This window comes from Haplochromis burtoni, unplaced genomic scaffold, assembly GCF_018398535.1.
Source record: "Haplochromis burtoni strain Fernald_Lab_line unplaced genomic scaffold, NCSU_Asbu1 Contig_256, whole genome shotgun sequence".
Lineage (NCBI taxonomy): Eukaryota > Metazoa > Chordata > Actinopteri > Cichliformes > Cichlidae > Haplochromis > Haplochromis burtoni.
The window spans coordinates 618,002-686,623 of NW_024582617.1; the positions used below are offsets into that span (position 1 = coordinate 618,002).

The 68,622-nt window shown below is 42.5% G+C and overlaps 3 protein-coding genes across 7 annotated transcripts; 1 reads left to right on the forward strand and 2 right to left on the reverse strand.

The window, feature by feature from the left end:
* The first annotated feature begins 11,718 nt into the window (after positions 1-11,718).
* Positions 11,719-18,444, forward strand: prg4b (proteoglycan 4b). 4 transcript variants are annotated; one of them, XM_005938510.3, is made up of 15 exons: positions 11,719-11,870; positions 11,977-12,056; positions 12,389-12,505; positions 12,658-12,780; positions 13,554-13,634; positions 13,761-13,820; positions 14,269-14,328; positions 14,443-14,631; positions 14,831-15,322; positions 15,675-15,761; positions 15,982-16,118; positions 16,205-16,361; positions 16,509-16,616; positions 17,383-17,511; positions 17,939-18,444. In XM_005938510.3, exons 2-15 carry the CDS (start codon positions 11,990-11,992, stop codon positions 18,040-18,042), a joined length of 1,911 nt encoding a protein of 636 aa, XP_005938572.1. In that variant the 5' UTR covers positions 11,719-11,870; positions 11,977-11,989; the 3' UTR covers positions 18,043-18,444. The 4 variants fall into 4 exon arrangements, with proteins under 4 accessions (XP_005938572.1, XP_014194296.1, XP_014194297.1 ...); XM_014338810.2 differs by having other exon boundaries at positions 11,721-11,870; positions 14,413-14,631; XM_014338811.2 differs by having other exon boundaries at positions 11,723-11,870; positions 14,413-14,631; positions 14,834-15,322.
* On the reverse strand, positions 18,056-40,025 carry tprb (translocated promoter region b, nuclear basket protein). Of its 2 annotated transcripts, none has more exons than XM_005938514.2 (50): positions 39,846-40,025; positions 39,376-39,480; positions 39,193-39,266; positions 38,536-38,632; positions 38,328-38,431; positions 38,048-38,212; positions 37,767-37,859; positions 37,567-37,647; positions 37,040-37,127; positions 36,775-36,915; positions 36,507-36,610; positions 36,181-36,378; positions 35,952-36,059; positions 35,611-35,837; positions 35,338-35,501; positions 34,844-34,986; positions 33,609-33,757; positions 33,286-33,448; positions 33,034-33,168; positions 32,800-32,940; positions 32,537-32,705; positions 31,954-32,105; positions 31,442-31,594; positions 31,237-31,353; positions 30,851-31,054; positions 30,577-30,764; positions 30,335-30,482; positions 30,093-30,230; positions 28,491-28,622; positions 28,232-28,362; positions 27,922-28,132; positions 27,613-27,759; positions 27,297-27,495; positions 26,980-27,173; positions 26,662-26,735; positions 26,156-26,352; positions 25,743-26,027; positions 25,490-25,644; positions 25,315-25,395; positions 24,868-25,056; positions 24,635-24,784; positions 23,165-23,258; positions 22,636-22,799; positions 22,446-22,537; positions 19,522-19,631; positions 19,342-19,440; positions 19,020-19,161; positions 18,747-18,868; positions 18,562-18,657; positions 18,056-18,277 (listed from the first exon to the last, which is right to left on the reverse strand). In XM_005938514.2, exons 1-50 carry the CDS (start codon positions 39,994-39,996, stop codon positions 18,231-18,233), a joined length of 7,011 nt encoding a protein of 2,336 aa, XP_005938576.1. In that variant the 5' UTR covers positions 39,997-40,025; the 3' UTR covers positions 18,056-18,230. The 2 variants fall into 2 exon arrangements, with proteins under 2 accessions (XP_005938576.1, XP_005938575.1); XM_005938513.2 differs by having other exon boundaries at positions 31,954-32,120.
* A 9,720-nt stretch (positions 40,026-49,745) lies between these two features.
* On the reverse strand, positions 49,746-54,091 carry pdcb (phosducin b). The gene is made up of 5 exons (XM_005938509.3): positions 53,809-54,091; positions 52,866-52,938; positions 52,646-52,707; positions 51,302-51,450; positions 49,746-51,118 (listed from the first exon to the last, which is right to left on the reverse strand). Exons 3-5 carry the CDS (start codon positions 52,689-52,691, stop codon positions 50,603-50,605), a joined length of 711 nt encoding a protein of 236 aa, XP_005938571.1. The 5' UTR covers positions 52,692-52,707; positions 52,866-52,938; positions 53,809-54,091; the 3' UTR covers positions 49,746-50,602.
* Between the last annotated feature and the right edge of the window lie 14,531 nt (positions 54,092-68,622).

The following is a 68,622-nucleotide window of genomic DNA, read 5'->3' on the forward strand; positions in this document are numbered from 1 at the left end:
ACACTACACACTCACTACACACTAACTACACACTAACTACACACTAACTACACACTAACTACACACTAACTACACACTCACTACACACTCACTACACACTAACTACACACTAACTACACACTAACTACACACTCACTACACACTAACTACACACTAACTACACACACTAACTACACACTAACTACACACTCACTACACACTCACTACACACTAACTACACACTAACTACACACTCACTACACACTCACTACACACTCACTACACACTAACTACACACTCACTACACACTAACTACACACTCACTACACACTAACTACACACTAACTACACACTCACTACACACTGACTACACACCTAACTACACACTCACTACACACTAACTACACACTCACTACACACTCACTACACACTCACTACACACTCACTACACACTACTACACACTCACTACACACTAACTACACACTAACTACACACTCACTACACACTCACTACACACTAACTACACACTCACTACACACTCACTACACACTAACTACACACTCACTACACACTCACTACACACTAACTACACACTACTACACTAACTACACACTCACTACACACTACTACACACTAACACTACACACTCACTACACACTAAATACACACTAACTACACAATACACACTACTACACACTAACACACACTAACTACACACTAACTACACACTCACTACACACTAACTACACACTAACTACACACTCACTACACACTCACTACACACTAACTACACACTAACTACACACTAACTACACACACTACACACTCACTACACACTAACTACACACTCACTACACACTAACTACACACTACTACACACTAACTACACACTAACTACACACTCACTACACACTCACTACACACTAACTACACACTCACTACACACTAACTACACACTCACTACACACTCACTACACACTACACACTAACTACACACTAACTACACACTAACTACACACTCACTACACACTAACTACACACTCAACTACACACTACTACACACTAACTACACACTCACTACACACTCACTACACACTAACTACACACTAACTACACACTAACTACACACTCACTACACACTCACTACACACTAACTACACACTCACTACACACTACTACACACTAACTACACACTCACTACACACGACTACACACTACTACACACTAACTACACACTAACTACACACTCACTACACACTCACTACACACTAACTACACACACTACACACTAACTACACACTAACTACACACTAACTACACACTACTACACACTAACACACTAACTACACACTCACTACACACTAACATACACACTAACCACACACTAACACTAACTACACTAACTACACACTAACTACACACTAACAACACACTAACTACACACTAACTACACACTAACTACACACTAACATACACACTAACTACACACTAACTACACACTCACTACACACTAACTACACACTAACTACACACTCACTACACCTCACTAACTACCACACTAACTACACACTATACACACTAACTACACACTAACTACACACTCACTACACACTACTACACACTAACTACACACTAACTACACACTCACTACACACTCACTACACACTAACTACACACTAACTACACACTACACTAACACACTCACTACACACTAACTACACACTCACTACACACTAACTACACACTGACTACACACTGACTACACACTAACTACACACTCACTACACACTAACTACACACTTACTACACACTAACTACACACTGACTACACACTAACTACACACTAACTACACACTAACTACCACTAACTACACACTAACTACACAACTACACACTAACTACACACTAACTACACACTAACTACACACTAACTACACACTAACTACACACTACACACTAACTACACACTAACTACACACTAACTACACTAACTACACACTACTACACACTAACTACACACTCACTCACTACACACTAACTACACACTAACTACACACTAACTACACACTAACACTGACTACACACTCACTACACACTCACTACACACTGACTACACACTCACTACACACTCACTACACACTAACTACACACTCACTACACAAACTACACACTAACTACACACTCACTCACTACACACTCACTACACACTACTACACACTAACTACACACTCACTACACACTCACTACACACTAACTACACACTCACTACACACTCACTACACACTAACTACACACTCACTACACACTAACTACACACTAACTACACACTCACTACACACTAACTACACACTCACTACACACTAACTACACACTAACTACACACTAACTACACACCAACTACACACTCACTACACACTAACTACACACACACTAACTACACACTCACTACACACTAACTACACACTCACTACACACTAACTACACACTCACTACACACTCACTACACACTAACTACACACTCACTACACACTCACTACACACTACACTACACACTAACTACACACTAACTACACACTCACTACACACTCACTACACACTCAACTACACACTACTACACACTCACTACACACTAACTACACACTACTACACACTCACTACACACTCACTACACACTCACTACACACCTACACTACACACTAACTACACACTCACTACACACTCACTCACACACTACACACTCACTACACACTCACTACACACTAACTACACACTAACTACACACTCACTACACACTCACTACACACACTCACACTAACTACACTACACTACACACTAACTACACACTCACTACACACTACTACACACTCACTACACACTCACTACACACTAACTACACACTCACTAACACTCACTACACACTACACACTAACTACACACTCACTACACACTAACTACACACTCACTACACACTAACTACACACTACTACACACTACCATCACTACACACTAACTACACATCACTCACACACTACACACTCACTACACACTAACTACACACTCACTACACACTACTACACACTACTACACACTACTACACAACTACCTACTACACACTAACTACACACTAACTAACACACTCACTACACACTAACTACACACTAACTACACACTAACTACACACTCAACTACACAACTCACTACACACTCACTACACACTCACTACACACTAACTACACACTCACTACACACAACTACACACTCACTACACACTCACTACACACTAACTACACACTAACTACACACTCACTACACACTCACTACACACTAACTACACACTCACTACACACTCACTACACTCACTACACACTAACTACACACTCAACTACACACTCACTACACACTACACTACACACTAACTACACACTACTACACACTCACTACACACTAACTACACACTCACTACACACTACACTACACACTAACTACACACTCACTACACACTCACTACACACACTACACTACACACTCACTACACACTAACTACACACTACTACACACTCACTACACACAACTACACACTAACTACACACTAACTACACACTCAACTACACACTCACTACACACTACACTACACACTACTACACACTACTACACACTCACTACACACTAACTACACCACTACACACAACTACACACTCACTACACACTCACTACACACTACTACACACTACTACACACTCACTACACACTAACTACACACTCACTACACACTACACACTAACTACACACTAACTACACACTCACTACACACTCACTACACACTACTACACACTCACTACACACTAACTACACACTACACTACACACTACTACACACTAACTACACACTCACTACACACTCACTACACACTCAACTACACACTCACTACACACTAACTACACACTCACTACACACAACTACACACTAACTACACACTAACTACACACTACTACACACTCAACTACACACTAACTACACACTACTACACACTAACTAACACTCACTACACACTCACACACACTAACTACACACCACTACACACTGACTACACACTCACTACACACTAACTACACACTACTACACACTCACTACACACTCACTACACACTAACTACACACACTACACACTACTACACACTAACTACACACTCACTACACACTCACTACACACTCACTACACACTCACTACACACTCACTACACACTCACTACACACTAACTACACACTACTACACACTAACTACACACTCACTACACAAACACACACTCACTACACACTAACACACTAACTACACACTACTACACACTACTACACACTACTACACACTAACTACACACTCACTACACACTATACACACTACTACACACTAACTACACACTCACTACACACTACTACACTACTACACTCACTACACACTAACTACACACTCACTACACACTAACTACACACTAACTACACACTCACTACACACTAACTACACTCACTACCTAATTTTAGTAGATTAAGTCATCCTGTTACACATGAAAACTAAAACAAAGACCTCAGTTCACTGTAATGGTGCATTGAGCAAAACTAAAGATATTATTTACAGCTTCAAACCATTTAGAAATTTTGCTTATGAAAAGGTGGTACTGAATACTCTGGTGCTTGGGTGAAGATCACAGCAATCAGGCTTAATCGCCTGGTGTACATCGCTACACACCAGAGGTGCTAATGATGAGTCTTTCCTTTTGAATGGACCTTTGTCAAAGTCCAGCTGGACACAGAAGGCAATAAAAATGCTGATTGTCTGGACATGATATGGACACCAAAGCAAAGTGCTTCAACATGCAGCTTCTGTGTGGGCTGAACTGTTAGGTCAGTTTCATGCCTGGAAAATAAAACACAAGATGAACACAGGCGTGTGTTTCTATGCCCTTTAAAACACATTTGAGCCCAGCTGAACGTTTCACTGGCAGCCAAGTGTGAGAGTGTTTTTATATCCAGTGCTTCTGTCACTCTGTGAATGTGGTTCAACTTAAAAAATGGATGCATTTTAATGCACTTTACATGATCCTGTTTCTGGGAACAACCGAAATATTGATTTGTTAATGAAATTAGCGCTCTACCTAGACACAGTGGAGTTTTTAAAGATTCAACTCTGTATTCATAACGTGTCACTCAAGAGTTCGACAACATTTGGTCATGGTTAAGGTTTATAGAGATGCATAAGGCCATAACAGAAGGCTCTGAGTGAGGTGTTATGGGCACCTCGCCATCCACACTGAACCTGCTGTATCTCTTTCACTACTTGCATCCACGACCTCGTTCAACAGTTGATGTGAAAGATGACGGTAGCAACGTTCCCTCTAATGTTTCACGTGTCTGAGCGAACGCACAAACTCCCTGAGCGTCCCTTGGACCACTGTGAGCAACAGCAGACGTGTGCACTGTGGTCACGCCAGCATCCAAGTTACATGTTTATTAAAATAATCAAATTACAGCATTTATGTTAGACTACTTGCTGTGAGGCAACAGTGCTAACCACCGTGCCACCGTGCTGCCATCCTGAGTTCAATTCCACCATCAGGCCGGGGTCTTTCTGTGTGGAGTTTGCATGTTCTCCCCGTGTTTGCGTGGGTTCCCTCCGGGTACTCCGGCTTCCTCCCACCGTCCAAAGACATGCAGCTTGTGGGGATAGGTTAATTGGATAATCCAAATTGCCACTAGGTGTGAATGTGCGAGTGAATGTGAGTGTGAATGGTTGTCTGTCCCTGTGTGTTGGCCCTGCGACAGACTGGCGACCTGTCCAGGGTGTACCCCGCCTCTCGCCCTATGACAGCTGGGATAGGCTCCAGCGCCCCCCGCGACCCTGAAAAGGATAAGCGGAAGCGAATGGATGGATGGATGGAAATTCTAACAACAGCTGATCAAGCTTAAACGTTAATTAATTATATAGTTACTTCTTCAAAAAAGTTACTGAGTTTTGCAAACAACAGTTTTTTGCAGCTGTTTACCTAAAAATGCAGCCAAGGCGATTTTAAACAAACATTTCAAACTATTTACAGAACAATCAGCTGTTCTGCATCAAATCTGATGCCACAAATAATTTGTGTCCACTATGAGATGAAGGAGAACAGCAGCCTGATACCTGCAGGCCTGACAGCAGCAGATGTGTCACTGCTGTAACACCTGTAACACTCAGCAGGCGCCTCATTGTTCTGACACACAACAACACTACTGACTACACTACACACTAACTACACACTGACTACACACTAACTACACACTGACTACACACTACTACACACTGACTACACACTAACTACACACTGACTACACACTGACTACACACTAACTACACACTGACTACACACTGACTACACACTAACTACACACTAACTACACACTACACACTGACTACACACTGACTACACACTGACTACACACTGACTACACACTAACTACACACTGCTACACACTGACTACACACTAACTACACACTGACTACAACTACACACTGACTACACACTGACTACACACTAACTACACACTGACTACACACTAACTACACACTAACTACACACTGACTACACACTGACTACACACTGACTACACACTGACTACATGACTACACACTGACTACACACACTACACATACACACACTGACTACACACTAACTACTACACACTGACTACACACTGACTACACACTACACACTGAACTACACACTAAGACTACACACTGACTACACACTAACTACACACTGACTACACACTAACTACACACTAACTACACACTGACTACACACTAACTACACACTAACTACACACTACTACACACTGACTACACACTAACTACACACTAACTACACACTGACTACACACTGCACACACACTAACACAACTACACACTACTACACACTAACTACACACTAACTACACACTAACTACACACTAACTACACTACTACACACTAACTACACACTAACTACACACTACACACTAACTACACACTGACTACACACTCACTACACACTGACTACACACTACTACACACTACTACACACTGACTACACACTAACTACACACTGACTACACACTGACTACACACTAACTACACACTGACTACACACTATACACACTAACTAACACACTCACTACACACTAACTACACAACTACACACTCAACTACACACTACACTACACACTCACTACACACTACTACACACTCACTACACACTAACTACACACTCACTACACACTAACTACACACTAACTACACACTACTACACACTACTACACACTAACTACACACTAACTACACACTGACTACACACTAACACTAACTACACACTGACTACACACTGACTACACACTAACTACACACTGACTACACACTGACTACACACTAACTACACACTAACTACACACTGACTACACACTAACTACACACTGACTACACACTAACTACACACTAACTACACACTGACTACACACTACTCACTACACACTAACTACACACTGACTACACACTACTACACACTACATACACACTAACTACAACTAACTACACACACTAACTACACACTGACTACACACTGACTACACACTAACTACACACTCACTACACACTCACTACACACTGACTACACACTAACTACACACTAACTACACACTTACAACTACACACTCACTACACACTCACTACACACTAACTACACACTCACTACACACTAACTACACACTCACTACACACTACTACACACTCACTGCACACTCACTACACACTCTACACACTCACTACACACTAACTACACACTACTACACACTAAACTACACACTAACTACACACTCACTACCACTAACTACACACTAACTACACACTAACACACACTCACTACACACTAACTACACACTGACTACACACACTACACACTCACTACACACTAACTACACACTCACTACACACTACACACTAACTACACACTCACTACACACTAACTACACACTCACTACACACTCACTACACACTAACTACACACTCACTACACACTCACTACACACTCACTACACACTAACTACACACTAACTACACACTAACTACACACTAACTACACACTCACAACTACACACTCACTACACACTCACTACACACTACACACTCACTACACACTCACTACACACTAACTACACACTAACTACACACTCACTACACACTAACTACACACTAACTACACACTAACTACAACTAACACATAACTACACACTAACTACACTCACTACACACTAACTACACACTACTACACACTCTACACACTAACTACACACTAACTACACACTAACTACACACTAACTACACACTCACTACACACTCACTACACACTCACTACACACTCACTACACACTAACTACACACTCACTACACACTAACTACACACTAACTACACACACTACACACTCACTACACACTAACTACACACTAACTACACACTCACTACACACTAACTACACACTAACTACACACTCACTACACACTAACTACACACTAACTACACACTCACTACACACTCACTACACACTAACTACACACTCACTACACACTAACTACACACTACACTACACACTCACTACACACTAACACACACTACACTAACTACACACTACTACACACTACTACACACTAACTACACACACTACACTCACTACACACTCACTACACACTATACACCACTACACACTCACTACACACTAACTACACACTAACTACACACTCACTACACACTAACTACACACTAACTACACACTAACTACACACTCACTACACACTAACTACACACTAACTACACACTAACTACACACTAACTACACACTCACTACACACTAACTACACACTACACACTCACTACACACTCACTACACACTCACTACACACTAACTACACACTCACTACACACTCACTACACACTAACTACACACTCACTACACACTACTACACACTCACTACACACTAACTACACACTAACTACACACTAACTACACACTAACTACACACTCACTACACACTAACTACACACTCACTACACACTCACTACACACTAACTACACACCACTACACACTAACTACACACTAACTACACACTAACTACACACTCACTACACACTAACTACACACACACTACACACTCACTACACACTAACTACACACTCACTACACACTAACTACACACTAACTACACACACTACACACTAACTACACACTAATACACACTCAACTACACACTCACTACACACTAACTACACACTCTACACTAACACACTCACTACACACTAACTACACACTAACTACACACTAACTACACACTCACTACACACTAACTACACACTAACTACACACTCACTACACACTAACTACACACTACACACTACACACTCAACAACTAACTACACTCACTACACACTCACTACACAACTACACACAACTACACACTAACTACACACTAACTACACACACTCACTACACACTAACTACACACTAACTACACACTAACTACACACTAACTACACACTCAACTACACACTAACTACACACTCACTACACACTAACTACACACTAACTACACACTCACTACACACTAACTACACACTAACTACACACTAACTACACACTAACTACACACTCACTACACACTAACTACACACTAACTACACACTCACTACACACTCACTACACACTCACTGCACAAGATTTGCGCTAAGCGTTGCAAATCTCTCACATCTCAAACACGCCGTCACTCCTAAAACTTCCCCCTTCCTAAACAACTAAATGCCATGTTGCCATATCATTTTTTGATTGGTCCACATGGTACATTTTTCCACCAATAGGAAAGGGTGGGGGGTGTTTTTGTTTTTGCTCACAGGCTTTCGCCGTTTTTCCCGTTTCTTCCCGCAGTAAATATAAACAACGACAGTATTCAGGAAGAAAACCAAACATTGCATTTTTTTTTTATCATAACTCTGGTTTTACGTGGCCGATCAATACAATTTAAAAACTGGTATAAAGTCCACACTTTTCCCGTCAGTTGTTCCGTCTGTGGCTTGGACTATGGGATAAGGTGGCATTGTTCTAACCCCATACGGGAGCAGCCAGTCACTCACTGACTAACACTGCAAAACAGAATTGTTAACGTATTAATTTTAATTTCAATTCAGGTAGATTTTTTTTTGTGCGCAACGCAGATTTTCTGTGCGCAGAGACCGTGCCCGCAGTGCGCACGCGCGCAGCTTAGAGGGAGCATTGCATCCAACTATTATTAAGTTGGTTTCTGCATGAGTTCAACATTTATACTCCAAAGCTGCACTGAAGGTTACAGACACAAGGGGGCGTGCTTACTCTACTTTCTAAAATGTTCAGCTTGCACTTCTTTTCTTTTCCTGTCACTGGGTTGTTGTTTTTTTGTTCTTAAATTAAGATCACTCTCATTTCACAGTATATGAGTGAGAAATATTTCTGCTGATGTTTCCTGTGATGTCTGTTACCCCCGACTGTTTGGTCGGCTCGGCCACTTCAACCAGATCCTGTTGTTATTATTGGGTTGACAGGAGCGTACTAATGAGCCCTTTTCCTCTAACTGAACCATGACATGATGGAAAAATACCACATGCATGATACGGTCCGTCACAACAGCCACACGAGGCTCAAATGATTAAAATGTCTTGTCTGTTAAGAAGGATGCTGTTTGTTCCACTTACAAAGAAAGTAACAAACAAACAAACAAATAAAAAGAAATAAAGCTACATTATTGTAGGTTTCTTTCTATCTGTGTTTTACAGGTAAAGGTGTACTTTTTAAACGATGTTATTCCTGCAACAGTGTACATGAAAACACAATAAACATTCTGTTAATGAAAATACAGAGAAATAAAGTAACATGTGACAAATTCAAATACATTGAATTTGCTGTGAATTAATTTACAGTAACTTTAATAAATTACTGTAAATTCCAGTTACAGCAGCAGAGCAGGAAGAGTGTAGAGAATAAGTTGATTATGGGTGGAGGGAGTTACAGCCAAACGCAGTCACAGCCTCTTTAAATACTAAAGATAAACATGTTTTTACTGAGACGCTGCTAATGCTACAGTAATGTCCCCAACTTGAAGGTCGGGAGGCGTTAAATCAACCCTGTTTTCCTTCTCTTGCACTGTCATTGCACCTTTTTGGCCTTCAACACCTGTAAACCTCATATTTAACAGTACAAATGGTGAATATAGGAGTTTATTTATTTTGGCAGTGACAAGAAACTCAGCTGCCAACAGGGGGAGAGAGGATTTAATATGAATTTACTCTTGATCTATAATTTAATAATTGCTAAAACAAAGATGTAGTAAATGTAAATTGTCTAAGAACAGTTTTAGTGTGTATGTGCTTTATTCTAAAATAGATGGCAGCTGTAAGGGGAAATCAGATTCACAATAAACAGATATATAGAACATATACAGAAAACAGCCAGCTGCTATTTGAGTGTCCATGTGACTTTTATTTGGAAGCTTTAAAGTCTGGGATGAAGCTAAAAGAATTTCCTACTTGTGAACAGTCGGGTTCAGACACTTTTCTTTTTTTTTTTCTTCTTTTGCTCGGAAGTGTGTAAAGTCCGACACACGTGTTTTGATGTCCTTCCAGCTGTTTGTGGCGAATCATGCTGTCTGGACCAGGAGTCTGGACTGGAGGATCCTCCCTCCTCCCTACAGTCTGTGATATCACTGCACATTTAATTAGACAGGATCCGCCAATTAATGGGAGGTCACACTGCAGCTCTCAGCCTTTTAAAAGCAGGCGGAGCCGAACCTTCAGCAGTGCTCCGAGGCTCCGGCGAGGTAAGCCACGTTTTTGTTCCCGTGTTGTCCCTCTTTGGCACATCAGTCAGAAACATCACTGGAAATATGATGGAGTTTGTGTGCGTGCTTTTGTGTCTACTTTCAGATTCTACAGGAGGATGTCTTCCACGCTACTTTGTGCGCTTATTTTTCTGGCTTGTGCTTTGACGTTTAGTGGCGCTCAGAGTGAGTATAACCTGGCATCCTGTAACATGGAAACATTAAACTGGTTTCCATGCTTTAATATTCTTTGGTTTCATTTGTTTTTAATGAAAGCCTTTCCTGGAATGCTTCAGGTTTTTTCTGCTTGTACTCGTTCATATTTACTCTGTTAAATAATTATTTACCTGAGGGGGAACCTATGTGTACCTTATGTATTTGTCACTACAGCAGAAATCAATTTCTGGCAGGGTTGCACAGACTGTGCCCTCAAGCGGGACACATCAGGAGCGCACGTGTCGTCTTATCGCTGCACCCTCTGCCTCTGACATTTATCCTTCTTTTACTGTTACTGACAGCGAGCTGCAGAGGACGGTGCGGTGGCGAGTACTACAGGGGTTACAGATGCCAGTGCGACTATAACTGTCTGTCTTATGGCGAGTGCTGCAACGACTATGAATCTCAGTGCACCACAAGTGAGGCCTTTTCATTCTTTGGATCTGTAGCATCCAGCAGAATTGAGATTTTTGGTCACCATTGCTGAACCCTTACATATGATAACGTCTACAACCAGCCGTGCAGTCTCACTGTGTTTGTGCGTCTATTAAGATGTGTTTGTGTGCAACAGAAAACTCATGTAAGGGGCGCTGTGGAGAAAACTTCAAACGAGGCCGGCTGTGTAGCTGTGACTCTGACTGCATAACGTACAACCAGTGCTGTCCGGACTACAAGGACCACTGCGATGCACAAGGTTGGTCCTTTCTAGCTCATTCAACTCCTGTGTGTATGTGAAGGATTCTTAATGCATGCTAAACAGATAGATTTCATCATCATCCTTAGTTCATCTGTGGAGTCATACAGCCCTTATGTAACAGATTACATTTAGCCATCAATATAATATACCATCAGCTCATGCACGTTGTTATTATATAATTATGGCAATTTGTGACGCAAATTGTGCACAAACGGGAGGAAGATACTAGGATGAATGTGTCTGTGAAGGTTCTCAGTCATCCAAGTCATTGTAGTCTAAGGAGCTTGGAAAGAAAAGCGTCTGGACTTCTTTAAGTTGCTTGAAGACGTTTCACCTCTCATCAGAGGAGCTTCTTCAGTTCAAGGGTCAAATGATGGGGACAAAGGTAAAGATCAAAGGTCACTCTCTCGAGGATGCAAATGTTCACATTTTGGAAAGAGAAGACAGATGGTTTGACAGAAACATCTATGTCCACTGTGAACGACCATCTTTGAACAGAGGGCGGGGCTTACCACACCAGGGGGGCTCTGGGACTCTCCACCATTTGACCCTAGAACTGAAGAAGCTTCTCGGCTGAGAGGTTAAACATCCAGACTTTTTCTTTCCAAGCTTCTTAGACCAGGATGAATGTGACATCTCCACTCTGACTCTGCCTGCATGTCCATCACCAGCATGCACAGTACGGCAGTATAACCGCAGCATGCAGCGCATGCAGTAATCTGCAACGATGCGATGTTTGACAATAATTTCTGTCTTGGTAATTGCTGCAGAACAGAACAGTGGAGAGGCCAGTGCTGCAGCAGCAAAGAAGACTAGTTCATGCAATAATGTAAATGATAACAAATCCAAAGGTATATTTTTCTTGGTAAAAGGTTCGATTCCTCCTAGATTTTCAGTCATTTGGGGTTAAAGGCAGATTTTATATGGGCTACACCAATAATGGTGATTTTTGTTCTCGTTCGTGAACGTTCCCACAGATCAAACTTTGAAAGAGGCAACAGACCAGCTTTCTACGTTCAGTGAGGGAAACGATGGAGGTGAGTTTGCTCTTTTTGAACTTTGCTAGAGAAAGCTATCCAACATTTGGCTCTAATGACAGGAACAAATGCTCACTCAGTCACTTTGATGACTGTCGTGAACTTGATTCGGTGGATTTTAAAACGCATACGTCAGGAGGATGTTTATGGCTGTGAATTTGTCACAGTGGTTTATTTTCGGGGCTAAATCCAGGGGCATTAGCCTCACAGGCCAAATGAAACACAAGGTTGTTGTGAGTGGACTGTGTGTGGGAGGGTTGGGCTGAGTCACAAGAGAGGAAAGCGCTAAATGATGCCAGAAATGAGGACAGGACATTTTCTGGGAGTTTTCTTCAATCAAAGCTCTGAACACTTTTGCATCCAGAGTCCGGAGGAGGACATGTAGGAAAAATAAAGATGGCCGATTAAATGATTAAACTGTTTGTGTGAACCCTGCTGCTGCCAACAGATGACTCTTCAGTTCCTCCGGTTGGTCCAACATCACATCCACCAGATGATCCCACTGATGGTGAGCAAAGCTCTTTCCCAATAAAGTTACACAAGTCTTACGTCCAAGTGCGCACCTCATCTCGCTCTCGTCACATTCTCACAGATGTGTCTGGCTCGATCTTTCCCACTGAAGACTTTTCTAAAACTGAACCTGAAGATCTGGAGGCCAGTCCAGTCCCGGAGATCAGCAGTGACTATGAGCTCTCCACAGTCGACCCGCTGGGTGAGATTTCCACCGAGGCCACCCCGACTGCAGCGAGGACTCCTTCAGACAACGACGACCTCGTCAGCACCACTGCAGAGGCCCCGAGTGACAGCACGAGTATGTGAGATATCTGTTTATGGTATTTGATTCATACAGTTTTTGTGAGTTACTTTAGCAATAGATTGCAGAAAAAAACCCCAAATGTAGCAACTAAGATACAAATTGCAACTAAAATATGCAAATTGATATTTAATTATTTTATTAAATCGATTAAAAGACTTGATTTACAGTGATATGACTTTCTCTCTGCTCACAGCAGCAGCTGACCACGTTTCCAGCGAGCCAACATCAACTTCAGTACCCTCAGTCGAGCCTAGTTCTTCAACCAGCTCCCCACAGCTGGACGCGCAGACACCAGCAGTGGCTATTATGGATGCTGTCTTTCCCTCTGATGAACCAGATAACTCACTGCTCACCGTCACCTCTGCCTCCTCAACCATCCCAGAGGAACCCACTGCAAGCAACCCTTCAGTTCTTCCTTCCACCAGTGCTTCCTCAGTGGGATTTGAGGAGATATCAGTGGTTGAAGCTGTGACCACCCACGCTCCCTCACCCACAACTGCAGCGTGGAGTGATGCCACAGACGATCTGCAGACCTCCAAACCCACCAGGGCTCAAGAACCAGAGCCGACTCCACCTGTGGAAAAACCAGAGCCATACGAGCCAGACCCAGCTAAGACCACTTCTAAACCTGACACGAAGCCCCTGGAAACCCAGAATATAGACGATACAGGAGATTACCAAGCAGGTAAGACTGTTTAAAAAAATAATTTGACCAGATTCTTTATGTCACATGCAGAAAACACCTGAGGGACTCACTCTGTGATGGGCACAAGTATCAAAATTTCCGATAATCTCATTTGTTTTACGAGTCTGGCACGATCACAGGCTGCTACCAGTTTTATGAGCTCAGTTGTTTTTTTCCCTCACGCTGTAAATAAATCTGACATTCCTCTGAAATTGGAAGTAAAGTTCAGCCACATTTAAGAGGTGAAAACAAGCTCATAAAAACAGCAGAAAATGACAGTCAACGCCCAGAAACAGTCTGGGATTACGTGGTGGGTGGTGTTTATTCCCACGGGTGTCTTTACTTTCCCCAGATGACAGCAACGATACAAACCTATGCAGCGGGCGGCCCGTCAGTGGAGTCACCACACTGAGGAACGGCACAATGGTGGTGTTCAGAGGTTAGTGCAGCTCCTGTGCAGGTTTAACTCTAAAAGGATCAGTCGTGTCATCCCAGTCCAACAACAGTGGATTTGCATATAAGAGAGAAACTAACGGAATGCATTGAAGACGGGGAGAACTGAGGGGAAATTATTATGAAGCATTAAACTGAGAGAATGAAATTACAATGTTACAATAGCTTATCTAAAACCCTATATAGTGATATTATCACTTTTACAGGTCACTACTTCTGGTTGCTGGATAGTAACAGGGTGCCAGGTCCACCCAGAGGCATCACCCAGGAGTGGGGCGTCCCGTCACCCATTGACACCGTGTTCACCCGCTGTAACTGCCAGGGCAAGACGTACATTTTCAAGGTAAACGGACCAATCTCAGCAGAACCACTGAGCGCACAGCGTTACCCTTTATCTGCCCAGAGTTTAACACTGCATGGTGTTCACAGGGAAGTCAGTACTGGAGATTTGAAAACGACGCTTTGGACCCCGGCTACCCCAAAGTCATTACAACGGGGTTCGACAGGCTGCAGGGCCACATCACGGCCGCCCTGTCGGTGCCCCAGTACAAGAGGAGGGCAGAGTCAGTCTACTTCTTCAAGAGAGGTAAAAATTAGGGGGGGCGGAGCTTATTAAACTACCAGAAAAGATAGATTTTGCTGTTCATTGCTTCAGAAAGAGAATTGTAATAAACAATGTTTGTGTTTTGAACACATAAAAAGGTTTTAAGATGTTTACTTTCTTTTCCCCTAGGTGGAATGGTTCAGAAGTATTCATACCAGGCTGGTGTCAGGCCAACATGTGGCAAGAAAGTCCAGTATGCCGTTTACACAGTCCGCAACCGAGTAGTTCGACAAGCAGGTAACCCATCAGTTTATTTCGATCATGTAAACAATATACAAAGTTCATTTAGCAAAGAAAAGAAGAGACACAGCTACACAACATAAAGCCAAAACATTTCACTGTCACCTGTTCTGATTCAGTTACATATAGAAGAGCAGGAAGAAGTCATCCCGCCCCTTCGCCACGAGTTATCGGTCAACATTCAATCAGCTTCCTTACTGATAATCTGCAGTAATAATAACGACATATTCCTAATATAATATTTACACCACATTCTATCATTGTGTTTTTGTGGTTCAACAACTTTGCCTCCACTTTTAAAAAGTTAATGTAGAATCCAACAAGAATGAATACATTTTCCATTCACTGAATTTGAACATTTTCCCTTTCTCTATAAGTCAACGAACACAACTTAATACCTCTCTTTATGTTTGTGCACACTAACTTTCACAATAGTTGTGCGTGAACTTCGTGAAGCGAACCCCGGACAATCCTCACTATTGTCAAGCGTGTTTACAGATGTATGACTGGATCCATGCTTGGTTAGACTTTGGCTTAAACGTGTACACGAGCTGCAGCGCACACACTGCACCGAAAAAGCGAGTCATAGCTGGTGGAGAGGAGCAAATAACTGCAAAATGGAAACAAACACCGATCGTACGGTTTATGGGATGAACAAGGGTTAAGAGTTTGTTCACAAAACAAAAACACTGCACTGGTAAGGCCAACACCAGTACGGTTTGGCTTCATGGCACAACTTTAAACCGGATCGTTTCATTTCCAGCCCCTGTTTTAGGACCGGTCATCAACATTCGGACTTCCTGGAGAGGCTTCCCGCCCGCCGTCACAGCCGCCGTGTCTGTGCCCACAACCGCCGAACCAGAGGGCTACAAATACTTTGTCTTCTCAGGACGTAAGTCACACACACCGCACTGTTTACAGAGCTGGAATAAAAGCATGCGGTTTGGCAGTGTTTAAAGCAGCAGTGGGGTTTACGCACGCCTTTGTTGCTCAACTTCAGAAGCACAGAATGTCCTTCACGTGTCCGTCGGCGTGTCGTTAACAAGGACCACGTGTGTGTGTGTTCACCTGCAGCTCAGATTTATTGCAGAGTTCCCACAGTCAAGATTTCCATTTCAATGGTGATGCGTAAGAAAACAGGCGGGTGTCCGTGGACGAGCTGCCCACTACAAACTGTAACAGCGACCGTGTTGATAAACAGCTCTGTGCCGCGTTCAGTCTACCTGAATATAGAGCGGCACCAAGGAAAATATTGTTTTGTAAGTATCAGCTATTAATGTAATCGTCTAATGAACTTGCTGTTTATTCTGCTTCTGCAGCAAAATCCTACAACGTGAGGTTGGATGGTGAACGTCCCGTCATCGCTCCTCCTGCGGCCGGCTCATCACCGCAGTCCAACAACTTCATCAGATGTTCACAGTAAAACAACAAAAATGTTTTCGCTTTGTAAGTTTATTATAATCATCATAAAACACATCAGGATGGACCCAATTACAAGAAAGTATCTAATCGCATTAACAAAATGAAATCAAAGCCAAACACGCTTCATAACTACAGATCAGTCTGAGCTTTCCTGAAGGGAACTACGAGCTCTTCACTTTGATTTTTCCTTCATCGGGCGAATCTTCTCCCCTGTTTCCATGAAGGAAAAGCTTGACCTGCGGAGATGGAAGCATGTTTTTAGACGGGTTTGCTGCACTGATGTAAAAAATTAATAAAAAATAAAAAAATATGGTCAGAGTGACAGTAAAATGTGTTCTGAATAACCACAATGAATGTACCGTGTTTCCTGTCGTGCTTTTCATTAATAAAAGCCTGAATGAAATGTCTGAAGTCCTTTATGAGTGGCCATTTAAAGCAGTAATAAAATCATTGCTCAGTCTTGTGCCCATTATAACGTTCGTGTTACATCACTGTTACCACGAGCTTTCAAACGCGTTACCTCCTCTCTTCATGCGGCCGCCGCGGCTGTCCGGCCATCGTTGGAGCTGTCTGCTGGGCCCGGGCCGGGACTGTTTTGGTGGAGCGCTGCTTGTATCTAAAAAAACAAAAACAAACATAACCTACTGAATATGCAACAAAGACAAAACAGATGGGGAACGGCACAGTCACGAGGCTGCAGTGCACCTGCAGAGCTGGAGGAAGGCTCCTGGCTGGTGGAGGGGAGGCTGCCCTTGTCGGACGCTTGGCTCGACTCCTCCATATCGCCCTGAGACACCACGGGGTCCATCGACACTTCAGCACCGGGCCTGAATCAAACAAAATGCACCTCGGATTATGTAAACTGTGACCTTCGTAACTTCTCTCATTTTGGTGAAGTTATTGAAACCGAGTGGAACGAAAGGTTTCAAAGAGGCAGAAGTTCGAGGCGTGACAAGCTGCTGAGAGGGCGAGGCTCACCGATCAGTGTCTGGCTCCAGGAAGACGTCGTCTCTCTCCTCCCCTGCACCGGCAGCTCCTGGTGTAGATGTGCTCACCATGGGAACAGACTGAGAGGCGTGCTCTGTTGTGTCCGACTGAGCCACTTCTGAAAAAACAGTTACTGGAAGACAGAAAGATGAAAACAAATTTCAACTTTCCAGTAACTTGTAGTGCTCCCAAACCCAAATTTCATCACACTTATCCTAAAAAAAGGATAGTTTTGAGGAAGCTCGGGAAAAGGCAGTGCGACATGCTTTAACGGACACATCCCTTCACATCAGACTGACAGACAGACAAATACCTGGAGCCCCAACTTGTAGCGGAGTGGTGGGAACGCTGCGTCCACCAGACTCCTCCTCGTGAGTGGCTAAAAACAGGGGACTGTCATACATCCCAAGACCTGAAGAGAAGAATTAGTTTGCAGTTAAAGAGACTGTGGTGCGTACTGATGGTTCTTTGGGGTTAACATTTGGTAGATTACCTCCTTGTGACGCGAGCTGACCCAGATCAGAGTGTGAGGAAGAGCTGGTCTGCGGCATGTCCTCTGAAGGGCCAAACCTGAAGCGCGGCACGCCAGCTACCTGTGGCGAGCTGAGAAACAAAAGAGACACGAACGTGAATTAGGCGACTGTGGAGCGACCAAAACGGACCAGTTAAGATTTCATTTTAGAAGCAAATGATCAAGTTTGAATGAATAAAGGCTGGTTTATACGAACTCAAGTCTCAGTTTGAGGAGATGCAGTCAGACAGCTCTACATGACTGCATGTTTGTGGCCTATACACGTGCTGTACTACAGTAATGTGTGCTACAGGATAATGTAGCACACAACACAGTAGTTCTTTGCAGATTTTCCTCCCATTAAATTAACTACACACACACACACACACACACACACAACACACACAACACACAACAAACACCTAATGCATTTTTCTGTATTTTTACTTCTTTCCACACTGTAGATACAAACTCAAGAATCACATATATTAAGTAAGATCTATGGAATCTAAATTTGTTGCCAAGTAGCCGTTCTTTGCTTTGTTGACAGCGCTGCAAACCCTTCTCTCAATGAGCTGAGTAAAGAGAGGCCACAGTCCATCATTACTGAACGTCAGTCAGTTTGAAATTGCGAAAACTCCCCAAGTGCAGTCGCAGAAACCATCAAGCGCTACGAGGAAACTGGCTCACATGAGGACCGGCCCAGAAAAGGAAGAACAAGACGAATTTATCCGAGCATCGGATCACAAGTTAACAACACCTCAGATTAGAGCCCAGATAAATGCTCCAGGAGCTGGAAAACCACGACCTCGTGAAGCTCATCGAGAGAACACCAAGTGTGCAAAGCAGTAATCACAGCAAAGGGCGGCTATTTCAAAGAATCTAAATTTTAAAACATGTTTTGAGTTATTTCACAATTTTTTGTTGGCTACATGATTCCACGTGTGTTCCTTCATAGTTTTGATGCCTTCAGAGAGAATCTATGATGTAAATAGTCATGAAAATAGAGAAAAAACATTAAATGAGAAGGTGTCTCCAAACTTTTGACTGATAGTGTATAAAACAATGTGTTTCTGTCTGATGAGACCAGGTCAAGTTATATGTACAATTTTTCCAACCAACATTCATCAGTCCATTAAATCACGATAGGTGATATATTCACGCAGGTGACTTTTATGAGGGGAGGAGCAACGTAGTCATGCACAGACTGATTTGTGTGCTTAGAAAACTTTGTTTCAGTATTAATATAATATAATAATAATATAGCTACTTTTTGTATTATTTAGTCACTTATTTGAAATGCACCAAACTGCACAAAAGACTTAAAGTTGGGTTTGTTTTTTTTTTTTTTTAATTTTCTGTTCGCCTGAAGAAACTTTTTGATTTTTAACTTGTTTAATTTGGTATTTGTTGTTTGGTTGAGTGCGTAAGACAGATAAACGCAGTTATAATGGAAAAAAGACAGTTTCTCTTCTCTGCGTTTTTTTATTTAAATTACACGTTTTGTTTTTTCTGAACATAGACCACTGCCTTTCTTTCCTTCTGTTATGAGTTTGAGTAAGTGAATCGCTGCATTTGGGCTCACTATTACCGTTTTTTTGTTGACTGCTTCCCTTAGCTTCAACCAACCTTATTAGCAAACTTACTCAAGGACAAATAAATAAATAAATAAATAAATAAATAAATCGCTCTTGTAAAAACGACCGGTGAACGGCTCAGCTTATCGTTGATTAGGGCTGTGCGATATGACCAAAATCTCATATCCCGATATCAGACATTTATCGTCACAACGACATATAATCAAACATTTTACATTTTCTGTAAATTTTGTGAATCTCAGGCAGCTCAACGTGCGTGAAGTGTTTTCAGCTGCGCGTCGTGTAGCTGGAGTCGAGTGTTACACAAGTTTAAACAGCTGCAGTTTTCTTTGTGAGCATTTATTACACGGCTGCGGGCAAAAGCCTGTTCTAAGGTTTATTTTTTAGCACCCGACGGCTCTTTTTAGCTTCTCATCCGTAAACACTCTGCATCATATTTCATGTAATTCAGTTTATTTTGAAAGATCTCCGCAGGATCTTCAGCTTTATTGTGAAAGGTTTATGTTATCAAATGGACGGCGGAGCCACGCGATGGTGTTACCGTCGTTGTTGCCAACGACAACGCATAAAACAGTCACTTGTCCGTCTGTAGTGTGGTTATGTTACATATCAGAGAACTTTCAGAAATTCTACAGTGACATCAAAACGATGAAAAAGTTTATTTTGCGACACCACGAAACAAACGACAGCGTAAAATGAAACGATAGACGTTTTCACATCGTCATCTGATATATATCGTTATATCCAACAGCCCTATCGTCGATGGGTGATAAATTCGTCCAACCTTAAGACCAAGGTTAATTTTTTGTCTGCAAGTCCAACAGTTCGTTTAGCACAAAAACAAAGTGTTGTTTGTTCACATGGAGAAGAATTTCCCCTTTCAACACGACCGAGGATACATTTAAAAACAACAAACAGAAAACTGAAGTTTTGAATGAGCCAGCCGGAGCCACGTCACTGGTGTGAGCTGAAGACGGAGGTGCAGAGATGTCCTCACAATCTGAGTGCTTTGCAACAAAGAGTGGGGAAACTACACTACGATGTATCACGCCAGCTCCTACCCAAGAAAACTGAACAAATCAAAAGGTGCATCAACAGAGTATTAGTGTAATGCTGTGCACTTATACAACCAGCCTAATTTACATTTGCAAAATATTTATTTTTCAGTGGAATTGCACAAACTACAGGTCACAATGAAACCAGGAGAAGTTTCGACATGATTCACTGTTTGTATAAACGTGTAGTTCCTTAAAACCTTTAAAAGGTTTTCTGTGTTCCAACTTGCGGCCCGATGTGTGCGACACTTACTGGATGGCCTGATCGAAACCATCAGAGCGGTGAGGCACCACCAGAGTGGGAGTGCTGGGAACCATCCTGTCATCCTCATCGAAAAAGTGCTGCTGCAGATTGAAAGAAGGAAGAAAAGGGGGTCAAGGTTTCACACAGAGGTTCGTAGGAGTATCATGATGTAAATTCTCAGCCTTTCGATGTGACTCACAGCGCTGCCCGGCACACCGGGAGCAAGTCTGCCCACTGACTGGCGGCGCACTGGGATACGCTGTGAAGGCAGCTGATGCACTGGTCTCCGTGGCGACTGGGGCATGCGTGTACCAGAACTTGTGGGTTGCTCTGCAGAGAAAGCCTCCATTGTGCCACTCTCAACTAAAACAGAATTCAAAGGTTCAAATGAACAAGAGAAAATAAGATTTTAGATAAATATACTTTAAAACACCAAAAATGTAAACAAAGTAACTCCCTTTATAATCAGTATCTCAGTTACTTGTGACATTTAAACCTCCTTTTACCTAAAACATAAGTGAGTCGGGTTAATTTGCTTATTTTTCCCGTAAAGCAAATCTCTTCTTAGCAGTGACCTTTGTTACGCCCGCTTTCAGACAGAAAACACAACACGACACCTTTCTCAGTCATCGCAGACTGTGGATACTAATTGGATGGCGGGACGGTTTGTGAGCGCATGCAGAGTCTGAGGCACAGCTACGTATTCGACAGGGTTTCCTGGAGCTTACAGCTGGGTGTCTGGGAATCCGCCGGCCTTTGGGTGGAGTCGGACGCCCCCAGACTCTCCTCCGTCTCAGTGCCCGGCTCCGTTACGTCAGCTCCCTGAGAAACGAGGGGAAATAAAAGGAAACGAGTCAAAGAAGAAATTCAAAACCACTCCGAGTTTAAAAAAGGCTAAATTTGGCAAACAAAGGTAAGACCAACGAGTAACATAACTTTGATGAGTGAGAGGAAATGCCGAAAGAGAAAGGTCATAAAATGGAGCAGTGCCAGGGTATACTGGCAGAGCATCACATGCAGATTATGATTCACTTTCTCCCCGTTGGAAACTAAAACAACCGTGAGAGAAGCCGAGAGGTTAAAAAAAAAGAAAGAAGAAGTTTGACCTCCGTCACAGAGAAAAACTGAATCAGATAGTGAGACGGTCCAGTGGTCTAACAGGCGAGCCCTGCTTAGCCTCCCTGTACTCTAAACAGGTACTACGGATGGCTTTATCGATTCTTGAGAACGGTCCCGTCCTCTACGGCAGCGGTCTCCAACCTTTTTTGCGCCACAGACCGGTTTTTGCCCGACAATATTTTCACGGACCGGCTTTTAAGGTGTCGCAGATAAATACAACAAAATAAAACTAGTACTGGTACAAAAAATTTAATGAATTTAAGTTAATTTCAGCTGCTTCTTTGGAGGCGTCTAGCACCAAGATGCAGTTACAGAAACAGCTTTTTCCCCGCTGCCGTCACTAAACTTACCCGTGTATGTGTGGACGTAGGCTACTTTTGAAAAATATCTCTGTCCACATGTAAACGCTAAAAATGCACTTAAACGCTGTCAAGAACGTGCCAAATCCTAGCTGTGTAGAAATGTTGGCCCATTAGAAGTGTAGAAGCCTGGCAGGGAAACAGTAAACGGGGTTTTATGCAAACTGTAACTACTTCTGAAAGGTTTTTGGGTTTTTTGGAAAGGCAGCTAATTCTGTGTTACTTTTCAAGAGCCTTTATATTTTAAATGCTAATAACCAAAAACAGTATTTTGGCTGGTGTAGACTCACAACTCAACTTTGGAATGAACAAAATGCCTACAGCATGCATACATTTTAATTTAAAATGTATGCATTTGTATGCATATAAAATATAACACGTGTATCATTATTCCAAAACCTCACACACAAAACTGCAAATCCACACTTCAAGCCAAACCTCACACAAAGATTACAAGTAAAAAGCTCGTTAGCTGTTCCTTTGCAGACACTGACTCATCCTACTGAATATGTGCAACGAAGACTCGAGTAAAAATGTAAACAGCTAAAGTCAACACAGGCGCGCAGACAGGACGTTACGACACAGGGGCAGCATGTAAGTGACGGTGAAACGAGAGCGTGTGGAAAAACTGAGTGTGTGAGCGGGAAAGGCAGCGAGTGGGAAGGGTTAACACGGCGTGTGGGTGGCAGAGGTCACAGCTGGAGCTGCAGGTACTCTTACCTCTGTGTCGTCTCCTTCGTAGGGCTCGTTGCAATCGCCGCTGCCCTCGTTGCTGTCCTCTCCTTCCTCTCCCATCTCTCCGTCATCATCATCCTCCTCGTCATCTTCCTCCTCCTCGTCTTCATCTTCTTCATCCTCGTCATCGTAGTCCTGGAAACCGGCAAATTTGTAAGACAAATTTTCACCGTTTTAAATGTCGTCTTTAAAAAAAAAATTGAACAAAACTGCCGTACCTGCTCTTCGTCTTCGTCTTCCTCCTCTTCTTGTTCTTCGTCACTCTCTGTGTCCGTTACGATAACGATCACTTCCTGCTGCAGTTGTTGCGTGGTCTCGCTTTGGCTCAGGGTAACCTCTTGCTCCATTGTAAGGGACTGGGAGGCTGTGCCTTCATCTCCATCCTCCAGCGTGGAAAACGCCTCCGTCTGCGGGGCGAAAAAGTGACAACGCAAAACATCATGCAAACTAGATATCAGCACAATTCCTGCATGAATGTGACAACATTATCACAAGACTACTTTATGGTACTGCTACAATGGTGAAAACTGTCTTATGGTACAACATTATGAAATCCTCATTGGCAGCTTTAAGATTGAGTCTATATATTTACTTTAAATCACTGCAAAGATTTAAATGATGGTAATTATCAGCTGATGTACAAAACTAAAAATGTTTGGGCCAACCTGGCTTCCTTCTCCACCGTCTAGACTGTCTGTCGGCACCACTCCCTCGGCCTCAGCGCTATCCTCGGCCAGCACCTCTTCCTACAATCAGAACCGGCGCATCAATATTCGCTCAAATTTAAAACAAACAAACAATCAAAACCATGGAGTTTTATGTGCATCAGTCCAGCCTCACCTCTGGACCCACTCTCTGGATAATGCGCAGCTTCTTTGATATGGGAGCCCGCGAGGTGTCCTCCTGAGTGGCTTCAGTGTCAGTGACCACACTGGCGGTCTCCTCCTCTTCCCGAGGACGCTTGGACATTGCCGATGTCCCCGGTGTTGCTGACACTGGAGAGAAAGCGTGGCTATCGTTGGTTAAAGAATTAAGAAAAAACCTCGTCGTCTAAAACAAAATATCGCCTCTGCTTTCAAAAACAATCTCTCACCGGTTCCAAACACAGAGGACGACGTTGACGGCCGCTCCACCTGCGAGCTAGGCGTGGCCTCGATCGCCACAGGCGGTGGCTCCTGATTGGCTGGCTCTGTATGGGTCATGCTCTGCTGCTGCGTCGGTTGAACGAATGCGGTGGCCTGTGTCTGGGTCTGCTGCACAGTGAGCATGGGGCTAGCTAAGGTCGTCTGGACGTTGGGGCTGGCGGAGCGCACCGAGCCGCTCGCACTGCCGTACACGGTCACGTGCTCCACTGGTGGCCCTTCAGCTGGCTGCATCACTGTCCAAGAATAAAAATTACAAATACTGCAGGTTTTACCATGACTAAAAAAAATAAAATAACCTGCAGTTAGTTTCCTACTCATGGACTCGCTAACAGCTCAGCTAAAGCTTTGCCGTTAAACCTACCTTCCTGCGTCTCCACCTGGGTGGTGGGCATGACCGTAGCAGTGGGCGTAGGAGTGGGCACAGGAGCTGGGGTGATCATGGGCCTGATGCTTGCTCTCGGAGTGGGTTTGTTCCCTGGGTTGACGGGCTGTTTACTGGCTGTAGCAACTACAGGTGTAGGCTTAATGTTGGCGGTTGGAGGCTCGGAGGTGCTGGCACTGACGGAGACAAGCATTAGGATGAGTCATTGTTCTCTGGACCTCAAAGATCCACTAAGAAAATGATACCCTCTCCTCCAAAGTCCAGACGTGGCACCTACTCTGCCATTTAATTTTGAGATTGCAGAAGTCAGCGGCACGACCAAACAAATGTCAAACAGCAAAAACTCAGAAAAGTGCAAGTGTGGACCAGCCACCAGTCAAATGAATAAAGTCAGCATTAAGACAAATACAAAACTCACGAAATGCATTGATGCATACTGAGTAAGACTTTTTAAATACTCCTCCATGCTTAAATAGTGCGCCTACCTGCCCCTGTCTGCAGCTGGAGTGGTCTTCAGGCTGATCTGCCTCTGCTCTGTGCTCCTCTGCGGCTCTTGGGTCTAAAAGCACCGAAAGAAAGAAAATGCTCAGAATCAGGACGCCGAACGGTCACTAAACTCGCCGTACTTCTCCAATCCAACATAGTTAAGCCATCAAAATAGAGAAAACTGATAAAATAAAGACACAATTTTAGCAACGCTTGCAGATAATCGTGTTTTAGTTGTGTGACACATACCTAAAACACTAAAATATTTATATCACAGCGAACCAGTGTAAGTAGACTAAAGTAAACAACAGCCTCACCTTGCTGGGACCTGCCTCAGCTGGCTCATCTCGCTGCTCTTGTCTCTCCTGTTGACCTCGCAGGTCTCGGAGTTCTCGCTCCTGCCGACTCAGACGGCCCTCGTATTGAGACTTCAGAGCGCTCACTCGCACCTCCAGCTCCTCACGCTGCTGTTTTAGCTCCTCGTTTTCCTTCTGCAACTGGTCTTTAGCGCCTGGTCATAAATCGCAAACGTCACAGATTCGAAGTGAGAAGTGATGCTCGTTACGCAGAGCCAAGCGATGTGAGGAAGAGCAAGTAACTGGTAAAAATCAGGAGTTTATGGTAGTCCCCTCACCCACGAGCTGGTTGATCTTCTGCTTGGCACAAACGATGGCTTTCCTGGTCTTCTCCTCCTTCTCAGCCATCTGCTGTCGGAGCGCGTCCTCCTGAGAAGCTTTATCCTGCAGCTCCTGCCGCAGCCTGGTCAGCTCCGTCTGCAGCCGAGATGATTGTTCCTGGGCGTTACGTGCATCGGTCTCGCGCTCCGTGACCACCTAAGGTACGCGTGCAGAATTGTCTAAACACTTGTTTTTTTCCCACCCTCCCAAGAACTTTTAGTATAGAGGTTTATCAGAGCATATAAAACGGGGGGATTCAGCAAGTTTTCCTACCTTGTTCATGTTCTCCAGCTGTCCTTCTAGGTCTGCACTCCGAGCTTCAGCTTGACTCAGAGAATCTCTGAGGCTCTGCAGCTCCTGAACCGAGGCCTGACGAGCCTCCTCCTCTTGGGATGGGCCTGCCGCGGCCTCAGCTACAAGCTGGAGTACATATGGAGTTAAAGTTTAACCTCAAGGAAGCACAACTGTACTACTGATGAACTAATTTATCACCAGATCGTGATAAATTAAAACACATTTTACAACCACCCACTTTAACTTCAGGCTCTGGATTGAAGTTTAAGCTGTAATGGTAACAAGTACCTTGTCGTGCGCCACCTTAAGCTCATCGTACTGCGTCCTGTAACGGCGTCCGATCTTCTTGATCTGTGCGATGGTTCGCATCTTCTCCTGGAGTTCATGGTTTTTGGTCTCAATCTCCTTCTGCAGCCCGTTCTTGTCTTCGGTTATCTTACTCATACTGTCACGCAAGCTTTGTATTTGGTTCTGTAGGGAAGCTGTAAGATTATTTGTCCTATAGAGAGAAAAGAAGAGAAAACTAAAATGAATGAAGACAGGGGAAGAAAGAACAGACCAGGAGAGCCCAGTTCAGCACCTGTATGTAGTTCCTCACCTGACCACCTCAGATTTAAGTCTGTTGTTTTCCTCATTCAGCTGCTGGATACGTTTGAGATGCGCCTCCTTCTCAGAATGCAGACGCTTGTACTCTTCTGGATCCGAATCTTTCTGCTGACTCACCAAATGCTAGAGCGACATAAGGAAAACTAGTCATTCATCTCACAACTTAGAAGTCTGTCTCATGACAAATGTAATTTTTCCCCTTCGTGTACAAAATAAAATCTTTTTGTTTATATTTGGGTCTTTGCACCGACCTGAGTACGAGCCTTCCAGCGTTTGATTTCCTCTTCCAGCAGCTTCTTCTCTGCCTGCAGCATGCCGCTTTTCTCACTCAGCTCAGAGTTGGCCTGCTGCAGTGGCAAGATGTCCGACTCCAGCTTTTGCACCTGAACACACAAGAGATACTCAGACACTGAGAAGCTTTCAAACATAGCTGCCGCTTTGCTGCCGATTTCCTCCACCGAGTTGTCAAGTCTGCAGTTTATGTCTGTCTAGACTGTGTGTGTCTGTTAGGGTTGGGCGATTGAACAAATATGTCGACTATCACCGATAGGCTGAGCCCACTGGCGATCGTTTTTACTAGAGTGACTTATTTATTTGCCCGTGAGTACGTTTGCTAATAGTGATGGAGCTAATTGAAGCAGTCAACAGAAAAAACATAATAGCACCCCGTTTCATCTGCGAGCAAATGCTTGTTCCTGCAGAAGCTGGTGATAGCCTAGCATACTCAGCACGTACATGTTAATGCAAGTTAGTCGTGTTTGAGTCCTTTGCTCGCACTACACGTCTGCACAAGCGGCACACCGCTTTGGTTACATCCTCAGGTTTACCTCTTTCATCTGGTTTAAAGCCAAAGAAATCCCAAATTGGTGACTTTATATATTTTTTATTGCTGTCAGCGTTAATGCGCCGTCATCAAGACAAATGCGACTAACAATTAACCCATCTGTGCGCAGACTGAGTCAAAATCCCTGAAATGTCTCCGTCAACGCATTTGTTCACTCTGCGCTCCAGATGTGTTGAGCGCGTTAATAATTTTTAATCGTTAACCGCGTTAACCCTGACAGCCTTAATTTTTTTTGGAAATTAGTTCGTCCATGTTTGGACTTCCTCTTGTTAACGCGCAAATCCGTGCATGATTACATTGCTCCGCCCATCAAAAAGTCTGCGCATGTGCGAATATATCGACTGGACTGACGCGTGTCGGTTGAATTTTTTTTTTTTTTTTACACATCTTCTGTGTTTACATATCTTTGTGGGGACCAACAGCCCTTATGGGGACAAAATCCAGGTCCCCGCGAGTTTGAAAGCATTTTTCAGACTCAAAATGTGGTTTTAGTCTCAGGGTCACAATTAGGTCACGGTAAGGCATCCATTTTTGATAGTTAGGGTGAGCAGCTACGGAAAGCATTATGTCAGTTAGATGACAACACAGTGAGTGTAAGACTATACAGAAATCTGATACGTGGGCACTCATTCACTATAACTCACCCTGTCTGTGAGTTACAGGTGTGAATAGTGATCATAAATTAAGCTGACCATTCAGATTCAACATGTTGGTGTTTTTGGACATTTTTATGGTCACAATAACCTTTGACCACCAAAACTCTTAAAATACGTAGATGTTAACGCAAAATTTGAAATGTACAGAAGACATTCCAGACTCCACGTAGCAGGCACTGATCGTCAAAGGGAAAATAAAATAACGCTCTTCTCGTGGGTGTTGTCAACATCAAATTTAAACACTTGCAATATTTGGATAATCGAGTGGTTATAGTGTACAAATGAGAAACTAATCTCCAGTGCACTGCTGGAGAACATGTGAGATTCAGCCAAACTAACAAAGTGAGACTGACCTTAGCTTGAGTTTGCTGCAGTTCCTGCTCCATCCTATCCCTCTCTTCTCTCAGACTCTTGTTTGTCTCCAATAGGATGCTCATCGTTTCCGTCTTCTTCATCAGCTCATCGTGCTGAGCCAGGGTCTTCGCTGTCACCTGAAACGGAATAAAGTGTAAGATAAAGAAAATCCGTAGGCGGTCTGCGTGCTCGGTACAGCCGCAAACCAGAAGTTACTGAGTCAACGAGTACACAAACAAACCTGCATCCTCTCTCGAGCAGCGCTCAAACTGTCCTGCACCTCCTTCAGCTCTCGTTCCAAATGCTCCACCCTCAAACGGTAACGCAAAGTCTCCCCTTGGGCGACCTCAAAACGAGACTCTGAGATCTCCTTCTCCCGACGTACAAACCTGTGATGAACAATGCGGATCAACCGTTCTTAGAAATAGTGAAATCATGACTGTGCAAGAACATCCTGCAGTGTAAGCTAGATAAGCCCGTTACCTGAGAATCTCAAGAAGCTGGTCCTGGGATTTTCCCTCTTCAGTCAAAGATATGTTGAGGGAACTTTCACTGGCAGCACGCTGCAAATTATCTGCCATCTTGCTGCTCATGGCCTGGATCTGCTCATGAAGGAGGGTGTTCTGCCTTTGCAGCTCCTCATAGCGGCTCTCCATCTTGGACATCTCCTCCTGTCAGACGAGTTAAGACGAATTAAAACAGATCATAATATATCTAACATAACATATCTAATCTATTTATGTAATGTAAAACAAACCTTGAGGATCTTCTCTTGCTCCTCCCATGACACTCTGGCCTCCAGTAGCTCAGCACTGATCCTCTGCTCTCTCTCCCCCAGCTGGTGTTTGAGCTCTGCAGCCTGCAGGACCTGGGCTTTAGCTGCCTGCAGGGCTTCCACGTCCGCTGCGTGCAGCATCATCTCCCGCTCATATTTATCTTGAGCTTCAGCTGCCAGTTTAACCTTGAAAAGCGAAAGAAGGTTTGGAGTCAATCTCTGCATATCAGAGTTTCTCAACATTTCTTCCCCTCTCCCCACAAATTACTTCATATTTTTGATTTTTACCTGCATTAAGTGACCTCAAACCAGAATATTCCACACTTGGATTATTTTCCTCCATGTAATATTTTATTATGACTGCTTACCTGATCTTGGCAGTCCTTAATAGCCTGCTGTTTCTGGGCTTCAGCGACTGCAACCTGCTGTAGCGCTGCCTGGTGGTCTGCCTGGGCACTGCTAAGACTTCTCTTCAGGTCATTTATCTAACACAAACAAACAAAAATGTTTCCAGTAACAGAAACAAGTAAACGCATTTATCACTTGTGCCTGGTTATAACAAGGCTTTCGTACTTGTTCCTCCAGAGCAGCCAGGACACTCTTCTTCTGCTCCTTCAGGTCTTGCTTCTCTTTCTCTGCTTGCAGAAGCTTCTCTTCGAGTCTGCAGCGCTGCTCCTCGGCCTCCTTCATACGGCCTTCAATGGATGAGCGCGCCTGCTCCGTCACCTGGTTGTCACACACGTCACATTACATTTAGAAAAACAAAACATTTACGTGATTTTTAAAACTTAACGTGCCAAATTTGTAATTGTTGAGACGATCTCAACCCTGATCATTGTGTACACCAATAATATTGAGCTGCCTCGTGGCTACTTTTTAACTTTCATACAGTAACAGACTGTGAAGCTTCTTGAATCACATCTGTATCATCTGTACTTTCATATAAAGTTACAATGTCAACATAAACTAAAACAACTTTTTATTTGATTAACAGCAACAACCCTTTGAATGTTTTCCACTTTCATATTTTTTGTCCTATTTGGATGTTTTATGAGCTGAGGTTGTTTCACGATCGAGCCCCCAACCTGTTTCTCGTTCTCCAGCGATTCCTCGAGGCTCTGAGCCATCGCTTGGTACTGCTCCATGCTGGATGTGGTGGCCCGGAGGCTCTCTGCAAGCTCTTCAACCCGCGTTTCAGCAAGCTGCAGGCGGCCTCGTAGGTCCTCTCTGTCTTGATCTGAACCAGGCAGGCCTGCAAGCGAGTAAAGCATTTTGGAAGTCGTTGTGTGAGAAAGGGGGACACAAATGTGCACTAATCAAATATACCAATTAAGTTTGAAGAACCTGTGCTTAAGTTCCCACAGATTTTCAAAAGGAGCGCGGTTTTAGACATTTTACTAGACCTCATGTCAAATAAACAGAACCCAGTGCAACACTCAGGCTTTTAAATTTCAGATAAAACTGGAACATCTGGGAAATCTGAGCAATTTACTTGCGTCTCAAACATTCAAACTAGAACGTAGGATCCAAAAGAATGACGACGTTAAACATGCCTCGTGGTATTTCATGACATCCCGACAACATGCAAAGAATTTAGGTTTGTACGTGTCTGGATTTTATTGGGAATGTTAGTTTAACTTCTTCTGTCTGTAAACATTTAATGCCGACCTCTGCCGATCGGTGTAGAGGGGGAGCTCAGGATGTGACGCCCTTCGATGCTGCCTTGCTGCATCCTGAGGGTGTTGAGCTCAGACTCGGCGGCATTAAGTTGTTCCTTTGTTTTTTGGTGTAAGGCGACTTGTGTCTCCAACTGCCTCTTTGCATCCATTAACTGAATCTGTGCATATGAAAAAAAGAAAATCATTAGCACTATATCTGCATCCTTCTCTGGCCTACAAAAGATGATAGAAACTGTTTTATCGGATGCCTACTTCCTGGTTTCTGCTGAGCAGGTGGCGCTGCTCCACTTCTTGTTCAAGCCTCTTCTGTAGCTGGGAGATCTCTCGCTCCTGTTTCTCTAACTGGCTGTTCAGACGCTGACGTGTGTCGACCTCAGAGCGCTCCAGAGTGGCCTAAAAGAACAGAAAAGGTAACGTTAATTTTGTTTACGTGAAGATGTGACAGTCAGACACTGACAGAAAAAAAACAAAACAAGCTCCGATTACCTGAATAGCCTGGAGGTTGGTCAGCAGCAGGTTTTGGCTCTGCTGCTGGCTCAGAATCGTCTCTTTCTCCTGACTCAGCCGGGACTCGACCAGCTTCAGCATGTCTCTCTCCTTACGCAAGTTCTCAGCACGGCCCTGAAAAGGTGGATGAGATTCAGGTTACAGTACGTGTCTCAGTATATCCTGGAGCAGGGACACGTCCAACTCCAAAGTGATCCAAAGCACAAATATGACACTGGATAAGGGGCAAACCTCAGCCATGGCGAGTTTCTCCTTGGACTCTTTAAGATCCTCATTCAACGTGTGGACGGTCTGTTCAAGCTTCTGTGTGGCAGCCTCCATCTTCTGTCCTTTCTCTCTCAGTGAAGCAATCTCCTTCCTGTAGCCCTCGACGTTGTCCTGCAGCATCTCGTACCTGAGAGCGTAAAAAGCTGACGTCACTTCTGCCGACTGATGTCCTTGTGATTAAATGTTTGATTTTAACAGTGGACATTTCCCCTGAAAAGTTCACGTGCTCCCAAGTTCTGTTCCTGCTACACCCCCCCCCCACACACACACACTTTTTTTTAAATTACCTTTTGGAAGCAAACTCTAGCTGTGTGGATATCTTGGCATTCTGGGAGCGGAGCTCCGAGAGCTGTTCCTGGAGTTTCTCGTTCTGTTCAGTCATCGCCTTCTCGCTCTCCGCGCGCTCCTTCTTATAGGTGGAGAAGACGTCCTGCAACTGCAAAGAAACCAGACATTTTATTTACTTTGATAGAGGTGTTAGTAAATAAATAAAATTTTATTTCTATAGCACCTTTCTAGACAGAATCACAAAGTGCTGCACATAAGATAACAAATAATAAAAGGGTAAAACAGACAATATAAAACAGGCAGAAATTTAACCAAAAACAGTTTTAAAAAGGTGAGTTTTGAGTTGTTTTTTTAAAAACAACGACTGAGTCCACAGATCTTAATGTCTGAGGGAGAGAGTCCACAGTCTCGGGGCCACGGTGGCAAAAGCTCCGTCACCCTTAGTTCTCATCTTAGTCTGTTTTATAGCAAGTAAGCCCTGATCAGATGACCTCAGGGACCTGCTGGGGACGTAAGGCTGTAGCAGATGGGAGATGTAGGCTGGTGCCAGTCTATGCAAGGCTCTAAATGTCAAGACCAGGATCTTAAAATGAACTCTAAATTCAACAGGAAGCCAGTGTAGCTGAAACAGCAACGGTGTCACATGAGAGTACTTGGAGGATTTTGTCAAAAGTCTAGCTGCAGCGTTTTGCACAACCTGCAGACGATCCAGAGAACCTTCGCTTAGACACATAAACAAAGAGTTACAACAGTCCAAGCGTGAGGAAATACATGCATGTATAGCTATCTCCAGTTCAGGGCGAGATAAAATAGGGCTTAACTCGGCCACATTTCTTAAATGATAAAAACAAGACTGAACCAGAGATTTCACATGCCCATCCAGTCGAGTCAAAAGTGACACCTAAATTCCTGATAAAGGATTTAACATACACAGAAAGAAGACCAAGGGCTTTCACTATCTGGGATACAAATCTGTCACATATGAGGACTTCAGTTTTCCCTCGTTGAGTTGGAGGGAATTTACAGCCATCCAACGTTTGATAGAATCTAAGCAGTCATTTAAAAGCCAATAAACACACTGCTGTCTGTGATTCAGAGACCTACAAACGTCTTTATGTGGGCACTGTGCCATCTGGTGGCCAGCACGAGCAACACGATGCAAAGTCCCAAGCTTTTAATGAAGAAAAGAAATAAATATTTTCAGTTTCCGTCTTGTGAGGCAAATTTAGCTCACCTGTCGCAGAGCCGCCTTGGCCTCCAACGCCTCAGCAGACTCTGTGGCCATGGAAACAAGAGCGGTGGGTGTTCCTGCGGTGGGAGTGGCCGCGGGGGAACGACGTGGGGTAGACGTCAGGGAGAATTCTTCAGTTGGTGTACCTGGTGGATAAACAATCAAATATTCATCCGTGCTCTTCTGCTTATCCTTTTCAGGGTCGCGGGGGGGCGGAGAGGCAGCCTAGACCCTGGACAGGTCGCCAGTCCGTCACAGGGCGAACACAGAGGCAGACATTCGATTCGCTCTCACCTATCGGCAATTTAGAGTTTCCCGTTAACACTAACTGCATGTCTTTGCACTGTGGGAGGAAGCCAGAGCGAACAACATGCAAACTCAAATATTCAAATATTAAAATTCCCTGTAATGTGTAAAACTGCTGTGAAATTAGTGTATCGAATTCTATAAACAATATTCGCTTATGGTTTTCAAGATGCAAGTGTTCACGTTCTTACCTTGTTGTGGGAAGTTGACTCCGGTCGCCTGAGCCAGTAAGACTCGGTACATGTCCCTCTGCCTCACAATGGACTCGGTCATCTTTATCTGCTGGCTGCGTTGCTCTCTCAAAGACTCCAGCTCAGCCTGGGCCTTCCCCAAACTCTGCTCCAGCTCCCCATGCCTGAGACAGTTCATTGTGGGGAAACAAGGTGAGATAATATTTTAGGTCAGATACAAAACTCTGGCTAAATAAATAAATTTTTAAAAAGCCATTAAACATTGTAATATACTTATTGCCGGTAGCCTCAAACTCCTCCTTCTCCTGGGCTTCACTGATATCTCTGAGGGCCGCAAGAAGACGCTGGTTCTGCTTCTGAAGCTCCTCCACACTACGGAAAGTCACCAAGTGTTGGCTGATCACCTCTGACGTGCTGCTGACATCAGCTGAGCTCACCTCCTCCTCGTGAATCACGTGGTTCCCACGAGCTTCTTCGAGCTCAATCAGCAGCACGCGAACCTAGAAGAAACGATAAGGGGTAGTAGAGAAATTTTATTTGAGTGATTTGATTATTTCGGTCATTATTTTGAAGACTGACAAAGTTTATCCACACAAAGAAAAGTACGAACCCACCTGCTGAGCCATGTCAGTGAGCTGAAGCTCAAATCTCTGATTGTCTCTCTCCAGGACCGAGGAGCGCTTGTTGGCCTCGTCGGCCTCGCTCTGCAGGCGGTGAACCTCCTGTAACAAACGTGAATGGAAAGCTCGAGCGTTGCTTGGTATTAGCAGTCACTGTTTACGGTTTTCTTGTCAATTAAAAAGCAGCATTTGATCACGCAAACAACGCGGCTCCATTACAAACCTTAACAGCCTGCTCCAGCTTGGCAGAAAGGCTGGCCACTGATTTCTGCATGCGCTCATGCTCATCCCTCTGCCTTTTCAGGATGGGGGCTTTCGCTTCCACTTCCTGCACAATGTCATCCAGATACTTGTTGACTCGCTTGTTCTCCAACCGCTCCAACTGCAGCTGCTCCTGGCTCTCCACGTATGCTGTATACAACTGAAGACGTGATAATCAAACATCTTGTTGTTAGTTCAACACACGTCGGTAAGAAATCCGAACAAGCAAGACACATAACTCTAGAGTAATGAAATTTGTAATGAAACTTAAACCTGAGCTGTACGCACCTCAGTCAGCTTCATACCAGGTTTTATCTTGGATATAGCAGCGGCTGTTGGAGACATTGTTGTCATTTGCTCTTCTGTCAGAATGGATGTTGAGGCAACAGGGCCTGGACAGACAAAGAGAAAGTTCAAATGATCACATTAAAAATAAATAAATAAAATAAATCCACGCAAGGCTTGGCTGAAGTTCCAGGAAATTAATTTTGCATTGCCTACAAATAATCAGCATGTCAATGAAATGAAGACAGGAATAAAAATCAACTCCACTGACCTCTAAGTTTGGAACTTGACAGCAGTTCATTGGCATTGTCCAGCTCCTTCTCAAGGCCCTGAATCCTGTCCTTTAACTCACCGACAGTTTTGTCTGTGACGCCATTCATTTCCTGCAACTTATCCTCGAGAGCCTTGTTGGCTGTCAAGGAGGGAAGAAAAACAAAGACTCTAAAATCCCAACAACCTGCAACTACACGAGCAAACAAACTGAACATCTTCTGTCCTTCTAGGATAGAAAACATGATTACAGAGGAGCCTTTTACCTTCACTGGCATCTTTCAGCAGCTTGTGCAGCTCCTCCACCGCCTGACTCAGCTCTTTGCTTTTGGCCTCAGAATCTGCAGCTGCTCCCTGCCAGAATAAACGGTGAAGTATAACAAACACCGGCAAAGAAGCCGAGCAAATACATGCAGGCATTCATTGCATTTACAAACGTAAAGCTTAAGCACTGTCATTTTAATTAAATATGTAAACACTCAAAGATTATGTTTTTAAATCACAAGTTCCCTATAACAATTTTATTGAGCCAAGAACACACAAACAATAATTAACTGGCATCTGTGGGTCAGCAAAGAAAGAATTTCATTGCACAAAGAAATGCCTTTTCTCTTGTGACACATGACAATAAACACTTTGAATCTTTGAATTTGAATCCTGGTAACAAATTTAGAAGTTGTTGATCACGGGCGCTACAATCATAACGTAATGTAATAATTTACCAATGCAAACTTGGAAATAATGGTCCAGAAGTACAGAGCACCACATGGTTTCATTTTGCACGTGTACATACCTTGTGTAAATTGCAAAGCTTAATGTTGGTATTGAGCTCATTTCGTAGCTTCTCCTCCATGCTGGTGTGTTGCTCCTTGGCCTAAAACAAGTTCAAATCCAACCATTCATTTTCACTCCGAGTGCTTTCATTATAATGTACGTTTACATAATACCAAAGGGTTTGATTAAAAAGGAATTACTGTCTGCAAACAGACATACTTCTTTGAGTTTGCTGATCATCTCTTCGTTTTGTTTCTGAAGGTTCTCGTTTGATGTCTTCAGACTGGTCACTTGATCTTGGAGTTTTTTCACCTAGAAATCACAAATGGCATCAGATGACAAGTCAAATAAGGTTCTACACAGTCTCAAAATAAATAACTGCCTACACTCAAGGCACAATGAGCACTGAGATCAAAGTAACAAACCAAGACTATCGCGACAAACTTCTTCAGACATAAACATCCCAAAGAAAAAACAAAACAACAAAAAAAGGGACTTGCCTCATCTTCTTTATTCTCCAGGGAACACTTCAGCTCCAGGATCTCGTTACCCTTCTGCCGGGACAGGGACAGCAGGTCCTCACTCTTGGCCTTCAGCTCCTCGTTAAGCCAAGCTGTCTGGCTGTTCAGCAGCTCTTTCTCTTGTTCCATTCGCTTCTCCTTATACTAGAATAGATGACAACTTCAATCAGTGATCTGCTGATAACCGTGGAAAACAGAAAACAACTTTCTCTCGCAGGTGGTGTTAAGATATTAAATCTACATGAAAATATCAACTCACTTTGATGTTGACTTCAGCTGCTTCGAGATCATCCAACTTCATCTGCAGGGTCATCTTTGACGAGTTCACTTCCACCAACTTATCATTGAGTTGCCTCAGGTCATCTGGAAGAGCAAAAGAAATGACTCTGTTATGTAGAGGTGAGATTTTACATTTACAAATATAGATGCAATACATATGAAGTTATATAAAAATGTTCTTTTCATACCATTTAAGTTCTCCACTTCTAAGGATCTCCTTTCCAGTGTTCGCACAAGTTCTCGCTTTTCTGCCTCCAATTCATCTTTGGCTTTGGACAGCACAGTCTAAACAAATGCATGAATTTAAACAGAGTGCTTAGTGTTATAATACTTACAAATTAAGCACATCTTAAATCCTTAAAGCATCCAAAGCAGTTTAGTAACGCAGACATTTCCTCTTTACACATATATTTTCATTATCAAGAAACTTCTTCTACAAGGTGCATGAGTGCAAAAGGGGAGGGGCTGGTCACGTTAAGAGATCTGATTGGTCAATCCAGTGTTATTAATGAAAATGAAGGAATGGGCTCCTTTTATATTAAACGTGGAAGTTATGGCATAAGCGCAAGTAGGATTTAAATCTTGGGTGTCAAACTGTGTTAAACCTTTTTCTATTGTTATGTTTGATTTGATCACCTGCCATACGTACAGTTTTTACAAACATTCTTGCTAAAAAACGCTTGATTGTTCTAAAACTGTTCGTAATAACTCTGAACCTCACACCAACAGCAATAATAAATGGTCAGGCTCCAGAGGACATGACCACTGCAGTTCCCGATAGACTAAAATAAATTAGAAACATTCTTTAACACAAAGCGGTTATCGGTGATTTTCGGATTCCCTACCTGCTCTGATGACAACCTCTGTTGTGCAGATTCATATTCTCGGTTCTTCTCGCGAACACTTTGGAGTTCCTCTCCTTCAGGAAAAAAAAAGAAAGTTAGCAGAAAGAATAAAGGTCGACATTGTGGAGTCATAAGTGGAATCAGTCCGAGTCCGATCAGAAAACCTAAATATATTATTCTCACCAAGTCTGTTAAACTCATCTTTGAGTTTAAGATGTTCTTGAGTGTGAGACAGGAAGTCTTCTTGACATTGGGAAAGCTGTTTAACTTTTTCGAAGAACTGTTGCTCTGTAACAAGAAGGTAAACAAAAACAGCTAAGACAAGAAGACAGAATCATCGCCTTCTTGCTTTATTTACATCTTGTTTGCTATGAAAAGCAGTGGTTAGCTCAGAGGGTTAATTAGTGCTAGCATTAGCTAGCATCTCATTCTTGTTATTGGAAAAGCGCAGGTTCATCGCTTGTTAGCTTTAATCAACATTTTAAAGCCCCTGACGGACAAATGAAGTAACAAACAAAGGACGGTTAGTATGTTCAGTACGTTCAAACTTCTGAGGTTTAACATTGCACGGTTTAAAACGGGCATGCATGCACTGTAAGCAAAGCCAAACACTTTAGCACAGCTAGCTATCAGGATAACAGGGAATAACTTACCGCTGTCAACCCGGAATTGCTCGTGTTGGGCTTTTAATGAATCGATTTCATACCGCAGATCAGAAACAATTTTCTCGAGTTTACTTTGAATTGTTTTTGGTAGCTTGGCTAGTTCGGAAGCCTCCAACTCCTGTTGCAGGAGTGCCGCCATTTTTCCCGACTACAAGACGAGCACGCGCAGTTGATAATTTGAAGCATTATGGGAAATGTATTTCTTTTAAGCGAGGTAGCAGTTTAGTCAACCTAAACAAATCTCGCTTGAAAACATAAGTATTAAGCTGTAAAAACAAAACAACAAAACAACAAACAAACAAAATAATTATGTGTATACCGTGTATTAGCAACTAGGTCTAAGTTTTTAAAAAATCGTCCCCGTGGCCTCTGGTGTATACAGATACTCCAGACAGTGACCGCCGGCAGATGACGCCAAAACATACTAAATCGACGTCAATGTAAGTACCAATGTACCAATGACTGTAGAAAAGATTGTTTTTACAGTCATTGGTAAATACGCTTGTGCAAGCATAGAAATACAGGTAGCAAATATCTGTTATTTTTATGCATCAAATATACATACATATATACACATATATATACGCACACACACACACACACACACACACACACACACACACACAACACACACACACATCATAGAATACATTGGGAAGATGGCCCCAACTGACGAGTGCTCAGTGAATACCTCAGGCAGCAGAAACCCAAGAAAGAGGAGGGAGACGAGGAACCATCATGGAAGGACAGGCCCCTGCACGGTATGTACCACCGGCAGATAGAGGAGGTGGCTGATATCCAGAAATCCTACCAGTGGCTGGACAAAGCTGGACTGAAAGACAGCACAGAGGCACTAATCATGGCAGCACAGAACAAGCTCTGAGACAAGATCCATAGAGGCTGGGGTCTATCACACCAGGCAAGACCCCAGGTGCAGGCTGTGTAAAGATGCCCCAGAGACAATCCAGCACATAACAGCAGGGTGCAAGATGCTAGCAGGCAAGGCATACATGGAAGCCATAACCAAGTGGCCGGCATAGTGTACAGGAACATCTGTGCCGAGTATAACCTGGAAGTACTTAGTTAGATTATGTTATTCCCTCACTGTATATATATATATATATATATATATAATATATATATGATATATATATAGTAATATAGATATATATATATATAATATATATATATATATAATATATATATATATATATTTACATTATATATATTTACATATATATGAGCATAATATAAAAATAACATTATGATATCATCAAATCAAATCTCATGAGGCATTAAAAATATATTTGCAAAAGGCTTAAAGACAACTGGAGTATATTGGACTAACCAATATAGGACTAAAGTTGTCTTTAAAAGTCTCTGTAGTATAATTAAAGGATACTGAGGGTAGTGCTGTGCAGAAAGAATAAAAGCCTAAACTAGCTTATTTATGTAATTCATTGACTGCTCGACTGGATATCACTATTTTCCATTATTATTAGTATGTATAACAGTTCTGTATAAAGTTCAGTTTGCATTTTTGTTTGCATTTATGAAAAGGCAGCACGGTGGCACGATGGTTAGCAGTGTTGCCTCACAGCAAGAAGGTCCTGAGCCAGGGTCTTTCTGTGCGGACTTTGCATGTTCCCGTGTTTGCGTGGGTTCTCCCCGGGTACTCCGGCTTCCTCCCACCGTCCAAAGACATGCAACTTGTGGGGATAGGTTAATTGGATAATCCAAATTGCCATAGGTGTGAATGTGAGTGCGAATGGTTGTCTGTCCCTGTGTGTTGGCCCTGCGACAGACTGGCGACCTGTCCAGGGTGTACCCCGCCTCTCGCCCTATGACAGCTGGGATAGGCTCCAGCGCCCCCACGACCCTGAAAAGGATAAGCGGAAGCGGATGGATGTATGGATTTATAAAAAGGTGTGGGTCTTGATAAGTGTTAAACTTATACACTTAAAAAACAATCGTTGGCCCTTAGAAACATGGACCAACAATTTTAAAATAAATAATAATAATGATAATAAAATGCAGCTGAAACATATGAAATCATAGGTTTATTTATTCAAATAATTAATCATTAAGGATGTTGTGTTAGGTGGAAACTGAATGTGTACAGATTATATTTGAATAGATTAAATTTAAAGTCATTTCACTCATATAACAAAATTACACTGAAATTGTACATGTAATGTGTGTATCTGTTGATCTAGCTAGCTGCCTATTATGATGCACATGCAAGTTTTGCTTTGTGTCCTTATGGATTTACAGTAATAACTTGAATATCTTTATAAATGTGATTCCTCTGCTCCGTACAGGAGCAACAGAGCTAATCTTATCTTTGAGCTACACCCTTCATAACTTCATGCTCCGTATTACACAGCACATTTAATTACTTGTAGAAGGTTGAAGTGTGAATGTTTTCTTTTTATGTGTGCAGCTGTGTGTGTTTTTTCCTTTCTTTTGTTACACAGCCACTTACACTTTCACTTAGTGCTCTTGGGTGGAATTTCTTCGGAAGTCTCAGTTTCAGACATTTTACTGTGTCCCTTTGTGACATAAACCTTGTTGGTATTCAGAAACTGTTGAGACTAGTTGGACAAATACCTCAGTGGCTTGTTGGTTCATAATGAAAATGAGACTTCCATGAGACAAAAGCGTGAACACGAGAAGTTTTAAGGCAAACATTTGCTGCAGGCAGCGGAGCTATTTTCTGACAGTCTGCTGTCACGCCTGGATACCAACGTGTACAGTAAGCTGCAGCAACATTACAGTGAAAACCTCTTAATCTGAGTCAACCATACCGACAGTTGTCAGGACTTGTCATCAGCAGGAGCATGGACACTCCAGCCTGTGGTGTTTGAATTTAAACAGATGTGATTCATGGTTACGGGGACATTTACTTAAATCCAGCAAAGATGAGAGTACTTCAAAAGAACTTTGCAGGAAGTTAATCCTTTGGAAATCTAGCCACTCATCTCTTACACCATCCTTGACATTTTTTCAAGTTTCGGTCCTTTCATTCAGTAAAGTGAGCCTAGCGTGTGAAACATCAATAGGACCAACCCAAAAGTAGGAGGTGGGAGCCTCCTGTGCACTATAATTTATTTTTCTGCAGCCGTTCCAGCTGTGTTACTCATTCTCATCCTCCACTGAGTCCTCCATCCTCTATCTTCCCCATTTCTTTGAAAAGTTTGCTCCCCCCACCTTTGTTTTGGTAACAACAATCACGTTCTGTGAGGCCGTGTTGCTGTGGCGGTTGCATTGCGTTGGACTTTATTCCACGCGTTCAAAAAGTTGCCCCTTGTTTGTACTGAAAGCTCACCAGGCCCAACACTCACATCATCACTTCATCGCTGACCTTCATGAGTCACGAGGATCTTAACAACATATATAAACAACTTTACTTAAAATAGGTTTTCTTACAGGCAGTTATGTCATCTCCCAAACATCCGGTGTCCATATTTGGTCTAGCGTGCTTCCAACCGGGTGTCCTGCTGTGTCATGACATCACCTCAGTTAAACTGTTTTTTATGTGGGTGAACTAGAGCGCGACAGATGGGCTTTCCAAGACTCCAAACATAAAAAAAGCACAAAAAAGTGTTCCAATTAGCGAAGGAGTATAAACAAAGGGGGGACCAAAATGTCAGGATGGGGGTGGAATCAGGTGGTCGGAGCATGGGTAAACAGTGAGATAAACATTTGTTTGAGTGGAGCAGTGAGTCAGGTCATGTATGGGGTCTTTTCCAAGAGGAAAGACTTACTGTATCTGTGTAAATGTTTTTCTGGATTTCACTCTGCAGTTATTCAGGAAACTCGGCTCATGTGAGGCCGACCCTTCAGATAAGCATCGAAGTAAAATATACCCTCATTTCTTAATGGCGTTAAAAAGATCTTTCCTCAGCTCTTCCAAGATGACTCACTGTGGCTTCTGCCTCACTCACTTGTGGCCAAAAGCCAGGAATAGATGGTTGTAGATTGACTAAAGTGTGACTTAAACATTGCACCATATTATTAGGAAGTCGATGGCTGTCCTGTTTGCAAACAGTGCTGTAGTAGTCGAGACTTGCTGACGTGTTTGGGCACTCCGAACCACTTTCTGCTCCGATGGCTTCTGTGGAAAGTATCCAAAAGATTTTGATAGAGACGCTATGGTGTAACAATGATGCAATACCAGCAAGAGGCTATGCAAGTCATGCGAGATGCGCTACTGTGGAATGGCAAACACACAAAGATCCTTAGAGGAATATTTATAAGAGTGTAACAGTTTGGCAGCTCTGGCTTCAATAGTCATTAGAAATCCTTCTTACAGGCAATTATATAAGAGACTAATGTAATTTTCCCCCCAAGGAAGCCACATCCCCCCCTCACCTCAGAAAGTTTGAAATAAGCTTGGACGTTCTTTTCCAAATTTCTAAATCACTAAAGCTACAAAACCTACAACAAATAAAGTGACCCCCTATTAGTCAAATTTAACCCTTTTTTTGGCCTTACAGCAGGGCTGGGCAACTCCAGGCCTCGAGGGCCGGTGTCCTGCAGCTTTTAGATGTGTCCTTGAACCAACACAGCTGATTTAAACGGCTAAATTACCTCATCAACACGTCTTGAAGTTGCAATTCAATTCAATTCAATTCAATTCAATTCAATTTTATTTATATAGCGCCAAATCACAACATAAGTCGCCTCAAGGCGCTTCATAGATACAGAGAAAAACCCAACAATCATATGACCCCCTATGAGCAAGCACTTTGGCGACAGTGGGAAGGAAAAACTCCCTTTTAACAGGAAGAAACCTCCGGCAGAACCAGGCTCAGGGAGGGGCGGCCATCTGCTGCGACCGGTTGGGGTGAGAGAAGGAAGACAGGATAAAGACATGCTGTGGAAGAGAGACAGAGGTTAATAACAGATATGATTCAATGCAGAGAGGTCTGTTAATACATAGTGAGTGAGAAAGGTGACTGGAAAGGAAAAACTCAATGCATCATGGGAATCCCCCGGCAGCCTACGTCTATTGCAGCATAACTAAGGGAGGATTCAGGGTCACCTGGTCCAGCCCTAACTATATGCTTTAGCAAAAAGGAAAGTTTGAAGCCTAATCTTGAAAGTAGAGATAGTGTCTGTCTCCTGAATCCAAACTGGAAGCTGGTTCCACAGAAGAGGGGCCTGAAAACTGAAGGCTCTGCCTCCCATTCTACTTTTAAATACTCTAGGAACAACAAGTAGGCCTGCAGAGCGAGAGCGAAGTGCTCTAATAGGGTGATATGGTACTACAAGGTCATTAAGATAAGATGGGGCCTGATTATTTAAGACCTTGTATGTGAGGAGCAGGATTTTGAATTCTGGATTTAACAGGAAGCCAAAACAGGAGAAATCTGCTCTCTCTTTCTAGTCCCTGTCAGGACTCTTGCTGCAGCATTTTGGATCAGCTGAAGGCTTTTCAGGGAGTTTTTAGGACTTCCTGATAATAATGAATTACAGTCGTCCAGCCTGGAAGTAATAAATGCATGAACTAGTTTTTCAGCGTCACTCTGAGACAGGATATTTCTAACTTTAGAGATGTTGCACAAATGGAAGAAAGCAGTCTTACATATTTGTTTAATATGTGCGTTGAAGGACATGTCCTGGTCAAAAATGACTCCAAGGTTCCTCACAGTGTTACTGGAGGCCAAGGTAATGCCATCCAGAGTAAGAATCTGGTTAGATACCATATTTCTAAGCTTTTCAGGGCCGAGTACAATAACCTCAGTTTGATCTGAATTAAGAAGCAGAAAGTTAGCGGCCATCCAGGTCTTTATGTCTTTAAGACATTCCTGCAGTTTAACTCATTGGTGTGTGTTATCTGGCTTCATGGACAGATAGAGCTGGGTGTCATCAGCATAGCAGTGTAAATGTATGCTATGTCTTCTAATGATGCTGCCTAAGGGAAGCATGTATAATGTAAACAGAATTGGTCCTAGCACTGAACCCTGTGGAACTCCATAATTAACCTCAGTGTGTGAAGAGGACTCTCCATTTACATGCACAAACTGGAGTCTATTAGATAGATATGATACAAACCACTGCAGCGCAGTACCTGTAATACCTACAGCATGTTCTAATCGCTCTAATAGGATATTATGGTCGACAGTATCGAACGCTGCACTGAGGTCTAGCAGGACAAGCACAGAGATGAGTCCACTGTCAGAGGCCATAAGAAGATCATTTGTAACCTTCACTAAAGCTGTTTCTGTGCTGTGCTGAGCTCTGAAACCTGACTGAAACTCTTCAAATAAACCTCTGCAGATGATCTGTTAGCTGTTTGACAACTACTCTTTCAAGGATGTTTGATATGAAAGGAAGGTTGGAGATTGGCCTATAATTAGCTAAGACTGCTGGGTCTAGAGATGCTTTTTGAGTAAAGGTTTAACTACAGCCAGCTTGAAGGCCTGTGGTACATAGCCGATCATTAGAGATAGGTTGATCATATTTAAGATCGAAGAATTAATTAATGGCAGGACTTCTTTGAGCAGTTTTGTAGGAATGGGGTCTAAAAGACACGTTGATGGTTTGGAGGAAGTAATTATTGAAGTTAACTCAGAAAGATCAATTGGAGAAAAAGAGTCTAACTTAACATCAATGGTACTAAGAGTAGCTGTAGATAATATTACATCTGTGGGATGATTACTGGTAATTTTTTCTCTAATGATAAAAATTTTATTAGTGAAGAAGTTCATGAAGTCATTACTAGTTAACGTTAAAGGGATGGTTGGCTCAACAGAGCTCTGACTGTTTGTCAGCCTGGCTACAGAGCTGAAGAGAAACCTGGGGTTGTTCTTATTTTCTTCAATCAGTGATGAATAGTAAGATGTTCTGGCTTTGCGGAGGGCTTTCTTATAAAGCAGCAAACTATTTCTCCAGGCTAAATGATGATCCTCTAGATTTGTGACACGCCATTTCCTCTCCAGATTACGAGTCATCTGCTTTAGGCTACGTGTTTGAGAATTATACCACGGAGTCAGGTACTTCTGATTAGAGACCTTAGTTTTCACAGGAGCTACAGTATACAGAGTCAATCTTGTCATTCAGGTGTGTCGACCCAGGGTGAGATCTAAAACTTGCAGGACACCGGCCCACGAGGCCTGGAGGTGCCCAGCCCTGCCTTACAGCATGAAACCTGCCAGTTCAATTAACCTGATACGTCCATGATACGTTAGGTTGTGGGACCATCTTTACCAGCAAGAAGTCTGGAGTCTGAAATGGTCATCACTGCTGTGCTCGTGGTCATTTGTCCTGTCACGTGATCCAGTTTCAGCTAAATTTTGTATCTGAAATTGGACAGAGGATTTCATACATGATTCAGTGACTCCAAGGTGCCCAAGTCCTGTGGCTGTAAATCAAACCCAACTCATCACCCCTGCGCCGCCATGCTTCACAGTCAGCAGGAAGTGTTTTTGCAGATATGCTGTGTCTATTTTGTTTGTTAGATGTCACACATCTATTCACACAGAATAGAAGGTGTTTGCTGTTAAACCATTTTAGTGTTTGAGTTCATTCACGGCAATTTGGTGCGATACTCCAGTAACTGGGACCGGGGGTGGCACTTGGTGAGCATATTAGAGCTTCATAGTCCAAAGGTAAACTGTGCCTCCGAGTCAGTGCACAACTCTGACGACCTGGGTAAGTCCCCAGGGGACCTCTTCAACTTTTTCTCAAACTGTTATGGAGTCGAAGCATCGCATTAAATGATAACACACGGATGAACTTTTCTGGAAACACATAAAACTGCCGCCTTTTCAGAAACACGCGTGCCCGTCACTGAGCAATAATGTCCGACACTCCTGCTTTTCAGTCAAGCTGAAGATTGTCGAATCATTGGTGGACAGAAGATTAAAAAACAAGTCTGATAAATGAAAACGATAAATGTAGTAAGAAAAGCAGTAAACTAAGGATGGCCTTTTGAGAAGAAGGAAGCATGAACGGTAAATGTGTCTTATTTCTATAAAGCTTCTCTATTTTCTCAAGTGTTGTTCCCAAAATGTGGTTTTAATGATTTGATTATCCGGTCGTTAAGTCTGACGTCACTAGCCGTGTCTGGGCCTAAACTCCGCTGCAGGTCCATATATCAAACATCACTATGGCATTACTGAGAGTTGAAAAACTGTCTAAAGTCTTTCATCTTCAATAAAATGATCAGCGTTCTGCTCTACCAGGTGTAACAATTGAGTTTAACATCCAGGCATCCATGAAAACGGAATTTATGACATTTAACGGAGTTAGAAGTTAGCAGGGAGTTAGCTCGCTAGCTTCTATCTAAATACAATATAGCATGTCCTGACTGCGGGGTTTTGGAAACAAATTCAAACGTACAGCTCTGTTATCACTTCCAGCATAAATGAAGACAGAAAACTAAACAGCAGTGACGTTTGTAGGGTTACTGAAGTTGGGCTAGCTGGTATATAATGATGTGCTACGTGACCGCTAGCTAACACAGCTATGTTAGCATAACATAAACAAGCTAACTTTTTTTCCACTGATAAAAGTTAACGTGAGTGTTCTCGGTGGTCAGGAACAAATGTAATCGCATGGCAGGATGCTGTAAAAGGACCAAACTTCAGCCAGGAGAACAACTGAGATAATCCATCCACAATACGAGGTTAGTCATTCATATACTGCTGCATGGGCTGGGCTGTAGTTACATCCTAAGGTTTTAAAAACTGAGCTTAAATAAATGATTAGCGGTAATAAAAGCCGAGGGAGGTCAACAGTGATCACTGACTGTTTTAGGAGCTTTTTGAGATCAAATAGAAGAAAATACATAACATTAAACATGTTAACAACACAACACATTAAACGCAGACTACTTTAGACCCGGAAGTAGGATTCGTCGCGTCATCACTGAACAACCGGATAAGTTAAACAAAGTAAGTATGATAATATAGTTCTGATAAATTTACGACGAGATGGAGGAAACCTGTCTGGCGGCTGTCTGAGCTTTAAGAGGCGAACTGCGTCTCGAAAATACACACATGATAACACAAAAACACTTACCTTCCATAAGAATTTATATGATCCTACTTCATGACAAACCTTGTTTCCTACAGGCTGTTTGATTTAGCTCACTGCAAATTAAATTGTGGGTTATTGCAAGTCATCACTGAAAAGGAAAACAAAAAATTAAGTTGTGGTTTCAGCATGCCAGGAGTTCAGGGGGTCACGGGTGAGACAAGTCTGTGCTTCGATACAGATGAAGTTATCATACACGCGACAGCATCCGTCTGCACACTATTTTTCTTCCGTAACCTTATGCAAACTTTTGAAAACTTTCTTTTTCTGATCCCTTTTTGAAAATTTTACTTCACTTCAAGATGAGTTACTAAACTCGAGAGTATTTACACCAGGCCTTTTAATCTACGCAAAGTACGCACACTTAAACTAAAGGGTTTAAGTGTCTGGAGTGTAGACAGAGGTGGTGGGAGTGAAGGAAAAAGAACAAAGTCGTCAGGTGACAGAGTAAAATTCTTGCCTTCATCTCCTGGCAAATTCTGAAGCGATCCTCTGCTGCTTAGGTTCAATATCGACTTAAAATATGTGTGAAATTGTGTGAAATTTCACTGTATTTTAGTTTTACTAAGTATGAATGGAAAATGGAGAAAAGCCTCGCTCTGTCCGAAGGCTTAAACACATTTGAAATCCTAATTTTACTTCCTCTTTGAGCCGCAAATGAAACGTGCAATTTCTACAATTCGAAAAAGCCCAAACTCACTACTTTATAACCACCTGAACAGGAACTACTAATGCAAGATGTTGTGGACTCCATCAGCGACTTCCTGGCCACAGTGGTGAGCATTCTCACCCTGCCTTTAAAACCCCCAAATCTATATCGTGTATGAATGAAATGCAATGGCAAACATTCGATTTTTTATTATTATTGTTATTATGACTGACAGGAGTATGTTTACTTAAATACTAATACAAAGGTTAAAGGGAAACCTGGCGTGAGCAACTTTAAATGCGATGATGTTGACACTGTGCTGAGTCATGACTTGTGGGGTAAGATTACACACAGGAACCCCAACATTAACCATTTCCTTTTTTGTGACTTCCTCCATTTGTTTCCAATTCCCAGTATGACCTGTGCAGACATGAATGAACCCGTCTTTGATCACAGTGATGAAAATGAAGCTGCGAAAAGTTGATCTTTTTCTTACTTCCTCTGTTTTTAAATGTTGTCAGAGCACCCGGGATACATCAAGCATACACGTGTAACACATTTGGGGATGTCTGTTTGTACAAACCCTGATTTTTTACAAGCAGCCTGTGTAAATCTCAATTGAATCGAATATAAAAACTACAAAAAAAACCCTGTTAATCATTATTTTTACAAGTAGATACAGCGTTGGAGTCAGTGTTACAGTTTTGGCTTGTATCGGGGTAGTGGTGAGGGGAGTTGTGCTCTCTCTTGCTCTCTCTCTCTCTAAATACATATATATATATATATTGTATTAATAAAAGCTGCTCTCCTCACATTACTGTAACTTTCTCGCCCATATTCTGAAGCACCCATATCTGGGTCACTGATGTTTCGTCATCAACTGGATGTCAATCTTTTCCTTTAGACAACAATCCCAAAACACTAGAGCGCTGGTGGAGATGTTACGCTTGCCTATTTATTGAAACCCAGCTCAATATTTTCATATTTTAATGTAACTGTCTTTCTTAGATCTTTCTTCCTATGGTTCTTCATCAGCAGCCAAACTCTTCATTTACTCTATGTTGTTCTCTTCATCGTCTTCCATCTGAGGCTGCTCTTTCTCTGGCAACAGGCCGTAGCTGTTGAGGAAACCCTCCACATCAGTAGCAAAGAATTCCTCATTTAGATGCTGTGTGCAGGACAGGAAGTTTCCCAGTAGCTCTCCAGCTTTGTACACGAGCAGCGTGGGTAAATATTCATCCGAGAAGCGCTCGGCGGCACCGGAGGCGACGGCGTCAATCTTGCAGAACTTTACGGTGGGATACTCAGTGGCCAGGCAGTCAAGGCAGCTGTTGAGTGCCTCGCAGCCTTTAATCCCATTCTTGTAGATGTGCACAACCACAACCGTGCTGTGATGCTCCTTTTCAATAACTTCTAGGAAAGCCTCTCCATTGTCCAGGTCATACACGCCTTCAAACCTTGGCCCAAAGCTGAGCTTGTCATGCATCTCTTGCATGCACCGCTTTCTGTAGCTCTTTAGACATCCTTCATCCTCCTCCTTAAGCAGTTCATACTCTTGGACACTCATCTGAAGGAAGTGTATTAAAACAGTAGTTACATTTTTGGGTTGATATTTATGTGCAGCATTTGGAATGGCAAACATTTGCTGCTCGAGGCTAAAGTTTTCTAAATTAACTGAGAATTTCTACAATTTCCTGCACATTGGAGTTAAGAACTGCTTTAGCGCTGTGGGAACTGGGTTGTGTCATACCTTGCGGTTAAGGTTTCCTCTGGAGGTATCTTTTACTTTGCTGGGGGATGACATTTGTCTCAGCAGTTCCCTTTTTGCAGGATTCAAGTTTTCTTGGTCCATGCTTTCCAACTTAAACCTCCTCCAGTCATTGATCACCCCTTTGGGGCCTACGGAGAAAGCAGATAGTTGTTTGTGTTCAGGGAAATTACTAATGTCTGTGCTAAACTATTTATGAATGCAGAGTGGCGAGAACGAAACAGGAGTGGGAAGACAGATGCTTCAAGAGACAGGATTTAATTCATGTCTGTCAGTCCTGCGTGTGGGAGCTGTGGTTTTATAAAGCAGCAGTCATACAAGTCTTGGTTTTAACAGTGATGTCGTATATATTTGTGTTTGAAACCACTGGTCACGCTTATGGATAAGGAAGTGTACCAGTTACCTCCGTGTTGCATAATAAAAAGAAGATTAGAGCATCTGTTAACGTCTTACAATCCTCCAGGTCACTGATGTACGGTGGCCCTGAGAGGCCAAACGGTCTGCAACTTAAGAAAACACCAGCAATAAAAAAATGCTGCAAAAGCACACAAAACACAACGGAAACAGGAAAAAAGAAAACAGAAATAGAAAAAACAAAAACGGAAATAGGAAAAAACTGATTTCCAAAAGCACAAGGGAAGTGTTTGTGGGGAGACAATAACCCGACGGACCAGTTGCAGTTTTTTCCTATTTTTGTTTTCTTTTTTCCTAAATCCGTCGTGTTTTGTGTGCTTTTGCAGCGTTTTTCTTATTGCTGGTGTGTTCTTAAGTTCCAGTCTGTTTGGCCTCTCAGGGCCACCGTACTGATGGCTTGTTTAAAGCTTTGATTTTCAAACAATAAAAAACATCCACAGAGAATTTTATTTAAAAGAATGTGCAAGAGTGTCAGCAAACTCTTCTTCTATTTCTACACTACAGTTTAACACACACGGCCAAGTTTTATAGAATCGTCCGTTTGGTAGATTGGAAATGTTTATGACCGGAGAACTGTGATGCCAAAATTCATGCTTGAGATTTAATTTGAACAGTAGCTTGTCCTAATTTCTTAAGATATGCTTGTTTACCATGTGACTCAGACACATCCTAACCCATGTCAGGTTGCGTTAGGTTGTGTTTGAGCCACAGCCTGGCCCTAATCTTTGTCAGGTTGCTGATGAAGTGGTGGACGTGAGGTTGAAGTGCCCAGACTCTGCAGATTTACACTTTGCTCTGCTTTTTTACTCTAAAAACGATTTTCTTGATGAACAATCTCATAGTGTTTGTGAAAACACCATAAACACAAAGTGTCAGTTCCTGTGTGAGGTTTTAAACGCCATGTCGCCTCACCTGTTTGGGTCGCGGTCTCTTCCAAGTCAATCAGTCGCTCAGACATTTTCCTGGTTGGTTAGCTGGAGGACGAAAATCGAGAAAATGCCGACATGGCGCCATTAATGATTTAGATAATGTTTGGGTTGTCACTGCAACAGATTTAGAGTCACTGCTACTGGATATCCGGTGACTTCCACGATTTTTAATTAAATCAATGCAGTCTAAGAGGATTACTGACCTGCGGTAGACTTGCGTGCTTGCTGTAAGTCCTTAAAGCTACTGCTTGAAGAATGAGCTGATGAATGTGGTCACTAAAATCATGAAACGCAATCATAAACACAAGATTACACAATCACAGTGATGCTGCAAATTTAGTGATTAAAACAGATGTGTGAATGCAACAGAAATTACACGTTTAGATGCATTAGCATATTCTTAGTGCAAATACTGGTAAAATTGCCATCTTGCTAAACTTTTGACCTTCGCACTGCTTCCTAATGTCTCTGTGATGCTGCTGTTTGCACAGGTAGGTTGGCCTACATCCACCTCTATGCTGTAGCCAATATCTGATTGGATTAAATGATCTCTCCCAGGGTTCCAGGTACTGCAGTCCTGCTTCCTGTATGCAGTCACAATCTGGGGTAATGATCTTTATGACGGCAGGTCTAAGTTCCTCTAAGGTCACAGTTTGCAAGATGTAATTTTCTGTGATTAGCTCTAGCATTAGCAAATGGAGCTAGGTAAACAGCCTATACTTGTTATTATTATTACTATTATTATTGTTATTATTATTATTATTATTGTAGGTCTGTTTCTCTGTGTGTTGGTGAGAAATTGACGTCTCGTAACCATCTGACTTCCAATTAGTCACAGACCCGTGACTAAACTCAGCACTGTCAGAATGAACTCTTTGTTTGTGTTCTGCGCAGAAGCTTTTACTTTAAGTCATCAAAGAAATTAAACGAGAATAAACAAAAACAGCCCCTCGGATACATAATGTGGCAACATAATGTAAATTATACACATGAAACATAAAAAGGGCCCCAAAGTCTGTGTATGGAAGCAAAACACACTGACCAAATAGCTCGTATACTTTAAATGATTTCGTTCAAAACTCAACTTCACATTTCTAAACCTGCCTGTGTGACATTTTACTGCATTATTAACAAAGGTTGTCTTACCTCCCACGGTCACAGTGAGGTCCTCCCTTTGTAGCAGCAGATAACCTTGCACTGATCTCCACTCAGTCACTTCACTGAGCTATCTGTTGCTGGACGGTGTGTGTTTTTGCGTGCATGTGTGTGTCTATTCCAGCCAATGAAATTGGTCTAATGGAGATTTCAAAAGCAACCCTGTACGCCGAACAGAAATAGAGCGCAGATCCTAAGAGGATTTCACCTCAGCAATTAGAAGACTCGACTTGATAAAGGCCTGACTACACTTGACGAAGAAAGAGAGAGAATGACAAAAAACTGAAAGAAAAACGTTTCTTTTTTAAAAAGCTTCTTTTCTTTTCCCCCCCATATCGCACATTTAATGCATCACTTGATCAGGCAGCTGATAAAAGCCATCCCTATTCAAGAGCAGTACACAAGAGCCACTGTGTTGCATTTTTTATGAGCAGCGCATTAAGAGTTAACTCGAGGAAAAGCACCATATCCCCGAGATGAACTTTCAAATAAAGTGATCCTGTCTGGAATTCAAAGTTCTTCCAGGCATAGAGCTTCACACGAAACACATGACGGGAATCTTTCAAAACACAAAACACCGCTAGCTAAGGGTGGGGAATATCTAGTGATACGCTTTGTCATGTGCTTCCCGACTGTTTTCGCACAAAAATCCCACTCACTCATTTCTAAAACCTAGATTTCCCTCACAGGTAGATTGGTCGTTACGTTTCAGAATTATGTAAAATTTTATTTTGAGGTAAAAAAACAAACAAAAGCAAAACAATGTCAACATGTGATCCTGTTTTATTCACTGGTTATAACCAAGTAAGACATACTGAGAATATTAAGAAACACAAGTAGTAAGAACAAAGCAGAGACAACTGTAAAAGTGGTGTGTGGTTAGGTAATTAAGTTCTTCAAGTTAAGACAGAGTTCAGCACGAGCTTATAAAACCTAAATTCTTGTTATAGTTTTGTAATGTAATGCGTGTTGTCTCCTTGCATGTCTCCACAGCTCAAGAATTTCCGCTTTTAAGCGACAAAAGAGGAAGACGTGATTTCCTTTGGTTTAAGAATGTATACATCTGTTCCTCAATATTAAAATATAACTAACTAATATTACTAATCAGAAGGACGTTTATATGGATAACAAAGCAAATTTTATCCCTTCCTGTTTTTATATTTTCCCAAATACGAGTGCTTGTTACTGATCCTTAAACAACAACATTACGCCGTAAACTGGTGACACACAGTGACGTAAAAATGGTAAATACTTTAAGTGGAAAAAGTATTTTAGTAAACCCATTTACTTTCCATTGCAGTTGAACTTTGCTCATCTGCCCAAAGCATCTGAATATCATTATCTTCACAGCAGGTATTTGTTTCCTTTCAGAGCAACATAAATGCAGGAACTGCACCTTTCAAGTTTTACAATTTCGCAAGTTTACGTGCGAGAAGGAATCCCCTCTTTGCACTCTTCGCCTTCATGCATCACTGTAAGCTTTCCGTTCCCTGAGTGCTGAATCACTGCAGCGCATTTAGGAAGGGCAAATGCTCGCCACACCCACACGATATTTTCTGCTACCGTGTTTGGCTTTTGCCCTTCATCTCTGCGTCTGTGTCCTGTCTTTATTGGCTTAAGGGATTACTGGACTTTTTTATTTAGGCACACAGAGCATGCATGTCAGGTGGGGTTCCATTATTCTCAGTCACTCGTAAAGCCCGGGTTGCTTACAGTGGAATTCGGCTGAATATTTTGCACCTTTTGTGCTAAAACTGTCTGTCAGCAGCAGCTATCTATCTGTCTGAAGGTTCTAAAAAAAGAGCAGCGACTATTATTAACGTCAACAACTGTTTTTAATGTGTTGTTTTAGTAACTTTTGTGAGAAAATGTGCTTTCAGTTGAATTCTTGTAATGAGCACAAGGTCAAACAGCCCACTGCAAACCTTATATGTATTAGGGTTTTTTCTCATTTTAATAATGAAAAATACAAGTGACCCAAATGGATCTTCTCATTGTGTAATGGCTAACATAATAGCATACTGCCAATGTACTGCTAGCTCTGCGTCCAAGCCTGGACAAATGTGGAGGGTTTTGTCAGGAAGGGCATCTGGTGGAAAATCTTTGCCAACTACGACATGGAAGATTAGGATTTCCATACTGGATCGGCTGGGGAAGAGTTAACAATGACTGCATCTCATGTTGTTGGCCCACATTAGAAGGTGTAAACTGTGTTACTGTTGGCTGAAGACAAAATAAGAGTAATGGAAGAAGATTCAGAGACAGAGAGGGAAAGAAAAGCGGGAGTGTGGAGGTTAGACTAGAGGCTTTAAATGTAGGGACTATGAGTGGTAAAGGAGAGCGTTGGCTGATATGATGGAGAAATGGAAGGTAGATAAGGTGTGTGTGCAGGAGACCAGGTGGAAGAGGAGCAAGGGTGCGAGCTCTGGAGGTGGAGTCAACTTGTTCATCATGGCATAGATGAAGAATTGGAGTAGGGGTAACGTTAAAGGAACGGTACATGAATAAAGTCGTGTAACTGAAGAGTGTTGGACTGGATCATGGTTGACTGGTAGATTGGATCAGAAGATGAACGTGTAGGTGAAGGGAACAGGGGTGATTAGGGGCTGTTGGATATGTATGGTGCTGGGGAGAGAAATGGTGGTCGTGGATTTTGTGAAAACCAAAGCAATAGCTGAGATCGGGTGACAGAGGAGTGTCGGGAGGTGCACACCGGGGGAACTACAACTTAGGCAGAAGGTGCAAACTGAAAGCGACAGGAGAGAGCAGGTTGCCTTCCTTGGTCAGGTTTAGGGATTAGAGATGTGATCAAGCTTATCATATTAAAATTTGGGACACATCGTCAGTAGTGGACCTTGGATTCATTGGATGTTTCGGCCATTATCACCTGACACCCTCATCCAAGGAGGCCCTGCCAGGGTTGGTCAGGCCCCACAGTGTGTCACTGGTTTGTGTTAAAATTGTTATTTCTCTTCTTCTTTCTTCTGTTTAGTTTTCTAAAGTTTATTTTCTTCTATCTATTCACTGCAGCTGAGAAGTAATACTTTCCTCTTTAATATTTATGGAGCCTCACTTCTTCAAAGGGATAGAAAAGGAAGTAGATACAATCACTGAGCAGGAAGCTACGATGTATTCTTTCATCGTGCTTGTACCACTGAAATCTCCTCCACTGTCCACTCCACTTAATTGGGATCTGATGTCATGGTCTAAATATGAAATTAAAATATGAAATACTAATAAAAAAAATTCACTTATCAAATGGGAGGTTAAAAGAGCAGGTGATTGAATACTACCAGGGATGTAACTGTGCACGTGGCTCTGTTATATCATCGGTAATTCGATCGCGTCCCTTGGCTGTAAAAGGTCAAGATAAGTCGAGACAGCCCTTGAACACTAGAGGTCAGCCTTCATCCTAATTCATTTGACTTTCAAAGCCTGTAAGGATGGAGACAGTTTCTCTCATTAGCTTTTTTCTCCAGCTGAATTCCTCACAGCATTTCTTACTTACGACCAACAGAAAGAGTATTTCTGTTTCTGTCGATATTTGAAATGTGTATTTAACACACAGGCAAATCATTAAGCACAGCTGGTTCTCCTTCACCACGTAGTCTTAGAAGAGTAAATAACGTAACCCACTTTTCTGAGAACTAAAAATAAGGTTTTAGATTCCATAGGTTGCATATACAGCTGCACATAAAGTTGCATATGCACCCACTTACTTAATAAAGATTTTCTTTGCCTAGTACCCTTACATCATTTCTTTTGCATTTAATGCAGAATAACATTTTATCGACTTATTTTTGCCCAGTCCTCTCGCATTTTGTATTTTGTGATATTGTGGTTTGGTAAAATAACAATGAAAATGTTGAAAAATTTAACAAAAAACCCAACTGTCACGGTCCTGGGTCTTATGACACATGAACACATACAGTCTGTGACACCAACCTCTTCACGGTTCAACTCCAGAAACATCCTGGCTCCTTATTTCTTGATGACGCGCCAAAGCCGCCATGCTTTTGTTTGGTTTATAAATACGCATTTACATCTACCAGCATGCCAGGCGCCGGGTCATTTAAAAGGTACATCAGATTGATGTTTTTAGGTTTCAGTGGCAGGTGGGGAAATAATAAAATAGAGACCAGGAGTAAACAAAACGATCGTATGCGTCATCTTGCCTCTCCCACCGCAGTATGGTTTCAGCTAATGCTTTACATACCTCTGTGCTGCGGTTTCCCAGGAACGTGGTCTTTACGTATCACTGAGGCATGAAGAGCAACATGAAGGTGTGGAGTGTTGCTGGTTTTAAGTAATAGATGAAAGAGATCTCTCTTGTGTCCGGTGCTGTGGGATAAAGGAGTCCCTCTACCTGCATATTACTCAGGTTACTCAGTCATGTTTGCATTCCTGCGATAGGAAGGAAGCAACGGCTTTTCCCGAGGCTACCGGCCATTTATATGTTAAAAGCAAAAATGATGTTTTCATCAGCTGGAGAGGCGACAATGACAGATTTGTTCTTGAAAGAGAAGTTTGATGTACTCTGCTGTTTTTAGCTCTTGACATAAGTGTAAGTCAAGTGCCTGCTGCCATTTCTAACAACTTTCATAACCTAAAACATTTTAGCTCATGACAAATGTTTATATTATGTTGGGTGGCTGTAGCTCAGGTGGCAGAGCAGGTCAGCCACTAATCAGAAGGTCGGTAGTTTGATCCCAGGCTACATGCCAAATATCCTTGGGCAAGATACTAACCCCATGTTTGCCTACTGGTGGTGGTCAGAGGGCCCGGTGGTGCCCGGTGGCGCCAGTGTCTGGAAGCCTCGCCTCTGTCAGTGCGCCCCAGGGCAGCTGTGGCTACAATGTAGCTGCCATCACCAGTGTGTGAATGACTGAGTAAAGCGCTATACAAATGCAGGCCATTTACCATTAATTAAAAGTAATCTATTAAAAAGTATATATTTTACTGAGCTCCACTATAGCAAACCTTTGGGTGTTTTATTGCTCGGTCTTTTGGTCTGTAAAAACAGGAAAACATTTGTGGTTCTGTAAGTTTCCTCTGACCGCGATTAGACCTAGTTTGTGTTCTTGGTGTGAAGCGGTCATTCCTAGCAGTGTTCCAATATTATGACATCTGTGGGCTATTACGTGCTTAGGAGAAAGTCTGAAAGTCCAGCCTTGCTTTACTCGAGGCACAAAAAAAATCCAAACCGCTGACTCAGGAACTTTCATTTCCAGTTGAAGAGTTATCACAAACTGGCTGTTACCGGCTGTCTCATCCGGCTCCATGATGGTGAGTAAAAAAAACAAAAAAGATGAGACACTGAACATGCGTCAGGCGATTCTAAACTAGGTGTTGTTTGCTCATAGTCCAGAGGTTTTTCCCCCATTTTCCAAACCGAGGTCAGACGCTTAGCTTTGCTGTGAATGATGATCTGCTTTTCACAAACTGCTCCGACCTAATTTCCCAAAGTGGAGTCCAGCCTTGTGCAGCCTCTTGGTATGCAGGTGTGAAAATAAACAGAGATCCACACTTTTTCCCTTATTTCCACGTTGGTCTGCTCATTTCTCTGTTAAATATTTTTCTTCGCTTCATTCTCTTCTTCACTGCAGGCTTTGACAAATAAATAGCTTCTTTGATTAAATCCAATAAATATTTGTATTAAATATTTTTTTATGTAAAGAACTAATGCTGCTTTCTGCCTGTCTAATTAGTTGAACCTTACAGGACATATAGTTGTAACTATGTATAGCTATACATTCATCCATCTTATTCAGCTTATCTGGGGCCGGGTTGCGGGGGCAGCAGCCTAAGCAGAGAAGAAGCCCAGACCTCCCTCTCCCCAGGCCCCTCCTCCAGCTTGTCTGGGAGAACACCAAGGTGTTCCCAGGCCAGCTGAGAGATGTAATGTCCTGGGTCCGCCCCGGGCCTCCTTCCAGTGGGACTGTTACGGCCCTGGACCTTAGAGGGAGTGAGACTGCCCTTTTGTGTTCATGCAAATCCATGTGTGCCATGACTTGTGGGTGATTGGTTACTGGGAGACCCGTGCCAGCCCTCTTTTATGCAGAGTGAAGTGTGCCAGACCACACGGACGATTGGCTGCCCGGGGATCCCGTGATGCTCCAAGAGGCAATCAGTGGCTGATCGTGCCCACCTGTGGCTACAAAAGGCTGGAGGGCCTTCACTCAGTGGCTGCTGCTTAGGACTGAACGTGCAGTTTGCCCTTCGTGCCGCCCTCTTCGATCTTTGTTGAACTTGTTCGTAATGCTGAACTTTGTCAAACCTTGGTGCATGCTTGAACTTAGCCTGAGTTTTGAGCTGCTAGCTTGCTTTAGTTATCCCTTAGCTTTTACGTTTACTTGTGTTTTGCTTTACGTGTGTTAGTTGGTTTCCCGGTGGCCTGCTGAACAGCCCTGCCGGTTTTCTGTTTAAAGTTTGAAATAAAACCTTTTATTTTACTCAGTTTTTGTGTGGGGGCTTGTGTATGTTACTCCTCCCCTGTCGCCTAGCAGAGGGGGTCGTAACAGGCACATGCCCAGAACACGTCACCCGGGAGGCGCCCAGGAGGCATCCTTGTCAGATGCCCAAACAACTTCAATTGGCTCCTTTCGGTGCAGAGGAATAGCAGCTCTACTCTGAGCCCCTCCCAGATGGCTGAACTCCTCACCCTATCTCTAAGGGAGAGGCCAGCCACCCTTCGGAGGAAAGCCCTTTCCTGCCGCTCGTATCCACGATCTCGTTCTTTCGGTCACTACTCACAGGCGAGGCAAGGTGAGGTAGGGACCGGTAAATTTAGATCTCTCACACTCAGCTTCACCACGACGGCCCAGTACAGCGTCCACATCCCTGCAGCCGCAGCACCAATCCGTCTGTCGATCTGCCTTCTACTGTCACTACTGAACAAGACCCCGAGATAACTCCTCCACTTGGGTCAGGAACTCGTGCCATTATATAGTTAAATAAGACTCTCTCCTACCCCATAAACCAAAGTAATATAAAAAACCCCCAAATCATTTACTGTAACAAACATAAGGAATCTTACATCCAAATGAATTTGGGCGTAGTTTTGATTCAAAGATCTGCTGAATTGCAAAATCTTGACAAGAGTAACTGATCAATAAATTATAAACTGAGGGAGGCTGTTATAATAAAATAAAATATCTGACAAACATTATATCAGTTCGTCAGTGAAGATTATCCAAGGTAACTACAATACAAATCCATTCATCCTCTTCTCCTTATCCTCGCCAGGGTCACGGGAAGATGGAGCCTATCCCAGCTCCATAGGGCAAAAGACAGGATACAGCCTAGACAGGTTGTTAGTCTGTCGAATGGTAAACACATAGACAGCCAACCATTCGCACTCACATTCACACTGATGGGCAGTTTAGAATCTGCAATTAACTGTGGGAGGAAGCTGGAGTAGAAGCCACACAAACACAGGGAGAGCAAACTCCACACACAAAGGCCTCGGATGGCTCACAGTCAAATCAGGACCTTGCTGTGAGGCAACAGTGCTAACCACCACGCCACTGTGCTGCCCGAAGACTGCACTGCCTCTGGTAAACTGACTCCTTACACTTAAAAAAAAAATATATATATAATTTGACTGAGCACACATGGTATTGCTATCAGCTCAGTTGCACAGAGATGCTGGGAAATAGCTCTGAAAATTAGAGTTATTATGTCTCCTCACTACGGGGGAAAATAGAAAATCTGCTTTGAACGAACCCCTTAAAGCTCGAATGAACTGGATGAACCCGACGTCTTCTTACCACACTTGTTTCCACTGCTCTCACTTACAGTAAGTTACACCAAATTATTACTTAATACACCGAGTCTACGTTAAAGAGGGACGGAAAGTCTGATCAAGTCCAGAAAGACTTTGGTTAGAAGGTTATGTCTGAATGAGTCTCCCATAGTCTGCATGTGAGCGCAGGGAATCTCACTGGGAATCTCACTGGGAATCTCACTGGGAATCTCACTGGGAATCTCACTGGGAATCTCACTGGGAATGTGGGAGTCAGTCTTCGGAGAAAGTTTGAAAATAAGCTTAGTTGAGTCAGTGATTCATTGTGAGCAAAATGTTTTTGTGTGTGTGCAATTTAAGAATGATCATGGCACACATGACAAAACAACCACAACACAAATATCTATTCAAAAAAATGAAAGTGCTGCTCGGTGTCCTGGGCACGCTGGCTTTCAGTGTGCGAGCACAGTCTCAGTCACTTTGTTTTATTTGAGGATTTTTACTGTATTTTTACTGTTAGTTTGTTAGTTAGCGTATATTTTGTATAGCCTGTGCAGAACTTTGGTCACTAAGGTTATTCAAATCGTGCTGTAGAAATAAACTTTTCCTTGGCTTGAAACCAAAGAGGACATATTTCCTTTTTTCTTTTAAAAAGCCTTTGGACTCATGAAAACTTCCACCATCATGCACTGGGTCTTTTACATCAACAATTAATTTAACCAAAAATGTTCATTCAAATTGTTTGTTTGTGTCAAATATAAACAGTATTTATATAAAATGATTTGATCTCACCTGTGGTCATGAGCTGTGAGTAGTGACCGAAAGAACGAGATCGCGGATACAAGCGGCAGAAATGGGTTTCCTCCGAAGGGTGGCTGGGCTCTCCCTTAGAGATAGGGTCAGGAGTTCGGCCATCTGGGAGGGGCTCGGAGTAGAGCTGCTATTCCTCTGCACCGAAAGGAGCCAGCTGAGTTGAAGCGGTTTGAGCATCTGACAAAGATGCCTCCTGGGTGAGGTGTTCAGGGCATGTCCCACCAGGAGGAGGTCTCAGTATTCGATGGCAGATCGTAGAGTTGCAGAAAAAGGAGGACAAAAAGTGAAGAACTCTAATGATGAAGGACAGTGGATTTATTTACAGTGAACAAAGAAGTACAGTGCAAGTGTCCGTGAATGTGAAAAAGTCACAACTCCAGAAACATGCTCTGCTCACAGATTCCTGGCAACACACACACAGCAGGATCATCCACAATAGCGAGGGTTTCTTCATACAAAGTCCACAGCTGTACTAACGAGTGAGACTCAAGGATCCAGCGCCGACCAGAGCGGCAGGTGTGGCTGCCTCCAGCGCAGGATCCCGAGTTTGTAAGTAAAAATTAGTTCACAAAGCTTTCCAGACTCTTGTGTGTAATTTTTTCATAGACAAATAAATTAAAAATGTTGGCAATGATGCACCAAGCGGGAGTTTTCTATTTTATTCTATTCTATTCTAATGAATAATAAAGATAATAATGTGCTGTCATAACCACCAGGTGAATACAGTGTCGCTGGAGAATCAAAAGCCTTGTTTGTTTCAGACCATTCAACGCCCTTAAACAAATCCATATGATGTCAGATATGATCTCTGCGTAGCTTTGACACTTTCTAGCCAACTCAGCTTTTCAAGGGTGGGTGAGTACTCGGGTGAAACCTTTCTCTGTAACATGAAATCCAGGGTAAGAAACCTTCACACCCGATCCTGAGAGTGGAAATTGGCTTTGCAGGAGCCAATGTTTGCCTTTGTGTTAATCTAAGCTCAGACTGTGGAAGTGGACAGTATTTTCCCACATTTTAGTTTTTATATTCACTTTCATTGTCAGTGTTATACCTGAAAAAAGGTATTATAACACACGAAGCTTTGTTTTTAATCTGCTGGATTGACTGAAGCCCCCTGATTCACGTGCATGCAGAGTGTGTGTTGAAGTATTGTGAAATCGTTTGCGTAGGAGAGGAAGAAAGGGAGTGACTCTTGTGTCTATCGCTGTTGCTACTACTACATTCATAACTACTACACACCTACTCATCACAAAGCTATGCTGTTTTCATCCGATTAGCTGCGCTTCGCTTGTTCGACTTCAGTGGGAAAAAGTGACACACATTTTAAAACCACTGAGCAGCGTTAAGTGTGTTTTAACCTGCTGCTGGGAGGAGCTCACAGAGCACACGGAAAAGAAAGACTTGATATGTCAGTGTTGGCCAGTTTTTTTTATTTATCTTTGAAATGGCCAAAATTTACCATAATGATGCAGGCATATATATAAGATATATATATATATATATCTTAGGGGTGCAACGATACACAAAATTCACGGTTCGGTTCGATACTTTGGTGTCACGGTTCGATATTTTTTCGATACAAAAAAATGTTCATGCTTTTTTAATTTGTCATTTATTAAAATTATAAATATATATTTTAACTCAAAAGTACAGTTTTTAAATGTAATGTTGCTGAAACAACAAAGTAATAAAAAAATAAATCTATCTGATTGAGGAATCACTCATCTTTGGAAAAGAGAGTTTATTACAGAGAAACGTCTCTTTCCAAAATAAAAGCTATACTATCCGCTTCTTCTGGGCTATATTCTCAGCAGCATATTAAACATATCAGGTCCCCATAAGGAGAATCATGTGCTAACGGCTGTCTAAATGACTCGGGTAAAGTTTGTAGCATGCGTGCTTGTTGTTTTTGTCTGCTTCCACTTGTCTTTGCACTAGGATGATGTCGGAGTAAATGTGCAGTCATATTCGTTGTGTTCCCACTAGTGCTGTCAGCGTTAATCTGAAATGACGTTAACGCCACAACACGGCAAATCTCCGTTAACGAGCTACCGCAGGATCGCCCCGTGCGTGGGGCTGGACGGCCAACACGTTAACGAGCTAACTGCGCTAACGCACTAGTTCCCACCCATGTAATTGAGCATTGTGTGGCACATCCGACATACTGTTTTACTTTTGGCATCAGGTTCATGCTTCACATGAAGACCAAAATAGTTCCAAAGGCCAGATCTGAATGAGGGTGGGGGAGGTTCAATTTGCCATGTTGCAACGAGCTTAGCTTCTGTCTTGCTAGCTTGCGCTGCGCTCAGTGGATCTGCACTCGACAGTGCAGCCTAGGCGGAGTAGTCGAACGCAGATCCACTGAGCGCTCAACACAGACAGCATCGTCAGAAGAAAAGTTGATAAAATAAATTAAAAATTTGTATTGTTCGATACATATGCGTACCGAACCGAAAGCACTGTATCGAACGGTTCAATATCGATACGAGTATCGTTGCACCCCTACATAATATATATATATATATATATATGTATGTATGTGTGTATATATATATATATATGTTGGATAAAACGAAACAACCATACAGGGTCAGAACCAATTTAAAAAAATTTGTCATTGAATTACAGACTTACTGGCTGTAATCAGCCAATCACAAGACATCAGCTCAGTTCATTTCAGCAGGTAGACACCGCCAAGGCAATCTGCTAAAGTTCAAATGTTTTTTTTGAAGATGACAATAAGTTTACACCTTTGAGATACGGTGACACAGTTTTATTCTTGTCATGGATGTACAGCTGCAGCAATTATGCGATGTTATCATATGACTATGGACCAGAACCTCTGAGGAATGGAGATCCAGCCCAGTACTAGCAAGTGTCCAGCAAGTATACGGCACATCCACAGAAGTGTTTAAAATTTTAAAGAGGCTACTCCGTGAAGATGGGATAAGTATAAGCATATTCTTGTCTGAATTTGGAAGCGAAAAGTTGGATGAAATTCAGTCCTGAAAGGAAAAGCTGAACGATATTCAACCTGCATAGCATTAGCATGAAAGCAAAAGTAATTTGATTTCCATAATTAGATAAAAACAAGAACAAAAAACAAAAAAGCAAATGTCAATACTTGAAACAATGGCATGTGCTATGATGAAGGCAATGTGTTACAATGGATAAACAAATACATGTTAGAGTATTAGCTCTAAGTGCGTTCATGGTTTTGAAACGTGCCAATCACAGACAACAAAGGCCGCTCCTCAGCCACAACCCGTTTGTGTGACGCACGACTCCAATAATAAGAATCTCAGAAACCACTGCAAAAAATTCCCAGAGTAGATTATCTGCATACAATCTCTATACCATTATTAGCCACATACAAGAGAGAAGTTTGCTTAGACGCTCGGTTTTAAAGCTTAATAAAAGCTTTAAATTTAGCTGAATTCTTCATAACCCTCACTCGTCTTCTCTGTTCTTTCTCAGCTTTTCCTAGTTTTGATTTGATTCTTAAATGGAATCGCTGAAAGTTGTCATGATACAGGAAGACATATAATAAAGATACGTAAAGCAAACGGAGGCAAATGACCAGGAACGGTCGTTTTCGATTTGAGCAACGTTTGTTTATATATGCAGCAAGGAAACAACAACAGACTGTGGACGTTTGCTGAGGAGTACAAGCCTCCTCTTTCACTGTTTACGAGAAAGAAGGTTAACTGTGAGTCTGATTTAGAATCTGTGCCAATAAAAGAACAGGAGCGACAGGATATCCCAGCACTATTTATAACTGTAGTATAGTATTGCACTTTTCTTTTTGTAACTGCAGATCTCTGTGTTACAAGAGAGTCGTTATCCCCAGGAGACAATTAAAGTCTGACACAAGAGGCATTTACTGTCAGTAAAACATGCAGGAAAAGACAGTTATTAAATCAGAAAATGATGAATACTATTCAAATTAATTAATTAATTAATCCATTCATAATCATGCATTTGCTCAAGTGCTTTGGAAAATTTGTATCTGGAAACGATTCAGCATGTGACGACTTGCACGGTGAAATCATGAAACTTAAAACTTCAACTGAAAGATTTCTACTTAAAAGTGATGATTTATAAACCTTCAAATGTCATTTGAGCCAAAGAATGAAAAAAGCTAATATAGTGAATATTTATATAGTAATATTGCAGTTTGTAGGTAATAAGTCAGTAGTTTCCTGGAATAAAGGCTTTTGTTATTTTCCAGGTACATCTCCCAGGTAGATTTCGTGCACGCGCACACATCGATATCTCCACCCTTCCTGTTGTCTCATGCTTCTTCAGTAGTATTTACATGTAATCTCTGGCCGACAGTGATTCATCCACTATAAATACACAAATTACCTGCTCTAGGTTGCTTTCGTAAGCACATACACCAACACTGCCGTGGTCCTGTACCTGTATACCCAAGCCCACATAATTAGGGTTGCAGGGATCAGCTGAAAGTTGTAAAGGTGAAGTTTTAAATTACTGGCGCTAGAATGGCATCATTAACCTCACATGTGTATTTTAATTAGGTAAACATGAACATTTGAATTGTGAAAACTGCAGACCAAAGCTGAGAAAACTCACAAAGCTACTCAGTTGCCTCGATTCAAAAAAACATATTAGTATTATTATTATTATTTTGGACTTTAATAACACTATTTAAGAGCTGCACCCACCCTATGACACCATCTGGGATAGGCTCCAGCCCCACCACAACCCTGAATTGGATAAGTGGAAGAAAATTGATGGATAGATGAATGGATGGAGTTAATGAATTGACAAAGCCTATGACACCATCTGGGATAGGCCACAGCACAATCATGAGATGAATGAGTGGAAACAGAACTTTCACAGTTTAATAAGCTCATTATGTTATAATTAGTTTTTGTATGAAGGGTGATCAAATTCACAGTGGAAAAATAAATAAATAATCTTATTTTACCTACTGTCAACAAATTACATGAAGGAAACAAACCAATAATGAACAAATAATCATTTAGCCTAGTTAAGAAAAATCACTGCACAGTCCACAAATATTTCATTAGGAAATCCTTCACGTGAATGTTAAATGAACCTGGAATGCTGGCGTACTGGAGTCAACGCAACCCTTATTGGCAGTGTGACTGAAAAGTCAGACTTCATTAAAGACCTAATATGTGATGATGAAAGAAACAGAAGCTTTAGGATGATAACCTGATGTGGTTCAGGCTCAGGTAGGCTCAGAGTTGAAATTGAAATGATTCAGTTCAACTCAATTCAAGTTTTATTGATGTAGTTCTAAAATAATAGATCAAAACCCCAACAATCATATGACCCCCTATGAGCAAGTACTTTGGTGACAGTGGGAAGGAAAAACTCCCTTTTAACAGGAAGAAACCTCCGGAAGAACCAGGCTCAGGGAGGGGCGGGGCCATCTGCTGTGATTGGTTGGGTGTGAGGGAATGAAGACAGGACAAAGGCACGCTGTGGAAGAGAGACAGAGGTGAATAATAACTAATGATTAAGTGGAGTAAAACAAACAGGGAATGAGCAGAGATGAAATGCTGAGTGCATGATGGGAAATGTGGTTATTATTCCTCCGGTGTCACTACACTCTGCCCAATTGTCATGGCTGTGTGCAGGCAGGCAGAGAGGAAGGACCCAAAATGCAGGACTCGCGGAAGCGAAAGTGAGTTCAGAATAAACAGCTTTATTGCAGGGGTGACTGAACAGAAAACTAACTATACTGGAAAATAACTAAACTGGCAAACAGAACACACAGGGAGGTATGGGTGAACAGACGTTAGCGACGCGACACTGACACAAAGACACACTGGGCTTAAATACACTGAGGGAGGAATGAGAAACAGGAGGGAGACACAGCTGAGAGGGTTTGGGCTAACGAGACGCGGGGAGCAAAGCTAGACACACTGACATGAGGCACAACCTTTCACAATAAAACAGGAAACAAGAAACAGACACAGACTTGACACTGAACTGAACCTATACTAAACACGAGACACAACCCAAGAACTAACCCCCCACAAAGAACATAGAATAACACTAGGCAAGGCAAGGCAAATTTATTTGTATAGCACAATTCAACAACAAGGTGATTCAAAGTGCAATCTGAACCCTTATCGTAAGGGGAGCTACCAGTCCTTCTGTGGACGAGCTACTTTCTATTTTAAATTCCCTGAATTTAAAATACTCTCTAGACCCAGTCTAGACCCAGCTGGGGAGCTACCCAGAGCTCT

Excerpts from the sequence above, each read along its gene's own strand:
- prg4b (XM_014338810.2), top strand. The coding sequence starts at position 11,990 with ATGTCTTCCACGCTACTTTGTGCGCTTATTTTTCTGGCTTGTGCTTTG. Across the intron at positions 14,632-14,830 it reads GGCCCCGAGTGACAGCACGA|CAGCAGCTGACCACGTTTCC; the intron begins GTATGTGAGATA and ends CTCTGCTCACAG. Across the intron at positions 16,119-16,204 it reads GCAAGACGTACATTTTCAAG|GGAAGTCAGTACTGGAGATT; the intron begins GTAAACGGACCA and ends TGGTGTTCACAG.
- tprb (XM_005938513.2), bottom strand. The coding sequence starts at position 39,996 with ATGGCGGCACTCCTGCAACAGGAGTTGGAGGCTTCCGAACTAGCCAAG. Across the intron at positions 39,481-39,845 it reads GCAATTCCGGGTTGACAGCG|AGCAACAGTTCTTCGAAAAA; the intron begins GTAAGTTATTCC and ends TTCTTGTTACAG. Across the intron at positions 35,838-35,951 it reads TCACTGACATGGCTCAGCAG|GTTCGCGTGCTGCTGATTGA; the intron begins GTGGGTTCGTAC and ends CGTTTCTTCTAG.
- pdcb (XM_005938509.3), bottom strand. The coding sequence starts at position 52,691 with ATGTCTGAGCGACTGATTGACTTGGAAGAGACCGCGACCCAAACAG. Across the intron at positions 51,451-52,645 it reads AGAGACCGCGACCCAAACAG|GCCCCAAAGGGGTGATCAAT; the intron begins GTGAGGCGACAT and ends CTTTCTCCGTAG. Across the intron at positions 51,119-51,301 it reads GAGGAAACCTTAACCGCAAG|ATGAGTGTCCAAGAGTATGA; the intron begins GTATGACACAAC and ends CACTTCCTTCAG.